At 43.0% G+C, this 58,065-nt stretch overlaps 1 protein-coding gene and 1 pseudogene across 1 annotated transcript; both read right to left on the bottom strand.

The window, feature by feature from the left end:
- Positions 1 to 19,630: 19,630 nt before the first annotated feature.
- LOC131190669 (trypsin-like) lies at positions 19,631 to 24,018 on the bottom strand (annotated as a pseudogene).
- A 17,666-nt stretch (positions 24,019 to 41,684) lies between these two features.
- Positions 41,685 to 52,126, bottom strand: LOC131190773 (cationic trypsin-3-like). Its single transcript, XM_058168133.1, has 5 exons — positions 52,087 to 52,126; positions 49,217 to 49,382; positions 45,838 to 46,091; positions 42,330 to 42,466; positions 41,685 to 41,834 (listed from the first exon to the last, which is right to left on the bottom strand). Exons 1-5 carry the CDS (start codon positions 52,124 to 52,126, stop codon positions 41,685 to 41,687), a joined length of 747 nt encoding a protein of 248 aa, XP_058024116.1.
- Positions 52,127 to 58,065: the final 5,939 nt, after the last annotated feature.

Genomic DNA, 58,065 nt, shown 5'->3' with positions numbered 1-58,065 from the left:
GCTCCCAGGGTAGTTCCCTACTGATGATGTCCTGATTTCAGGGAAAACATGGAGGAATTGGGGAGCTGAAGAAAGGTTCTGGGCATTTTCCGGACAGCCGGATTAAAAGTCAAGGTAAACAAATGCCAGATAGGGGTCGAATCCGAATTCTTGGGCTACCGGATAGACAAGAAAGGAATTCACCCCACTGAGAGCAAGGACAAGGCAATTAGAAAGGCTCCAGCGCCCAAAAACAAAGCAGAGCTACAGGCATTCCTGGGGCTAGTGAATTTTACGCGGTCTTTTAAAAACAAAGCGACCGTTGCTGAACCGCTGCATAGGCTTTTAGGAAAAATACTGTTTGGTCTTGGGGAAAGTCGGAAAATAGGGCTTTGAAGCAGTAAAGAACCTGCTCTCAAGTGATAGCCTGCTCATCCAATATCATAACTCATTGCCCCTAGTGCTGGTTTATATGCCTCCTTACGGGTGGGGCTGTACTCAGCCATAGACTTCCAAACGGCACAGAAGCCCCTATAGCTTTTACTCTAGAACGATGTCCTCCCAGAGAGGAACTACAGCCAATTAGATAAAAGAAGCACTAGCCATTGTGTCAGGGTGAAAAAATTCCATGAATATGTTTTGGGCGGATTTTGAAATCGTGACTGACCACAGACCGCTACTAGGGATACTGGCTGGCGATCGCCAACGCCTGTGGCACTTTCGCCACGCTTGACCCGATGGACTATTTTCTTAGCCGCTTATTCTACAAGCTGCAGCATCGACCAGGAAAAGAAGTGGGGCATGCAGGACGCTTAAGCAGATGCCCACTACCAGGCGATCAAGACCCCACTCGGGACGCCCATCCTGCTTATTGACTCTTTGGACTCTGGCCCAGTCACATCTAAGGAAGTGGCTCGGGCATCATACCGGGACATTATGTTAAGGACTGTACTCGGTTGGGTACAAGAGGGTGGCCCCGCTGCACCGCGAAAGTTTAAGGAATTTGTTAAAAACGGATGAGCTCTCGGCTCAAGGGGTGCCTGTTATGGGGTGATCGTGTGGTAATCCCGGATAAATTAAGGGAAAGGTACTGGACCTCCTCCACGAGGTCACCCAGGGATCGTAAGGATGAAGGGGCTAGCGAGAAGCTATGTGGTGGCCACTCATGGACTCAGAGATTGCTGAGAGGGTAGGGAAATGCCAGGCTTGCCAAGAGTCAGACCCCTACCCCAACAGCCCCAGTCAGGAATGGGAAAACCCCAAGGGCCCTGGTCAAGAATCCACATTGATTTTGCTGGCCCTTTCCATGGCCAAACTTTCCTAGTGGTTGTGGCGCATTCTCTAAATGGTTGGAGATCATACTCATGAAATCCACCACGGCCGAGGCAGTAATCGCAGCCCTCGCCACCTATTCGCAACCCACGGGTTGCCTGACACTCTGGTGTCCGACAATGAGCCGCAATTCACGGCAGCCCAGTTGAAGAATACTTGGCAGAGGAGGCATCCGACATGCCCTCTCTGCGCCTTTCCACCCTGCGTCGAATGGCCTTGCAGGCGTTCCGTCCGGGCGCTAAGGAGGCATTGTCAGGCTCAAGCCAGGTGACTGGCAAACAAAGATAGACTTCTTTCTGGCCGTTCAGCACAGAACCCCAAGCACTGCTACAGGCAGAAGCCCAGCCGAATTATTGATGGGCGGAAACTCCGGTGCCCACTTGACCGTTTGAATCCCCATTACACACCAGAGGGTTACAAGAAATAGACAAAACAAGGGAATTGGGCATAGGCGACGAGTGTGGGCCCGCAACTACGGGACGGCCCAAGTTGGCTCGCAGGGCAAATAATAAAGCAACCGCCCAAAGTCATACTTGGTCGATTACAAGACAACCGAGTATGGAGGCGCCACATAGATCAGATAAGGAGACGAATAACTGAACAACCTAAGCCACAGGAAATAAATTATGACCTCCTTATTTGAACCCACAGCTGACCATGACCCGGGGGAAGCGCAAGACTTAGCTGAGGTCCCAGAGGTCCAGCGACGCCATCAGGTTCCCGAGGGAAACGACAGGAAAATTACAAAGTAATCCAGGGCCGGATGGCCAAGAAAAGAATCTGCAATAATCCAGGGCCCATGGCTTAGAGAAAGAGCTGAGGAGAAAACAGACCCTCCGAACAGCTCAAAACACCGCCAGGACTGAACGCAGGTCTGAAAGAACTAGAGACGCCCAGGTTATTTGCGTGACTACGTCGAAAAATAACATGTAAATAAAATGCAAATAGAGGCAAAGTGTTTTCTGGGAGGGGAGGAGTGTTATGTATTCTTGTTTGTACCTTTAAATATTTGGGCGGGAAATCAGCACGTTGCTGATTGGACGAAGCCGCCAGTAGAACTGTATAAAAGGAGAGGTTTTTCCCCAGCCTGTTGCTGGGTTCACCATATATTAAAGAGCTGTTGTCACTACCCTGGTCTCCAGCCTCGTTACTTCCAGAACTTAACAGGAAGCATCCTAAGGGAACCTGTGTGGTTTGTGCAAATGATATACACTTATATATCAGCATAGGTGAATCTCCTTATAGCAGGAGTACGAAACTTGTATCATCAGGGTGGAGACATCACTTGAACCATATTTAGCTAATTTAAATCCAATTAAGTCAAATGTTTGTCCTATCCCCTGCCCAATTTTGTGTGTGTATGTCCCCAGCATGTTTTTCAATGTTTTGCAGAGACTCTCCCTTAACTCACACATAGCGCCAGATGCAACTTTGAGACCGAAAAATCTGTCCAGTATTGTGGTGGGGTAAAAATAAGCCTTCCAAATGTTTTGTACCTTCAAACTACAAATTATCCCTCTCCCATCCTCAGTTCTGTACACAGAGCCAAGCCCCTAATGAAATGGCACTCTTGATTTTAGTCTTACTGAGAAATAGATGTTGCCATCAGGAAGAATACCACCAATCACAAAGTCCACTCCAGGAATCTCCTTATCAATGGTGAAGCCAAAAGCCACCCATCAATTGACTGGGCTTGAAACTGAAAACTCATAATGGCAAGTTTGTCAACACAGCCCCATTGGAGGTAAGTCTGATGTTTGGGATCCAGGAACGCAGAGCAACGCAGTCGGGAAACTGCAGAATGGCTGGAGAAAATGCACAAGCTGGACATAAGGAACAGCAGGCTTTTCATAGACAAATGGTTCATATTTGTGAGAGAATGCGCTTTTTTGTTCTGTCTCATATCTTCTGACAGAGCTTTCCTTCAATAACCACCTTGTGGGGTGGAGAAGACCCAATTTATATGAAAAACTGGGATCAGCTGGGATCCCTGCCGAAGAGGAAGGACAGCACTTTGGATTCTGAAAGATCAGTTTTCAGCCCTGGCATTTGTTTTTCATTTTATTTAATAAAACAGTGTGCTTCCCAAAAGGCATTGCTTGATGCCCTTTTTTTTTTTTCAGGAGAGAAGGTTCTTCTTATGTCCAGGTATTGCAAAATGCTGATCGGCCAGAAGCATTGGGGATGACATAACCTCTCCTGAATGTGAAAGTGAAGCAGAACATTTCTGAAATGTGTGAACGTTTTTAACCACCACTAATTTTGTTAATGTTTTAATCTGAGGAAAAAGGAAAATTCATGTTCTGTCCCCTCCAGCCACTTACCGATTTCAGTTTAATGATCTGGCAGGAAATACTTTCAAAATGCACAGTCTCATTGTCACCTGCTCATCTGCATGTCAGTATGCATGATCCAGGCAGTTTTTCATGATTCCCACTAAGTTCTAACTATTAAATATGTCTTATGTTCTTGTGTTTGTTTTGGATATAAACAATGAATTAAAAAGTTCTAGCAAACAAGACAGTATATTCCAATATTGTAATTATTGGTTCATTTAAGTAAAATAGGCCTCTATAGGCAGGTATTCTTACTCAATTCTAGGCTTGTACACTTGTTTTGACAATGTTTCGTTTTTCTCTTATTCCATTAGATCATACATTATAAGTGATGCCCAATCTTCCCACATTATTAATGTGGAATATTTTTTTAAATTAAAACAAAATCATCACAACCTAAGGCCAATCTGTTAAAAAAAGAGAAAACTGTGAGGATAACACTTAATCTGTGTAACATATATAATAATAATCTGAGAGCAACTGAGGCAAATCAATTGAAAATATTCAGGAGGAATTGCCTTCAGAATGAGACAGTAAGGGAGGAAAGATTGGTTATGTTAAAGTTTCTCTGATCTTTTCCTAGAGTAAAAATATCAAGAATTTTTTTAGTAAAGGTAAATGTGTTGTTGATTAATATGGATACAGCTTTACTAAAGTGACTATATTACTGTATATGTATGAGGCAGGATTGCCTCAGCCATTTTGGGAAGTCATGAATTTCTAAAAAGTGAGAAATGTTTACAGGCAATATATACCGGTAAGTAATGAAGTGGAATCAACTATTTTATGATGGAATTCAGCAAATCAGAGGCATTTAACTTTGAGCATTTAGTAAAAATGTATATGTATGTTGAAGATTTTTCAAATTCAATGTATTGGATTTGGGAAATTAAATAGATGGGGAGGACAGAGATAGGTAAATGAGAGAATTAAGTGCATTCTATCAGATTACGACTAAATATAGAGAGGATATAGCAGGCTTCTTCAGAAATTACCCAAATAATCTAGAAGCAGCCAAAACCTATTGAAAAATAATTTTGTCCTGTCCCTTTCGATCAATGTTCTAAATAGCTCTTTCTTAGTTCAGGGCTGGAAAATTATTTTTTGAATCAGAAAGACTGAATTGGATATGGGAGGTGCTTCTGATATAATGTTAGACAGGGAAAAGATGGCGTAAGAAAAGATAAAAAGAACTTGGTTTCTAAGGAAGATTGTCTGACTCCATTTTGAGGGCATCTGAGATGTCTTCAGGAAGAAGGAACATGACTTTGTGATAACAAGGAGCGATTAAAGTACACTAAAGAAGATAAAAATCATAAAAGGGCACTTGTGGAAACACTTAAGATCTGGCACCAACTAGAGTATGAAGGAAAAGAATGAAACCTAACTCCTCATGAGTAACAATGGATGCATTGAGAAGTCATTCCCCTGAGTGGAGATGGACATGTGGCTGATGCAAACAGGGAAGAACTAATGATTATGAATGACAACTACATTAGTAACTTCATTATATATATGAGCAAGGTGATAAGAATTGATATTAAGTGAGGTGGGCAGTTGGGGGAAAATATAGAATGGAACCAAGAGAAAAAAAACCATTCAGTCTAGGCCAAGATTCTCAAACTGGTATCTTTAAAATGTGTTGAAATTCCAGTGCTTTGAATTTTTTTATTTATTTATTTATTTGTCATAACAGCATACATAAGCATAAGCATGAAGCAACTATATAACATATAAGCATATATATGAGTATAAGCATGTAATAACTATATAAATTGGATATAATGAAAGGAAACAGTAGGACAGGAACGGTAGGCATGTTTGTGCTCTTATGCACGCCCCTCATAGACCTCTTAGGAATGGGGTGAGGTCAATAGTAGACAGTTTTTGGTTGAAGTTTTGGGGATTTTGGGAAGAGACCACAGAGTCAGGTAGTGTATTCCAAGTATTAACAACTCTGTTACTGAAGTCATATTTTCTGCAATCAAGATTGAAGCGGTTAACATTAAGTTTAAATCTATTGTTTGCTCTTGTATTGTTGTGGTTGAAGCTGAAGTAGTCTTCAACAGGAAGGACATTGCAATAGAGGATTCTATGAGTTAAACACAGGTCCTGTCAGAGGCGGCAGAATTCTAAGTTTTCTAAACCCAGGATTTCAAGTCTGGTGGCATAAGGTATTTTGTTGTACTCAGAGGAGTGGAGAACTCTTCTTGTAAAATATTTCTGGACACGTTCAATTGTATTGATGTCTGAAATGTGGTATGGGTTCCAGACAGGCGAGCTGTATTCAAGAATTGGTCTAGCAAATGTTTTGTAAGCTCTGGTTAGTAGTGTAGTGTTTCTGGAGAAGAAGCTCCGTAAGATTAGGTTTACAACTCTTAATGCCTTTTTTGCGATGTAGTTGCAGTGGGCATTGGATATGAAGACTCCAAGGTCTTTGACAGGGTGGGGGTCATCTGTAAGATAATGTCCGTCGAGTTTGTATTTAGTGTTTAGATTCTTTTTTCCAATGTGTAAGACAGAGCATTTGCTGGTTGAGATTTGGAGTTGCCAGGTTTTAGACCATTCTGACACAAAGTCAAGGTCTTTTTGAAGGGTAGCTGTATTGTTGGTAGTGTTAAATAGTTTGACATCGTCAGCAAAGAGAACACAATTACTTTTAATATGGTCGCAGAGATCATTAATGTATAATATGAAGAGTGTTGGTCCAAGAACACTGCCTTGGGGAACGCCGCTATTGACAGGAACAGGATTTGATAGGGCACTGCCTAAACAATATGGTTGCAGGCTGGCTAGTAAATCAGAAGAAAGCAATTTACAAACCTGTAGTGGCCATATGACTATGGAGGCGTCTTGGACAATGCTGACACTTCAACTGTAAATTAGAGATGAACACCATCCCTAGTCAGACATGACTGGCAAGGGAAATCCCCCCCCCCTTTTTTTTACAGCTGCAGCTGAGCTGCAAATTCACAGAATTCTTCAATCAGACATTTGGGTCTTTCTATCTGACATTCTTTTAACTTCTCTTACTCAAATGGTTCCAGTCTGATTTCATTGATCACATGATTTCCTGTTCTCACATCTGCATTTTGTTGCTCTTATATTAATGTAGGTATAGCTGGCCCAGCCAGATAAGATTCTGCTGAGATGCCCTATTGCCATAAATGAGCTTCCTTTTGTTGTTTGCTCTGTTGTCCTTGATGGGTAAGGATTTATTGCTATCACTTAAATCTCTGTTCTTTCATTTTATAGAATCTGAGAATCTTTTCTTTGCCAGATTTTAACATCAGCATGAAATTAAATGACAAGCATATTCCAAGTGATGTTAAAAAGAAGCACAATAAAGAAATAATAACTAGGGTATTCATGACTTGGTCTGATTTTCAGTTTCTGAAAAGATCTGAAAGTAATAAAGCCCTTCAAAAGAAAAATGTGATAATGTCACTGATGTAATTTCAGTGCTGGTGCGACTCGTGTGCATCACAAAGACCAATAACTTAAGCAATATCCTTACCTCTTTTTACTAAGCTTTTGCTTGGAAGTCTGGAAAATGAATCATAGTAATTGAACGTATTTTTGTTGGTTTGAGTTAGAGATATTTTGCTGCCCATCCAAGCAGATTCTTCAGTCTGTGCAAGCTGGTTAGGAATAGAGTTGTTGGAATGTACCAACTCCTTCCACAGCAAACTCAGAGGTTTTCCCCCGAAGTGCGTGCAATATGTCGATAAAGATTTGCAATCATCTAAACAGATTCAATTACCAGACAATTCTATTTGGAGGACTGAAAATCTTCATCAATATATTGTTTATTTGATGTTTAACTAACTTTTAAGCTTAGCTATGAATTTAGAAGTGAATTTCTCATTTAAAAAATTGAAGGGATAAAGGCACTGAACTGAAATTATTTTCCTTTTTCTGTGTTTGTAATAAACATAAATCAATTTACCAGTGCCACAAAAAAATAAGTAGGCAAGTTAATATTCCTTTGTTCACAACTTTTAGAAATACATCTCATTTTCAAAGCTCTATTATTATAATGAATGTGATTACATATTCACAATGAATCAATAAAATATTAATCAATTATGGATTTTTATAGCTGCTGCTATTGTTCAGCTGCCAGATGTGATCATTATGGAAGGGGATGCAACCACACTGACTTGTTCTCAGGTTCAAACCAGTCATACGTATATGTCCTGGTACAAGCAAGAGAAGAGGAAGGAAGCCCATTCCCAGTTTCAGCTGGTAGCTTTTACATCTGAAGGTTCTTCAGGAGACTCTGCCATTGAGGAAGCCTTTAAAAAATGCTTCAAGACCACTGGGATGAAATCACTTGCCTTTCCTCTGTCTCTGGAGAATGCCCAGCTGGAAGACACAGGCACCTACTACTGTGCTTCACAAGAGCACACAGCCAAGCAAATGCTGAGGAAGCCAAGCCAAAACCTCTTCACAGGAACCACCCCCTGTGGCAGATCCTTTCCAATAACTGCCACAGGGGGGCAGCCATCAGCATTTATTATATTATACAAATAAATGGCACTTTTGGCTTAGCTATCTAGGAGTAGCATCTGCTCAGTGGTGACCCTCAATAGTGACAAGGCTGAAGACATAATTCTGTATAAAGCATTTTTAGAGTCATAATTGCTTGAAGACAGACTGCCACCATAACTTGTATTTGTAGTCTTTCATGCTTCATTTTACTTCAGATAAACACTCAGAAGGGGGAGTATATATATTTAATAAATATTCACAGACAAAAGTTCCGTGCAGCACCTTAACCCCAACCTCAAGTGGTCACTCAAAGATCGCTCCATTTTAGAACAAACTGGGAGGTTCATATAAATGTTTGTATATGACACAGATGTCTATGTGCCAGAATCCACGCTCCAAATAAAAGAAGGCTAAAACAATTTTTAAAAAGGAATGAACTACAGATAGTCCTCGACGTATGACTGTAATGGAGCCTGCCCATCATGGTCACATGTTGCAATGGCCATTAAGGGAAGCATCTTACTTAATAACCCCGTCCTTCCTCTCCCCAATGCAATTGTAAAATGAATGTGTGGGTGATTAAGTGAGGCATGGGGTGTCTCTGGTTGGGGAGGCCCTAGAAGGCATAGTGCAGGCTCAGGCCCACCTGTCCTGGGCCTCCCAAAGATTTCCTCCCTGTCCCTTGGAGTTCCCCAGGTCTTGGCCTGCTCCCAAGCCAGCACTACAGCCAAGCAAGGGAGCGGAAAGCTGGTGAGCAGAAGCAACCAGAGCAGCTGTAGCCGGTAGGCCAAATCTTGCTCCCCATCCAGCCACCTAAGAGACTTGCAGGATTTGGCCTACTCGTCACCCAGCTCCAAGGCCCAGCAACACCATCCTTACCTTTTGTCTTTTGCAGAGGAGCCTGGTGGATGTGATGCAATATGAAGCCCAGATTTCTTGCAGAGGCTGCTGGCCTCCTGGCGACCTCCTGCTATTCTGCAAGTATTTCTCAGGAGACAGTAGGGAGTTCTGTGTTTTAAGGAGGCTCCATGAACCCCACAAACGATCGGACCCTCTTTTTGTACAGGCAGTCCTGGACATAAGACAGTAATGGAGCCTGCTCGTTACGGTCGCATGTTGTGAGTCTTGTATGATTTTACGATCATTTTTGTGATGGTCATTAAGCGGATGTGGTGGTTGTTAAAGGAACCCATTTTCGTCATGGTACAGTCTTGCTGGAAACCAGAAGTAACCTTTGGTTTTGGGCAGAAATGTTGTAAAACTTGGCCACGTGACTGCAAAGGATTGTAAATGCGACTGTGTTGCTGAGCCCTCAAAGTGTGGTCACATGACTATTGGAACTGGATCAGAACTCCATTTTTTCCAGGTAGGTCATAACTTTGAACAGTCACTAACAGTCCTAAGTGGAGTACTGCTTGTAATGCTAATTCAAATGTTTCTGTAAGAACATTTACAGTCTAAGCAGTGTCCTGCTGGATCGGATTCCCAAGCCTGCAATTCAGCAATCTGTTTGTCAAGGTAGCCAACCAGCTGCACAAGGAAGCCAACTAGTTTCCCAGCAAATGGTGTTCAAAGGCAGTTTGACTGTCATCAAAGCTTATAGTCCAGTGGTGGGTTTCAAATGTTTTTACTACCGGTTCTGTGGGTGTGGCTTGATGGGCGTGGCAGGGGAAGGATACTGTAAAATCTCCATTCTCTCCCCACTCCAGGGGAAGGTTACTGCAAAATCCCCATTTCCTCCTGATCAGCTGGGGCTCAGGAGGCAGAGAATAGATAGTGGCGGGGCCAGTCAGAATTTTTACTACCGGTTCTCTGAACTACTCAAAATTTCTGCTACTGGCTCTCCAGAACTCGCTGAAACCCACCTCTATTGTAGTCATTGATTCTCATGGATTGGGGTGAATTCACTGGAAACTAACTATGTAGCTATCGGGGGAACTCCTTCCAGGCAGCCTAAAGAGTGCCTCTGGTCCAACTCAAAAAATCATCTCAGAGAATACTTCTGCAAAATATTCTGACGCTAAAATAATTTAGGTACCTCACAGCTCCAGATTCGCCTTGCTCGAATGTTTCCATTCAGATATCTGCGCTCACGTGATTTCCTGTTTTCACATCTGCCTTTTGTTGCAGTTACACTTTATATTAATCTAGACACAGTTGGCCCAGTCAGAGAAGACTCTATTGCCACAAATGAGCTTCCTTTTGGTTTTTGCTCTCTTGTCCTTATCAGGTAAGAGATTTACTGCCATTACTTAAATCACTGTTCTTTCAATTCGTAGATTCCAGGAGTCTTTTCCTTGCCACATTTTAACATTAAAATAAATGACAGCCATGTCCCAAGTGATGTTAAAAAGGAGCACAATAGAAAAATATTAGCAAAGATATTCAAGACTTATCTTCAGTTTCTGAAAAATAGTTGAAGATCTGAAAGCAGTAAAGGCCTTCAAAAGAAAGCTGGGATAACATCTCTAGTGTAATCGCAGTGATGGTGCTACTCATGTGCATCATGAAGATCAACAACTTAAGCAACGTCCTTACCTCTTTTTACTAAGTTGTTTATTTAATTCTTTAACTAACTTTTTAAGCTTAGTTGTGAATTTACAAATGTCTGAGTTACTCCTAAAAAAAATTGAAGGGATAAAAGCACTGTAAAATTCTGATACACACACACACACACACACACACACACAAACACACACACATTTACCACAATGTCAAAAAAAAATAATTAGCTGTTAGTATTGCTTAATTCGCAACTTTAACAAATAGATCTCATTTTCAAAGCTGTCACTTTCCTTTATTTAAAACAAATTTTGTTATATCTCCACAATGAGTCCATTAACAATGAATTAATTATGGATTTTTGTAGCTGCTGCTATTGTTCAGCTGCCAGATGTGATCATTATGGAAGGGGCTGCAACCACACTGACTTGTTCTCAGGTTCAAACCAGTCATACATTTATGTCCTGGTACAAGCAAGAGAAGAGGAGGGAAGCCCATTCCCAGTTCCAGCTGGTGGCTTTTGCATCTAAAGATTCTTCAGGAGACTCTGCCATTGAGGAAGCCTTTAAAAAACGCTTCAGGACCACTGGGATGAAATCACATGCCTTTCCTCTATCTCTGGAGAATGCCCAGCTGGAAGACACAGGCACCTACTACTGTGCTTCACAAGAGCACACAGCCAAGCAAATGCTGAGGAAGCCAAGCCAAAACCTCTTCACAGGACACCCCCCACCCCACTCTGGCAGATCCTTTCCAATAACTGACACAGGGGGGAAGCCATGAGCTGTTCATTATATTATAGAAACAGTACTCACTAAGATGAGCTAGAACAGAGATACTTTAGCAGGTGCATGGGCATACAAGGATGTTTGAGAGATTTTTTTTAAAAAAAATATTGCAGTGAACAAATGTTGGGATGACATTTATTATATCTTTCTGATGCCACTTTCCTTCCCAAGAGATACTGTTTTGAACCACTTCTGTTGAGTGTTTTCTTTTGGTTTTTCTTTTCCTTGCACTCACACCTTCCTGTTCTCATATCTACATCTGGTGGCACTATGTCAGCCCAACAAGATAGACCAGACTAAGAAACAACAGCATATAAATCCGGATTACTTTCATTGGGACAGCTATAGTAACAGGATCAAGTTATTTTCTTGGACTGGGCTCAAGCTCCATTTATCTTATATGCCAGTGATGGCTAGCCTTTTCTCTTCGCGTGCCAAAAGTGCACGTGCCGGCACCCATAATGCAATGCATGCACGCATGACCCCCCGCCCCCTGCATGGTTGTGCAACCCACCTGCTCCCCCACACATGCGCGTGTGACCCCCACCCCCAGTTTTGGGCCTAGTAGGCCTCCCTGCAGCGTCCTAGGCCCAAAAATAGGCCGTGGGAGGGGCATGCCATGCACCCTGTGCTCCCTCTGCCCCTCACAGTACCCCCACCCCGCACATGCATGCGTGACCCCCACACGTGTGCATGTGCCCCGCCCATCCTGAAAATCAGCTGGCTGGCGGGAGGCGAGTGCGCCCATGCATGGTGGAACTGAGCTGGGTGACGGCTTGCATGCCCGCAGAGAGGGCTCTGTGTGACAGCTATGGTTATATGTGTTGCTAGCAGCTCTTCCTCCTGTTCTTCAAGGTCATTCCCTATGCCCTCTGCACACTGGGCCCTTGATGAGTGTCCAGGATGTTCACTAATCTGTACTCTGTAAATATCTGCTTAGCTTTCTCCTTGAGATGATTGTTTCCTGTCTGTCATGTCTCAACTGGTGAGCATAACTAAAGAGCTCAATATATCCTTTGACCTTACATAGACATTTTTATCAGATTCTTTAACATTTTTCCAGTAGAGAGCACTGTAGTAAAAATAGAGATTGTATGGATCTACAACAGTTAAAGGTCATGGGAAATCACACATCTCCAATGCTGTTTCCTGACCTCATTTTTTTAAACATTAAAGCAGCAGACATATTGCTGTATGTGGACAGGTTTTCTCACTCTATTCCGTAGTTAAGAGGGCAAGGTGATTCAAATGAGAACACAGAATGAAGGAGTAAGATTAGTTAGATAGCTTTGATTTAAAGCAATTCCTGCTCCAACATGGCTGCCTTTGTGAATGGTATGGTCTGGTGTTTATGGATTAGATAACTGAGTAATCAAACTGGTATTCTCTGGTCTGACTGGGTGTTTCTCTCCATCATCTCCAGCAAAGATTTCAAAGAACTTCTGCCACATGGGCTGAACAACAATAACAACTAGAAGCACTTCACCTTGTAGTCCAGTTATCTTATTAGGCTTCAGAACAGTTTTCAGAATCTTTTCTATGTCATGGATCCCTTTTAAACTTCTAAGCTGGTTGTTGTCGTGATGTGTCCTCTTCTTTCGCTTTCTCTAAAAGGCACCTCATTAGAATGAGAGGCCAACCCGCTATATAAAAATTCATTTGATCAAGAGTCCCATAACATTGTAATATGTACAATATTAAGACTTGCTTTGGCCCTTTTGCTCCTAGGGAGCAAATCTGGTTTACCAAAGAGAATCTTTCTTGCCACAGGCTCCTCGAAAGAGAGTTTTTTATTCAACCCTATGTGGTCTTTTATATTACTGGTATTACCAAACACAGATGCCAATGATTTGCCCTTCAGAAAACATTTCAGCAAAACTTTAAGAATATAGATATGAACAATTATGAAATGCCTCTTGGTAACCAGACAGTGATTGAAACAGCAATGTTTTCCATTAGGTTCTGTGAATTGTAACACTGAAAATTCCTGGTAAAATTTGACTAGTAGAAAATGAATCTACTTTGCTATCAATGTAGAAATCCATTCTTCTAGCAATTTAAATTAAACTTGAGTCCTTACTGGGATACTTGTGTCATCACCTGAACCCTTTTCCTCCTAAATATCATAAATCAGTCCTCTGAGGGACTAGTGCTTAGGACCGTCTCTAGTCTAGGTTTATTTATTTATTTTATTTATTTATTTATTTATTTGTCATAACAATATATACAAGCGTTACATAAAAGGTTATAAATATATGAACGTATATATGAGGAGAAATGAGGTACTAAAAACGTGTATATACATAGGGAAAGAAACAGTAGGACAGGAACGGTAGGCACGTTTGTGCTCTTATGCACGCCCCTTTAGAGTCCTCTTAGGAAAGTGGTGAGGTCAACCGTGGACAGTTTTTGAGTGAAACCTTTGGGGTTATGAGAAGAAACCACAGAGTCAGGTAATGCATTCCAAGTATATACAATTCTGTTACAGAAATCGTGTTTTCTGCAATCTAAACTGGAACGGTTGACATTGAGTTTGAATCTGTTTGTAGCTCTTGTGATATTGTTATTGAAACTAAAAAGTCATTGACAGGAAGGACATTACAACGGATGATTTTATATGCTAAACCCAGATCCAGTCGAAGGCACGAAGTTCCAAGTTATCTAGACCCAAGATATCAAGTCTGGTGGAATAAGGTATTTTATTAGTTTCAGAGGAATGGAGAATTCTTCTCGTAAAATACCTTTGGACACGCTCAACTGTGTTGATGTCAGATATATGGTAAGGGTTCCAGACAGGAGAGCAGTAATCAAGAATTGGCCTAACAAATGTTTTATATGCTCTGGTCAGTAGCATGGTGTTTTTTGAAAAGAAGCTACGTAAAATGAAGTTGACAACTCTAGAGCCTTCTTAGCTATGTAGTTGCAGTGGGCTTTGGAACTTAAATCGTTAGATGTAAAACCCAAGGTCTTTGACAGGGTGGGGTCATCTGAGGCAATGTCCATCAAGCATGTACTTTGTGATTGGGTTCTTTCTTCCAATGTGCAAGACTGAGCATTTACTGGTTGAAATTTGTAGTTGCCAAATTTTAGACCAGGCAGATAGATGATCAAGGTCCTTTTGAATTGTGGATGCATTGTCAGTGGTGTTGAAAAGTTTGACATCATCAGCAAAGAGAACACAGTTACTTGAAATATCAATACAAAGATCATTTATATATATTATAAAGAGAGTAGGTCCAAGAACGCTGCCTTGAGGAACACCACTCTTGACAGGAACAGGATTTGAAAGAGCATTACCAATTTTAACTATTTGTTGTCTGTTTGACAAAAAAGCAGATATCCAGTGGTGTAAGGGTCCTGAAATGCCATAGGATTTTAATTTTAGGAGAAGTTTATCATGTACTACTGAGTCAAAAGCTTTGCAGAAGTCTATGTATATTGCATCTATTGATTTACCTAGATCAAGATTAGTAGTCCATAGGTTTTTACAGTAGAGAAGTTGTAGATTGCATGATAATTTTTCCTGAAGCCAAATTGTTTATTTGAGAGAAGGTTGTGCATTTCTAAGTGTAAGGTAATGGATTGGTTGATGATGGATTCCATAACCTTGCAGGCGACGCAACATAGGAGATAGGTCTATAATTATCAACTAAGCTGGGGTCGCCTTTTTGAAAACTGGAATGACTGTGGCTAGCGACCAGAGACTGGGAAGGAACTGGTTCTAAAGGCTATATTAAAGATTATACTTAGGGTTCTGCTAGATTACTAGAGAGTTTTTAAAAGTAAGCACAAAGACCATCAGGTCCAATGGATAGAGATGGCTTCAATTTACTTAGAGCTTTACCAACATTTTCTTCTGTAAAATCAACAATTGTTAAGTTGTCATGCTCATTGATTGTACAAATTTGGAATGTTGGATGGGTGCCATCACTGTTGACAAAAACTGATGCAAAGAATTTATTAAAGAGGTTTGCTCTAGATTCTTCAGCATTGTATTCATTGCCATCAGGATCTTTTAGAGGTGGCATGCCTAGAGTTTTAAGCTTGTTGTTGACAAAATTATAGAAGGCACGATTGAATTTGTGCGTAGAAGATCCTCTTCTTGCTTGGTGTGGTAATTTGTGCATTCAGTTTTATTTGGTTGCATATAGTTCTGTAGCTTTTTAAAATTAGCTACATAGCCCTTTTGTTTCTTTTCCAGAGGATCTTTTTAGATTGAAGCTTTTTTATTGATATGGGTAGTTTGCTTTTCCTAATCTTGATGGTAGTTAGTGGTACATATAGTTCGATGACTCTGTTGATTTCGAGTAGAAAAACTCTATAGTGGTCTTCAGCAGTTATACAGGTTGAGAACAGATTTTGCCAGTCTAGAAATGAAAGATCATTGTTTATAGAGTCATAATTGGCTTTTTGAAGTTGTAAATGGAATGCTATTGATATGATGGTTAAAGTCACAACGATATTAAGATGGAAGTCAATCATGCAATGATCACTGTTGGAAAAGGGTTCTCTTATTTGTAGTCCATAAATGGTATTGTTATTGTTGCAGAAGATGAGGTCAAGGCAGTTGTTTAGTCTTGTATTATTGGTTACAAGTTGTTCAAGACCTAGGTTAGTAACAGCGTTGTATATTGTTGTGTGGATTGGATCAGTTGTACTTTCGTTAGTTATCCAGTTGATGAGAGGTAAATTTAGGTCACCCAGGAAGATGAGTGGATATGGGCAAGAGGCAGCCCAAGTTAGTAATGAGGTTAAAATATTAGCATGAGTAATATCGTAGTCGGGGCTCTGTAGCATAGAATGAATCAAGTGCGGTATTAGATGATAGATCACATACAATAGTTTCAGGAAGAGAAAGTTTGTGGGCAACTTGTATGTTTTTAGATTAAGTGACTTTTATAGAAAATAGCCACTCCACCACCTCTTCGGTTTTCACGATCTGAACGGTGAACTTGATATTCTTTGTTTAAAATGATGGAATCAGGGATGGAAGAGATTAGCCATGTTTCGCAAATAAATATAATGTCAAATGTACCACTGTTTAGCAGGAGGATAAATTCAGGTAATTTGTTAAGAATACTTCTTGCATTCATCAATTTACATTTAAAATCTGTAGAAAGAGGTGTTAAAGAGGTAAGAGGCGTGCATACCTAGTTTTGAATGTTAGTTGGTTGAGGGATATGTATAACTGGTGGTTGTATTGGAGGTTGAGGGGGGGATGGAGGTTTTGGGTAGTGAGTGCTTGGATGTTGGGTACTAGACTGTTTGTTGATAAGGTTTGTTGGATGGATGGTTGAAAGGCTGGTTGGAAGGTTGGTTGGATGGATGAACGGATGGCTGGTTGAATAGTTTGTTGGATAGCTGTACGGATGGCTGGTTGAATGGTTTGTTCGATGGCTGATTGGATGACAGTTTCGATGGATGGTTGGCTGATGGGTACTTGATTGGTTGTTGGGATGGCTGGTTGGATGTTATGGGTGATGGGGGGTTTGGTGGTGAATTTTTGATTGAAGGATTTAATTTTAATGCAATTGGCACGGTAATCAATATATAGGTTTGATTCACCATTATCTTGTCTTCGCTTAAGCTCAGTGCGGAGTTCACGAGAACGATCCGCTGCAGGAAAGATAGATCAGGCGTGATCTAAGTTTACTGTAGGCAGGATTAGATTTAGCAATAGAGTTGATGGTATATATGAACTTACGTTTGCTGTTCTCGCTTATGCAGATGACTCTGCAGAATCTTGGTGCTATTGATCCGTCACTGTTTTTATATTCAGGACCATCTCTGGAGACTGAAATAATTTCATTTGGGGAGATGGATGATGAATTATAATTTCCAATTAAGTTTTGAATTTTGGTGATATCGGATTCATTTGTGTTATCTAGACCAAATAATATTGCATTATTTATTTTTTGGCCTCTCTAAGGCATCTCTAATTAGTTGGTCAGTAGTAAATTGTTGTTTAGGTAGGGTTGAAGGATCAGTATTATGTAAAGGTAGATGAGTTGGGAAGAGATTTAGATCAGTCGAGAAATCATTTTTTTGTGTTGTAATTTGTTTTATCAGATTGGTGAAGCTTTGTTCTATAACTGATAGGATTTTTTTTTCTAAGTTTTGTTCAATGGCTAGTATTCTTTTTTCTAGGTTTTGTTCAATAGCAAGTATTCTTTTTTCCAAGTTTAGTTCAATTGTAGCTATTATTCTTGCTTCTAAGTTTTTATCAGAGTTGGATTTTTTGGCTGGCATAGTGATAGATAGATAGATATATTTAATATTATTATTTTAAATAAATTATGTGATAAGTAATGAAGAAGTATCTTTCTTATTATTTCTATTTTAATTATTGAATAATTTTATAATTATTTTAATTATTGAATAATTTTATAATTATTCGATAATTGAGGAAGTATCTTTTCTAAAACAATCTTTCTCAATTACTATTTCACCTCTTTCACTTACACTGGAATAAATTTGGAGTAGGGATACTGGAGGTGCAGAGAAGGAAGTGATGTGAAAATGGAGTAAGCAGGATAGCAATTGTGGATGCTGTGATCCACTATGTTTATGGTGGAGATTGGTGAGATTTAAAAGACCTTTGGGTATGGAGGAGGAAGTAGAGTGGGCGGTGGCGGCTGTTAGAATCGCTGTTGAATAGCTGTTTGCCGGTCGTGTGTACACCGGCAGCTGAGGGGCGGCGGCAGCAGCAGCCTCACTAATCCGGATCTCCTGAGTCCACTGGGCCACCAGAGAAGAATCAGTGGGGCCAGGGGTGGTCTGACGGCTGTCAGAATGCGGATGCGGCGTGGGTCAGCGGCGGGCGGCAGCGGCTGTTTGAATCAGCTGTTTGGCGGTCGGTGCCCACCGGCAGCGGAGGGGCGGCTGCAGCAGCAGCCCTCAAATCCAGATCTTCTGAGTTCACCGGGCCACCAGAGAAGAATCAGCGGGCCAGGCGGTGGTCCGACGGCTGTCAGAATGCGGATGCGGCGTGGGTCAGCGGTGGCGGCGGCGGTTGTTTGAATCAGCTGTTTGGCGGTCGAGTGCCCACCGGCAGCGGAGGCGGCTGCAGCAGCAGCCCTCAACCGGATCTTCTGAGTTCACCGGCCACCAGAGGTGAATAGCGGGCCGGCGGTTGACCAACGGTCGTCCGTATCCCGCAGCAGTGAGGATGGGGCGGCAGACGCCAAATCAGGATCTACTGAATCCACTAAGGTCGCCTGAGTCCTGGTAGCGGTGAGGGGCGGCGGCAGTGGCAGCCGCACAGATCAGGTCTCCTGAATCCACTCGGTCAATTATTTAAGCGGTTATTTGATCACTCAGATTTAGGTTAGATTTCTGAGAGCAGCCGTTACAAGATGGAAGTGGTAACCTAGGTTGCTAGGTTGTCTGCCTATGTGAAATAAAGGGTAGGTGGGTAACAAAACAGACCCTCTGTATGGCTGCCTGCAAATGGTGGAAGGTGGCTACCACCAGCAATTTGCTTGACTCCTTCACTTCCTGGTCTTCAGGAGCATACTCAAGACTGTTTCGAAGTTGTCTTTGATGTGATATACATAATTGATTCAGACTGGGTGATTATTGTTTTATATTTATGTTGTGATTAACACACACCTTCTAAACTCAGTTGAGTGGGGCAATATCATCATCATCATCATCATCATCATCATCATCGAATTCCTTCATAAATACAAAGTTTTGGAAAGTGTTTTCCTTTGCATTCAAGGCCAGTGTTTCTTCCTTCAGTTTAAAATCTTGGTTGGCAACACACTGCAGTTCCTGATGGTTGGGTTTGGGAAAGAAGATTACACTAGTTGACATCTCCTCAACCTAAAATCTCCTGGGTATCAAGCTGCACCCTGGTGATTTCCCAAACCATCCCAGGTTCTTTATTTAACCACAATACAGGTATGGTTGCCATTGCCTTCTTTTCACTATTGCATGATTGTTTACAGCCCTTGTAGCAGTTTCCAACTAACTTTTCATAGCATCTCTAATCATTTAGTTAACTTTGAGTGTGATAATTGAAAAGAATTGAAACTCAGCTTGTTTAAAAGCCAACACTTTTTTCTGCCACCAAAAAACACTAGGCAATCACTAGGCTTGCCACTGCACAGCTTAATTTTTATTTTTGCAGCTGTAACTTCTGTGACATCTGTGAGCTACAGATGTGAAATGAGATTTCCAGACAGGAAGTGCAGATCAGTTGGAATTGATGGTTTGCTGAATCCAGGAAATATAGTTGCAAACTTTAGTGTACACCCCAGGTTTGTTTTTCTGAGCACATCCATAGCCCCAAGAGACAATTCCTTGGAGTTTTCCATTGCAGACAACTGGACCACCAGAGTCTCCCTGGGATAAAATGATGAACATGCATTCCACAGGCAGGATAGTGAATGAGGAAAGATAATTTGCATCATCTTAGATTCTGGTAGGTGAAGGCAAGCCACAGCTTACAGAAGGTAAAAGAGTCTTCCAAGTGAAATCGGTTTAGTACTCCTCTATATTAAGTGACATAATTGCTACTAGGATGGGATGAAAATCCCAGATGTCCTACAACTGTATGGTAAGATCTTTCTAAAAGAGATAGCAGCTCACAAAGACTGCCATTCCATGGACTGTTGGAAAAAATCTGAAAATCTGATGCATTTGAAGCAATATAAAATTACACTAAGCAATTAGAATTATCCTTTTGTGCCATGAAATAATGTGCCAGTATTAGCACATTAGCAGTGTTATTCAAACTTGGCAACTTTAAGATGTGTGGACTTCAATTCTATGCTTGTTGGGGAATTCTGGGAATTCAGGTCCACACATTTTAAAGTTGCCAAATTGAGAAACATGGCTTTAAAGGAATCTGGTGGAACATGAAGCTGCTGTATGCTACAAGGCAATGTAGTATCTCCTATACCAGTGGTTCCCAACCAGTGTGCCGCGGCACTAAGGGGTGCCGTGAGATCTTTTGAGGGTGCCGGGAACTTTTGAGCTACGGAGATTTTAAATATCTATTTCCTTATAAGGGTGCCGGGAACTTTTGAAAGGCTTTCCAAGGGTGCCTCAAACAAGAAAAGGTTGTGCCTCAAACAAGAAAAGGTTGGGAACCACTGTCCTATACCATTTGATTTCAGTTCTCCTATGACATCTCTCTTCCTCCCTCCCTCCCTCGCTCACACACACACAAACACAAACACACACACACCTATTTTAATGTCAAGTGGAGAGAAAGATGGAATTCAGTTTAAATTCAGACATGCATCTTCACACAGGGCAGAAAATACTGAATCTTCAATCTGTCTCTTGAGCTGCAGAAGTAGTACATTCCCGTGGAAAAATAATGCAGATCCAAAGTAGAGTTAGCAAAGTAATAAGAATATAATAAGAGCTGGAGGTCATGGGATCAATGTTGTTTGCTTATTCATATAAAGATCTCTCCCAACTGTCCCCTTCTCTATTATATTGCCAGGGCCAACACAAGCTAGCTATGAATTTAATTTATACATTGGGATATGTTTTGAACTATATGATGCAAAATAGGGAAAAGGGAAATTATTTACCTGACAAGAATCTTTTCCACCTTCCAGGTATCCTGCACAAAACATATTGTTGGTGATTTTCCCTGGATAAGCCCCAATGCACTCATTCTGAGAAAGTACAGGGGCATTCAGGCACTGTAGGAGGTCTGGATAATGTACTGTGGGAAAGATCAAAGAAATTATCTTCACTTTAAAAAATAGACATTAGACATGCCTTAGAAAGTTTCTAAAAGAAAAGAAGCTCATCCATAAATCTCTTTAAAATTAATGCTCTAAGGATGCCAATCATCCTTTGCTACATTGGAAAAATCTTCCAGTTGACCAAATCCTGGACTTAAGGTAAGTATTGAATACCTTATTGGAATACATCGTTTTACATGAGATGATCCAATTTATAATGGAATTTGTTAGGAAATGAAAGCCAAGAATCAATATCTATTACCCTCTCTGCTTGATTTTGCTCAATAAACTCAACTGAAAATGATCACAGATGATCCTGTCTTGGTTCAAGAACTTGAAAAAAACTCATCAAATTGCCAAGCATCCAAATTTTGAACACATAAAAACAAGGATGTTGCTATGGTTGAAAGTGTGAAGAAGTGACAAGTCACTTTTTTCAATGTTGTAATTTTGAAGGATCACTAAACAGATGGTTGTAAGGTGAAGACTACCTGTATATTGTTTTACTTGACATAGTGATATTTATAATGGACTTTGGAGGGAAATGAATGCCAAAAATAAATTTCCATTAGCAATTTACCCTCTGGAACCAATAAAGCAAACTGCATATAATCACATCTTGACCCTATCTTGATCAAAGAGCATGAAGAAGACTCACCGCCACTGCTGAGGGTGTTGCCCCAGCCAGAGACTAACATATTTCTCCGTTGGATGGACAGCTGCTTGGCAGACGGATTGCTGAAACACGGGAATTGAGACTGGCTGGTTTGGATAGTTTGATGAGCATGATGTCATTGTCCAAAGTTTGGGGGTTGTATTTGGGATGACGAATGATTTTGACTGCATCAAAGTGCTGCTCGGAACTTTTGTGACCCGTCCTCCCTCCTCTCCTCAGCCGGACCCCTCCCGTCTCCAACCAGGCCTTTTATTAGACTCCGAGTCTGATAATGAAGATGAACGGCCTGTCATGACTCCAGCCCCCGGCCCTGGCCCCATGCCCAGAGAGGATTCAAGGAGTGAAAGGAGAAGCCCAATAAACCTCACTCATACAGCGTGTGTTCCTTTGGCTCAGCCTTCAGAGCAGGAAGCCAGCCAGGTGGTGGAATTACCCGAGCCTACTCCCTCTGACCCCTCCCTTTCCCAGACGCTGACAGCAGATCCAGCTGAAGACAATTCAGAGTGGGAGGATCCTCGCTTCCGGAGATCTGAGAGGCAACGCCAGCAGAAACAGGGGTGGGGCAGGCCTGGAAAATGCTGAGTCATGGAGCCACACCCCACAGCCTATATAAAGGACCTGCTTTTGGCATTCCAACCTTGAGTCAAGCAAAGTCTTATCCAGTTTGCTGATTCTGGACCCTATCGCTGAAGTCACAACTTGGACTCCTGCCTGCCCTGATAAACCTCGAAGGCACTTGGCAAGCTGCAGAGGCTTTGTTGCCAAGTTTGTTACGGACTTCCTTGACTTGTTCGTCAGAGTGGGGGTGGGACACAACAGGAACCATCATCTTTGGTCAAACTGTGTTCCCCAAGTCTCACTTGGATTCGGCTGAATCAAAAGAAGAAACAGAGATTTTGATCATACATGTCTGATAATGTGCTCTCAGCCAAAAGCTAGGCTCAATAATATTGCAGCTCATAAGAACATCTATTGCCCAGAGTGACTGTATCCTGAAAAAACGGGCACAGTTGCATGTTGGTTTCCAGTACTCAGTAGGAAGTGAAAACTTACATATTGAAGCATGTGTGCGTATTCTTTATTAAATTTATTAATATATGAAAATATTTCAGCACAATGGTGATGTCCCAAGTAATATAACAATAGATGATTACTTATAATTTATAGCAGTGAGCAGCTGAAACAATCCATTGGTTGTTTATGATGGAGCCACCACAGAAATGTTTTCCAGAATACAGAGAGACCTGATAGGGGACAGAATGCTTTTGGCAGGTGTAACCGCCCACAATCTTATCATCGTCTTCATCATCGATGGGGAAGGCAACTGGACAATGAAAGTATTTAGAGAAGATTTCATACTGGGTGAAACGAACCAAATATTGACCACTTTTTAGCAGTAGGGATTCCTGAAATCTTTGGGGAACTTTGAGGGGTGTCCATTATGAGATCTTCATCTTATTCATATAAGCCACAAGATGGCTAGTCAGCCAGTTTTGTATGAGTGATTGATATGTATTATATGCATGCATAACCCAGAAGGCTATTCCTTGTCTGGGTAAGCAACATTGTGAAACATGAAGAAAAACAGTAGGAAGTTCTATGAGGAGGAAGGGAGAGAGGACAGAAGAGAGGAAGGAGAGAAGAATGCAGGAAATAATAGAAAAGAAAATCTATCCAAATGTAGATACATTTACATTCACTATAAACATCCTAATGTCCACCACATTTCTGCACCAGTTTGCCAATGTGTTTTTTTTTTGTCTTCAAACTTCCCATTTTTGAGATTTTATAAACTTTGTCCAACCATAAGTCTCTCCTTTCTTTTCTGCTCAACCTTCTCACTCCTTCATATATTTGCTTTACTGATTGATCCTCATTTATTCTTTCTCTATGTCCTAACTTCTATGTCCCATTCAATTATTATGTGTCTTCTGATATACAGTATCAATAGTTCACATACTTACACATTTTCACTTTTTTTAAGAAACATGAACTTCTTGCAAACAGGCCATATATTCATAAAATCCAATAAAGAATAAGAAGTAATGAACCAGACTTTTCTCCATTAAGCTGGCTAATGACAACAAAATCAAGGTGAAAGAAGAGCGAGAAATGCCACCTGTCTTCATGTCAACTGAGACATTGCCCTTATTTCGTGTCCCATTGACAAAAGCCTGCTTTGGAATATGGGAAATATGCATATGGCATATTTCCGTTTCCTTAGAGATATTGAATTTTCCCCCAGGATTGTACAATTGGGTGATCTGCAATCCTAGGAAAAGGTGGGTCTGATTTCATGAGTCACAGAGTGCCCCTTCTACATTCTGTAACATCTTTTTGCCTTCACGTTGAAAGTACTGCACAGCCCTCAGTCAAAGATCCTTCAAATAGCTTCTTTCTTTTTTTTTTTTTGTTCAAAAAGTTTTTATTGGTCAAAAAAGGTTTATACAAATACATATCAGGTATGGTAAATTTTCATTTTTCTTATGCAAGATAAGAATTTTGCTCAAATTTTAAACACATACAACAGCCATATGGCAAGCAGGTGACACGAAGTAGCTAAGTTTACAAATCTTACATACGCAATAAAGAAGGGTCAAGAATAAACAGAATATCATACAAAAGAGAATAAGGAAAACCAACACAATACCAAATATCTTTGTCACTTCCTAGTTTTGGATCTCAGAACTCTGGGTTCAGCCTGACCCAACTCCAGGGCCGCAACAGCGGCAGCCGCCTCCGCCCCATGGTCTATAACCTCCCTTCTTCAATTCCTGGGTCATCTAATTCCAGGAGGGCTTTGTGTTCCTCCACGTAGGCGTAGCCTCCGCAATTGTACTAATTTTTTCGTAATGCCCTCCCGGAAAATCATCAATCCCTCTGGCATCAGCCATCTGAAGCCTACTCCCTTCTGGTACAATTTGCTTGACAAAAAGTAATATTTCTTTCTCATTTCACGTACCTGTCTGGGAATCTGCCTCAGAATGGCTATCTCCCTGCCCCTATAAGTCAGTGCCCCACTCCTATGTTTTCTAAGAATTTCATCTCTCGTCTCTCTTCTCACAAATTTGACATGAACCTCTCTGGGAACTGCATGCGTGCGTGCATATTGTGAATTAACTCTATAAACTCGATCCACATCCCAATTCATGAAATCAACACCTCTCCCAAGAAATTCTCCCAACAATTTAGTCACAACATCTCTCAAATCTTCTTGGTCCACTTCTTCCAAATTTTGAAACCTAAGGAAATAAGACATTTTATCCATCTGTAGTCCAAGCACAGCATTGCCTGTCGTCTCCTCTCTTTTCTGCACTACCCGCATCTCACCCTCCAGACCTTCCACTTTCTGCTTGTTTTCTGCTGAGACTTGTTGAGTATCCTTTAAATCCTTTTGGATAGTCCCAATTTCTGCTCTTATTTCCGTTTGGCCTCTTTGCAAATCATCCAGTTTCTTATCCATATTGGATAACTTTTCCAGAATTCTCTCCATCTCTCCAGCAGTTGGTCTCTGACCTTTTGCCATTTAAAAAAAAAAATTTCAAAATCCTCAGGCAAGCACAGTACCCTTGTACTTTCCCCGGGATCCACCAGGGGGCACTCACAGGAGCAAGGAGTCCAGAGTACAGTTAGTCAACCAGGAAGCGGAAGGGAAGTGATGTCATCAAGATTCTCATAGTGAAGGCGGAAGCTGGACGCCACCACTGTTCCCCAGAGGAGGGGGCCTCAAACCCTCCCTCCTAAATTTCTCCATCACCTCTTCTCCAGAGCTCCATAAACCGGTAATCTTCTTATTTTAAGTTCTCCTCTCTCCAGAATGACTCGTGCTCCTTCCAGCGCAGGGATAAAACCCCCGCACTCGGAGCACTCCACTGCCATACCGATATCCCTTCCCTTCTCATTCCTCAATTCTTCTCCGCTCCTGTTCACCACCAGGCTGCTGCAGTTATAAATCCAAAGCCCCGGTGTCACCGGGCACAGCGGCCCAGGCGACGACCAAAGTAATGGCCGTGGCCTGTGGCCTCCAAATCCCGCCGAGCCTAGGACGCGCCAGCATCGGTCCCCCCAGTCCTGTATGTCGGCTGGGAGACCCCTGGCGAGCCGTCCGTGCGGCAGGCGTCCTTTTCGGAACACCTGGCCCCTGGGGGCCTCGGCGGCGGCCGGATTCGGGCACTGGAGGCAGGAGAAGCCTCCAGACGACCGTTGCCACTGGACACCGGAAGTCGTCTCCAAATAGCTTCTTTCTTTTATGGAACCATTTGTATCCTGCAAGAACATGGAACTGATAAAGATTTGAGTTTCAAGTTATGGATAATTTTTAAGAATATTTGAGAGATTGAGCCGAGGGTTTGTCTCTTGTCATTGCTTCAAAGAGGAGTTTGCTTGTTCTCAGCTGTTCCTGTGTACAACAGTTTTTTTTCCACTTGGAGTTATTACTGGGAATACGTTACATTAGCCCCCAAACTGTGGAGAATAGCTTAGCAGCTTCATTTGAAACACCAACTTTCCTTGGCTATTTCATCCATAAAGACACCTGGTTCAAAATTAATGATATTTGTCTAATACAGTAGTTCAGTGTTTCTAAACTTTGACAGCTTTTCAATATATGAACCTTAGCCTCTAGAATTCACTGGGAAAAAAATCTATAGATTAATTTTGATGGCTTTCAAGTCCTACCTTTAAAAATTCAGCCCTGAATTCAGAGGTGAAATGCTCCCGCTTCGGACCAGATCGGCCCATCTGGTAGCGATGGCGGCGGGTGGTTCAGAGAACCAGTAGCAAAAATCCCTGACCATGTCCACCCAATGCCCAGTTGCCCACTTCCCCTCCTGCTGCTTCTTTTTAAAAATGCTTTTAAAGGTTTAAAAAAAAGCTCTGACGATCCCAGCTGAGCTACCTGATCGTAAGAGCCTTTTTTTTCTTTTAAAAGCATTTTTTACAACCTATTCAGCCGAATAGATTGTAAAAAATGCTTTTAAACGAAAAAAAAAGCCTCTGACGATCACAGCTGAGCCGCGTGATCGTCAGAGCCTTTTTTTTTACTTTTAAAAGCTATTTAGCTGAATAGGTTGTAAAAATGCTTTTAAAAGTAAAAAAAAAAAAGATCACGCGCCACAGCTAATCACCCCCCACCCCTGCATGCTGTACTACTTACCCCATGCCTCCTTTTGCTGTGCACTGCGTGCACGCACCTTGCATTTGGTGTGCACGGCGCAACCACGCACAGCACGCATGTGCAGCCAGTGAACCGGCAGTAAACCGGTTCAGATTTCACCACTGCCTGAATTGTTATAAAAAGTTCTCCTGTTCACTAGTTTGCTGTTCAAATTCTACTTTTGAAGATACCTCTGCAGACCTGGATGAACTCACAGATACTGTAACATCATATGTCAGCTTCTGTGAAGACCTATGTGTACCTACAAGGAACTTGCGAATATACAGTAACAACAAACCTTGGTTCACACCTAAACTTAAGCAGCTACGACATTCCAAAGAGGAAGCCTACAGAAAAGGTGATAACATGCTGTACAATCAGGCCAGAAATGCACTAACAAGGGAGATCAGAGCAGCAAAAAGAAGCTACTCTGAAAAGCTAAAGAATCAGTTTTTAGCAAATGAACCAGCAAACATGTGGAAAACTCTTAAAAATATCACCGGCTATGGCAAACCTCCTTCCCAGGCTGAAGGAAATCAACAACTGATCATCAACAACTGATTCTCTCGCCTCTCCTGTTCAACATCTATATGAAGCCATTGGGTGAGGTCATCAGTGGTTTCGGGGTGAGTTACCATCTGTACGCTGATGATACGCAGCTGTACTTTTCCACCCCAGACCACCCCAACGAAGCTGTCGAAGTGCTGTCTGGAAGCCGTACAGGTCTGGATGGGGAGAAACAGACTCAAGCTCAATCCCTCCAAGACAGAGTGGCTGTGGATGCGGGCACCCCGGTACAGCCAGCTGCAGCCGCAGCTGGCTGTATGGGGCGAGTTATTGGCCCCAATGGAAAGGGTGCGCAACTTGGGCGTCCTCCTGGATGGGCGGCTGTCATTTGACGATCATTTGGCGGCCGTCTCCAGGAGGGCTTTTTACCAAGTACGCTTGGTTCGCCATTGCGCCCCTTCCTTGACCGGTATGCCTTATGCACGGTCACTCACGCTCTTGTCACTTCCCATTTGGATTATTGCAATGCTCTCTACATGGGGCTGCCCTTGAAGTGCACCCGGAGGCTGCAGCTAGTCCAGAATGCAGCTGCGCGGGTAATAGTGGGAGCAACTCGTTGCTCCCATATAACACCGATCCTGTGGTCTTTCGGGTGCGCTTTAAGATTTTGGTTACCACCTTCAAAGCGCTCCATGGCTTAGGGCCCAGGTACTTACGGGACCGCCTGCTGCTACCTAATGCTACAGCCACCTATCTCCACAACCCCCATCTCAGACACACCAACAACAGCCAAGCCTCCTACAACTGATCCCATTTCATTGGGTTCACAACCCCTAGTGATCACAGAAAAGGAAGTGCAGGACCTATTTCACAGACAAAAGCCAGGAAAAGCTCCAGGCCCAGACAAGATAACTCCTTCTTGCTTAAAAGTCTGCGCTGACCAATTGGCCCCCATCTTCACCCATATTTTCAATAAATCACTAGAGATGTGCTATGTTCCTTCTTGCTTCAAATGCTCTACCATCATCCCAGTGCCGAAGAAGCCCACCATCAAGGAACTGAATGACTACAGACCAGTCACTTTAACATCTGTAGTCATGAAAACCTTTGAAAGGCTAGTGCTTTCCTACTTGAAAACCATCACGGATCCGCTGTTAGACCCCTTGCAATTTGCATACCGAGCAAATAGATCAACAGATGATGCTGTTGATCAACAGATGATGCCGAAAACAGGGTGGCTGGGCGCTGTGTGACTCCGAGGGGCGTTGGGAGAAGCCCCGGAGTCACGGCGGAGTCACGGCGCCTCAGAGGTAATCCTGGCGGCCTGGCGGCCACAGCCGCCCGCCAGCCTTTCGGTGGTCTGGCGGCGGGCGGAGTGGGGGTGTTGGCAGCGCCCTGGACTCCTGCCTGGAAGACTTGGCCAGTTTCAAGATGGGTTTGAGAGTATGTTATGGCGAGAGCTCGGAGGCTGAAGAAGATCTGAGGCTGCCCGGGCTCCATCGGCCTCTTTGAACTTGCGGTGGCGAGGGCGGCCTGGCCCTTCCCTCTCCGTCAGGCGTTGGCGCGGTGAGCCCTGGGTCTGCTGGCGGGTTTGGCGACTGGTGTCCCCTCTCATCTGGGGAACTCCAGTGGCCTGCTCGCGGTGGCGGCGGGCGTTCGGTGGCGATGGCCTGGCGGAGGCGGTGGCGGCGGCCTGCCCCGGTGCTTTGAAGTGGCGGATGGCCCGATAGGCCCAGGGTGGCTGTGACCTTGCCCTAGTGGCGCGGATATGTGCAGCGCGGAGGAAGACCCGCGGGGTCCAGCGGACACCCTCCACTATTTACCATCTTTATAACATCTCTACCATCGCCTCTCCCTTCTTCCTTAGCCCACCCCAGGTCGTTTGTATGGGGTGGTGAACTGACTGAGTCAGCGGTTTTGTCATCTACCGCACATGGATTATCTCGAACTATTTCCCATCAGGACAGACTGGTCATGGTCATTTTATCATCTGTTATGACTTTTGCTGCCAACTTGACCAGCCCAGGATGGGCCTTGCCCGGACCGTCTCAGTGATGCGAACATTTACGCGGCTGACCTACTTGCCCTGCGTAGATGCCCTCTCTGGGTCTGGCCTCCAGATTATCGAGGCCCACCTTGAGGACGGGCTTTGGAGTCCCGAGAGGTGGCATAAAAATAGGAGGCTTAGGGTTTTTAATTGGCTGTTTTAATAGATTTTTAAGGGAGTTTAAAGGGATTTTAAGGGGAGGAAACCGACGGGCTTGGGTTGGGGGTGGGAGGAAGGGTGGGTGTTGGGGTAACCCGTCGGGGGGAGTCCAGTTCCTGCATGCTCGTGGCGGGGTTGGTGGGTCCGAGGTCATGGGGAGTCGGTGTTCCATTGGTGAGGGTGGTGCTATTTCCACGGTAAGGGGAGGGGCAGATATGGCGGAAGTGGGGGCTCATATCGTGTTAGGGGTGCGCCGATGCTTACAGGCGATCGCGCGCCCGAGCCCTCAAACTTCTCCTTCCCTCGGATGGTCAGGATCCTCAGGGCCCTGGCCTCGCTGATGTTATGCAATGCACGGTCCGTGGCCAAGGCCCCCTAATTCACGATCTTATTCAGGGGTGCCGCGGACCTTATGGGCGCATGGAGACCTGGTTGGGCCCAGAAGGGGCGTGCCCTTGTTCAGATGTGCCCACCGGGTTTCCGAGCATTTCATCAGCCGAGGGCCAGGGTAGGGGTGGTGGGGTGGCGGTTGTGATTAGAGAGTCTAGAGCCGAGGGAGACCACTGTACCTCAGATTGCGGGTGCGAATCCCTCTTTGTGAGATGGGGTCATAGATGTCAGATGGGCTTGCTGGTCGCGTACCTGGCTCCTTGCTACGTGACAGCTGCCCTGCCCGAGCTCCTGGAGGTGCTTGCTGGGGTGGCAGTTGAGACCCCCAGACTTTTAGTCGTGGGGGACTTTAACTTGCCACCGTCCGGCCCGCCATCGACGGTAGCTCGGGAGTTCATGGCTTCCATGACGGCCTTGGACCTGACCCAAGTAGTTGATGGCCCTACTCACATTGGGGGTGGCACTCTGGACCTGATTTTTGTCTCTGGTCAGTGTTTGAGAGATCTGGACTTAAAGGAAATAGTCATTGAACCTTTGTCATGGTCAGATCACTCTTCTTCGCCTGGACTTTCTGACCGCCATTCACCACCGCAGGGAGACGGAGCCGACACGCTTGGTTCCGGCCCCAGGCGCCTGATGGACCCGGAGGGGTTCCGGACGGAGCTTGGGCCATTTCCTGAGGGTCTGGCTCACGGCTCGGCTGAGGAACTTGTTGCTGCCTGGGAACGGGCCGCGCGGGGCCTTAGACCGGTCGTGCCTTTGCGCCTCTGACCCAGCAAGAGGTCCCAACCAGCCCTTGGTTCTCCGAGGAGCTGAGAGGATGAAGCCGGAGAAGACGCCTAGAGAGTTCCTGGAGGTCTAGCCGCTCAGAAGCTGATCGGACACTAGTGAAGTCCTATACTAGGGCTTACCTAGTGGCAATGAGGGAAGCGAGGCGTACGCCTCCTCCTCATTGCGCCGGCAGATAACCGCCCAGCCGCCCTGTGGGTGACCCGCCTCCTACATCAGGGGAGCGGGATGACCCGCTGCAGGGACGTGCTGAGGAGTTTAACGGTTATCTATACGATAAAATCGCTCAGCTTCGGGATGGTTTGGACCAAGATTGCGGTGATACGGGTGAGACGGCTGAGGGTGGTCTTGGTGACATTGTATGGGATGAGTTTGACCCTGTCGCCCCGAGGACATGGACAGGTTGTTGGGGAGGCTGAATGCCACCACATGTTTACTGGACCCGTGCCTCCTGGTTGGTGCTGGCCACTCAGGAGGTGACACGAGGCTGGCTCAGGCGATTACGGCGCTTCTTTGGTGGAGGTGTCTTCCGGCCGCCTTGAAAGAGGCGGTGGTGAGGCCTCCTCAAGAAGCCTTCCCTGGACCCGGCTGTTTTAGGTAATTATCGTCCGGTCTCCAACCTTCGCCCGCGGCGAAGGTTGTAGAAATATGGTGGCATATCAGTTTCCCTTGCACCTGGATGAAACTGTCTATCTAGACCCGTTCAGTCCGGTTTCCGGACCGGTTACAGCACGGAGGCGGCTTTGGTCGCGTTGGTGGATGATCTCTGGAGGGCCAGGGATGAGGTTGTTCCTCTGCCCTGGTCCTATTAGACCTCTCAGCGGCTTTCGATACCATCGACCATGGTATCCTGCTGCGCGGTTGGAGGATTGGGAGTGGGAGGCACCGTTATCGGTGGTTCTCCTCCTATCTCTCCGACGATGCAGTCGGTGTTGACAGGGGCAGAGGTCGGCCCAGGCGCCTCACTTGTGGGGTGCCGCGGTCGATCTCTCGCCCTTCTGTTCAACATCTACATGAAGCCGCTGGGTGAGATCATCAGTGGTTTCGGTGTGAAGTACCAGCTGTATGCGGATGACACCCAGCTGTACTTTTCTACACGGACCACCCCAGCGAAGCTATCAGTGCTGTCCCGGTGTCTGGAGGCCGTGGGTCTGGATGGGGAGAAACAGGCTCAAGCTCAATCCTCCAAGACAGAGTGGCTGTGGATGCGGCATCCCGGTACAGTCAGCTAAATCCGCGGCTGACCATCGGTGGCGAGTCACTGGCCCCGATGGAAGGGTCGCAACTTAGCGTCCTCCTGGATGAGCGGCTGTCTCTAGAAGATCATTTGACGGCCGTCTCCAGGAAGCGTTCTCAGGTTCGCCTGGTGCGCCAGTTGCGCCTTTCTGGACGGGAGGCCCTATGCACGGTCACTCACGCCCTCGTGACGTCTCGCCTGGATTACTGCAACGCTCTCTACATGGGGCTCCCTTGAAGGGCATCCGGAGGCTACAGTTAGTCAGAATGCGGCTGCGGGTGATAGATGGAGCCCTCGTGGCTCCCGCATAACACCCATCCTGCGCAGGCTGCACTGGCTACCTGTGGCCTTCGGGTGCGCTTCAAGGTTTTGGTGACCACCTTTAAAGCGCTCCATGGCATAGGGCGGGTTATCTGGGACCGCCTACTGCGACCAGATACCTCTCACCCGTGCGCTCTCACAGAGAGGGACTCCTCAGGGTGCCGTCAGCTAGGCAGTGTCGTCTGGCGGCGCCCAGGGAAGGGCCTTCTCTGTGGGGGCTCCGCCCTCTGGAGCAGCTCCCCAGGACTCCGTCAACTTCCGGACCTTGAACCTTCCGTCATGAGCTCAAGACACATTTATTCATCTGTGCAGGACTGGCTTAGATTTTAAATTTACAGGGGTTTTAAATTGATTTTAATATTTATATTTTTATTTTTAATAATAGGGCATTGGAATAAGTTTTTTAAAGATTATTTTAATTTTGTGTATTGATGTTTTATATGCCTGTGAACCGCCCTGAGTCCTTTGGGAGATAGGGCGGTATATAAATTTAAATAATAAATAAATAAATAAATAAATAGAGCCGAGGGAGACCACTGTACCTCAGATTGCCGGGTGCGAATCCCTCTTTGTGAGATGGGGTCATAGATGTCAGATGGGCTTGCTGGTCGCGTACCTGGCTCCTTGCTACGTGACAGCTGCCCTGCCCGAGCTCCTGGAGGTGCTTGCTGGGGTGGCAGTTGAGACCCCCAGACTTTTAGTCATGGGGGACTTTAACTTGCCATCTTCCGGCTCGTCATCGACAGTTGCTCGGGAGTTCATGGCTTCCATGACGGCCTTGGACCTGACTCAAGTAGTTGATGGCCCTACTCACATTGGGGGTGGCACTCTGGATCTGATTTTTATCTCTGGTCAGTGGTTGAGAGATCTGGATTTGAAGGAATTAGCTATTGAACCTTTGTCATGGTCAGATCACTCTCTTCTTCGCCTGGACTTTCTGACCGCCATTCAACACCGCAGGGAGACGGAGCCATTACGTTGGTTCCGTCCCAGGCGCCTGATGGACCCGGAGAGGTTCCGGACGGAGCTTGGGCCATTTCCTGAAGGTCTGGCCCACGACACGGCTGAGGAACTGGTTGCGGCCTGGGAACGGGCCGCGGCGGGGGTCTTAGATCGTGTCGCGCTTTGCGGCCTCTGACCCGGCGCAGGTCCCAAACGGCTCCTTGGTTCTCCGAGGAGCTGAGGGGATGAAGCGCCAGAGAAGACGCCTGGAGAGTTCTTGGAGGTCTAGCTGCCCGAGGCTGATCGGACACTAGTGAAGTCCTATACTAGGACTTACCTAGTGGCATTGAGGATGCGAGGCGTTGCTGCCTCCTCCTCATTGCGCCGGCAGATAACCGCCCAGCCGCCCTGTTTCGGGTGACCTGCCCTCCTTCACCAGGGGAGCGGATGACCCGCTGCAGGGACGTGCTGAGGAGTTTAACGGTTATCTATACGATAAAATCGTTCAGCTTCGGGACGGTCTGGACCAAAATTGCAGTGACTCAGGGGAGGCGTCCGAGGGTGGTCTTGGTGATATTTTATGGGATGAGTTTGACCCTGTGGCTCCCGAGGACATGGACAGGTTGTTGCAGGTTGAATGCCACCACATGTTTACTGGACCCGTGCCCTCCTGGTTGGTGCTGGCCACCCAGGAGGTGACACGAGGCTGGCTCCAGGCAATTACGAGTGCTTCCTTGGTGGAGGAGTCTTCCGCCGCCTTGAAAGAGGCGGTGTTGACACCCCTCCCCAAGAAGCCTGCCTTGGACCCAGCTGTTTTAGGCAATTATCATCCGGTCTCCAACCTTCGCTTTACGGCGAAGGTTGTAGAGAGTATGGTGGCATATCAGTTTCCCTTACACCTGGATGAAACTGTCTATCTAGACCTGCTCCAGTCCGGTTTCCGCCCGGTTACAGCACTGAGACGGCTTTGGTCGCGTTGGTGGATGATCTCTGAGGGCCAGGGATAGGGGTTGTTCCTCTGCCCTGGTCCTATTAGACCTCTCAGCGGCTTTTGATACCATCGACCATGGTATCCTGCTGCGCCGGTTGGAGGGATTGGGAGTGGAGGCACCGCTTATCGGTGGTTCTCCTCCTATCTCTCCGATCGATGAGACGGTGTTGACGGGGGCAGAGGTCGGCCCGAGGCGCCTCACTTGTGGGGTGCCGCAGGGTCGATTCTCTCGCCTCTTGTTCAACATCTATATGAAGCCGCTGGGTGAGATCATCAGTGGCTTCGTGTGAGGTACCAGCTGTACGCTGATGACACCCAGCTGTACTTTTCACACGGGCCACCCCAATGAAGCTATCAAGTGCTGTCCCGGTGTCTGGAAGCCGACGGGTCTGGATGGGGAGAAACAGGCTCAAGCTCAATCCTCCAAGACAGAGTGGCTGTGGATGCGGCATCCCGGTACAGTCAGCTGCAGCCGCTGCTGACTGTTGGGGCGAGTCATTGGCCCCAATGGAGAGGGTGCGCAACTTGGGCGCCTCCTGGATGAGCGGCTGTCCTTTGAAGATCATTTGGCGGCCGCTCCAGGAGAGCTTTTACCAGGTTCGCCTGGTGCGCCAGTTGCGCCTTTCTAGACCGGGATGCCCTATGCACGGTCACTCACGCCTCGTGACGTCTCGCCTAGACTACTGCAATGCTCTCTACATGGGCTCCCTTGAAGGGCATCCGAGACTGCAGTTAGTCCAGAATGCGGCTGCGGGTGATAGAAGGAGCCCTCGTGGCTCCCGGGTGACACCTATCCTGCGAGACTGCACTGGCTACCTGTGGCCTTCGGGTGCGCTTCAAGGTGTTGGTGATCACCTTTAAAGCGCTCCATGGCATAGGGCCGGGCTATTTACGGGACCGCCTTCTGCTACTGAATACCTCTCACCGACCCGCGCCTCACAGAGAGGGACTCCTCAGGGTGCCGTCAGTTAGGCAGTGTCGTCTGGCGACACCCAGGTGAAGGGCCTTCTCTGCGGGGGCTCCCGCCCTCTGGCACGAGCTCTCCCCAGGACTTCGCCAACTCTCGGACCTTAGAACCTTCCGTCATGAACTTAAAACACACGTATTCAGGTGCAGGACTGGATTAGATTTTTAGTTTTTAAATTTTAAATTTTAAATTTTAAATTTTAAATTTTAAATTTTAAATTTTAAATTTTAAATTTTAAATTTTAAATTTTAAATTTTAAAATTATTTTAAATTTATTGTCTATCTATGTATTTTAATAAGGCTGTACACCGCCCTGAGTCCTTCGGGAGAAGGGCGGTCTAGAAATTTAATTAATAAATAAATTAAATAAAATAACTTTGTTGCTGGTAATCCTTTTGATTTATATTGATATATTGACCATCATTTGTGTTGTAAATGTTGTACCTTGATGAAGGTATCTTTTCTTTTATGTACACTGAGAGCATATGCACCAAGACAAATTCTTTGTATGTCCAATCACACTTGGCCAATAAAAAAAAAATTCTATTCTATTCTACTTAAAAATCTAAAGAGATCTTTTTCCAATCTCAAGATGAGACTTCCCAGCACTTCATCTGAGGAAATGATTGACTTAAGAGCTGCTCCCAAGAATGCTACCAGCCAAATGAACTTCATATTGCTTTCGTTGGTCAAAGAGGAAGACCAGAGGAGTTGCTGCACATATTTATAATGTGGGACCAATATTATCTTTGCTCCAAGGACTCAATCGAAAGCAAAAGTACGCAATGGAAAATACAAACTTTGTTACTAGGAATTCAACCAATAACAGGTGGAGAGGAAAGATGGAATTCACATGAATTTCCCCCACACCTAATCCATCCAACCATTTAATAATGTCATTCTTAGAGCAATACTGCGGATACTAAATTTATCATACTAAAGGTTGAATATTCTAACCTTGCAGGTAAGTAAATATTATTTCTACAAAGTGGAATAATTTTGTGGCAATGTTATCATTATCATTTCAAAGGTTCCTAGGTCTTATTGGATGAGACTGCTTAATCAATGGGAACCAGAATGTGGGTGAAAAAGTATATTGAACATGGTCATAAAATTTCATAAAACAGAAACTGGGAATATTTCTCTCAGCAGTGTGCACAAAACTAATATTAGCCTAACTGCTGTTTTTGGTCATATCTCTGCTTAAATGAGTTTTCATTTTACTAATTTTCATTTCAGAAATGAAAACTCAATTATGCTTGAACATTTGTGTTTAATTCAATTTAACATTGTTAATGAGTCAGCTTTGTAACTGGAAGAGAGATGAGTTCCTCTGGCGTTGCAGATCCCCACCTTCACTTCCTGCTTGGTTAGAAAGGCGAAGAAGCCCTTCCTGCCACCAAAGAGGTGCTCCAGAGAGCTTCTTCTGGGCCAAGATTCAAGGGCAGATGTCAAGCTGTGACTTTTCCTGCAATAGGAGAAATGCAGTGGGAAGTACTTGGTGTGCAGATATGGGCAGGTAGGGAGTCTTTTTCTCAAGTGGATAGATAAATTTTGCCTTTCCCAAAATTAAAAACAAAACAAAACACAGAACAATAGTGTTAGGAAAAAAGAGAAAGGAGAGAAACTTTGAAGCAGGAAAAAGCTGAGAGAAACAAACTGATCAAGAAGCGAGAATTAGGAGGTTTGTTTGAAAGAGTTGAGAAGTCTTGCTCTGAGTAGAAGTGATCCAGCTTTTGATGTCTGATTATGGTCCTCTGTCTTAAATATGTTTAATATAGAATTATAAATTATACTTGATATATTATATTGTAAATAATTTATTATTACAATGATTTCACTACTGTTCTCTTTTAGCATATTGTTTTTGAGTTTATTTTGGTCTTTTATGCTATTTTCAGCTGAGTTGAGCATTCTCTTTAGATGGAAAGGTGAAAATAAAAAGTGGAAATTTTTACCTTACCCAAGTAGTGAGAGTGCCACCCTTCTGAACCTCCTGTAACAGATCTGTAGGATTAGCCCATGGAACAGTGAGTGGCCTTAATTCACCTGATGTGGCCAAGAGAGAATCAAACTTGTGTCTCTTGTACTCCAGTCCCTCATATGATTACATGTATGTTAAAAATAATACGACCAGGAGAAAAAAGTTGGGAAAGCCACAGAAAGCTTGGTCCATCCTCTTGTTGCTATTGTGGGGTCCATTTAATTTGGCAAAGTGAAAACAAAGTGCTATTGAAAAGACATAAAATTCATAACTTAGTGTGGTAGCTTTCCCACACTCTCCTTTCTGAGTGTGAAATTTCAAAGCCTTTTTTGGTTGAAATATAAGTAGGATTTGATAACAAACATTAAGTGACACAAGGAAAGTAAAAAGGAATGTTTAAGGAAAACAGCACTTTTAGGTTTCCAGTGGGACAGCGTGTATTAACCATCTCCCCTTGCCCTCCCGTCCAGTCTTCATAGGTCTTTGCCACGGGGTCACTGTGACCCAGAAGGAATTCTTCAAAACCATCCAAGCAGGGACCCAGACAAGCATCACTTGTGAACATGACGACAGCAGCTATTACGTCATCCATTGGTATCGGCAGGAGCTTAATAGTGGACAGACAGAACTACAACTCATCGGCTTATCCATACAAGGAAACAGTCCACAGATGGAAAACAAAAAGTACAGCATATACAGACAAGATGTGACCCATGCTTCCCTCAGTATTCCTCCAGATGAGGCTGCAAAGCCAGCAAAATATTTCTGTGCTGTTTCTCAGGCACAGTGAGAGCTCCAGGTTTCACAGCTGCACATGAACTTAGCAGCGCTCTAGTCAGTCTCTATCCATGCCACAAAGACATTCAAGCCAAACTACTGCAATTATACAGGATCTGAATCACAGGAACATGGACTACTAAAAACCTTTCTCGATTACCGTAATATTTAAGGGGGAAAAAAGAGAAAATCTGGCAAAACCAGATTATGATTCACTCGTATAACTCTCTATGCAACCAGGTAAAATTTTAACTGTTACGAATGAGAAGTTATAAACAGATGGTAGAATGTTATTTGGAACATGAATACAATAGCAAGGAGTTTAAAGCATTTTTCTCCACTCTGTTACCCTCCAGATGTGTTTCACTACAAATTTCACTGCTTCCAGTCAAAAAACTGATCGACCAGAACTAAGGCTTTGCACAGTGTATCCGAAGGATAATTTGAGCCTGGCTAATTATGCCTCTAGTGAGAATTTTGGATTGATTTGTTTAATGATCTATCAGTTTGTTTTCTTATTGTAGAGTGAAGCCAGCATGAATACAGGACAGGAATGGCTTAAACATTAAATGCAGATATGCCCCAAGATATGGTACTAAAGCAACCTAGAATGGTAATCTAATTTAATACTGAAATACAAACCAAGAATGGTAATTAAGACCGGAATCTCTCTCAGTGAACAATGAGGTTACCTTAATTAAACAAGGACCACATAGATTATTGAGTGACCCTAACTTTTGACTTCCTGTTGGCTTCCTCTTTGGGGAGACCATAAAGAGATCTTCTCTAGATTATTTGAGACGATGGATAGGATCATTTTAGATAAGTCAGCCTCTAATATTACCTCTCATTGCATAGTTATGGATTACAGTCTTTTGAAACAGAATGGCAATCATTATTAGGATTAAATGCTATATATTGGACTTTTATAAGCCTGCCTGCCAAAAAATTATACAGCTTTGTAAAGGAGACAATTAATAAATTAATCTGTGAATCATCAAGTCTCTTGTATTTAATGAAGTAATCTCATACGGTGTTTATAGGCAAAAAATTCATAGTGTTCACCTCAAAACCCATTCTTCCGGCAATTGAAGTTAAGTCTTTGCTGGAATTCTTGTGTGATAATCTGTTCCTTTTTCTCTTAAATATTATTTATTTATTTATAAAATTTATTGGCTACCCATCTTATCATAGGGTAATTCTGGGTGGTTTACAGTCATAAATATATCGATACCTGTACCTATACGTGTACAGTTAAAATATAAATAATTAAAATCAACATTAAAACCTGAAGATACATGGGGGCCAGAGTGGGGTGGTGGTGGGACCAGTTGTTACTTGTCCTGTGCTCTTCCCCCACTAGGGCCCCAAGTCAGCTGGCAGAGCCATGCAAAAGGATAGGAGGACTGGGGCCAAACCCACAAGCGGGGTGCAAGATGTTCCAGATGGCAGGAGCCATCCTCCTGGAGAAAGCCCTCCTCCTGGACCCCATCAGCCAGAATACTCAGGCTGACAGGACCTACAGCATGCCTCCTCTGCTGGCATAGTTGCCATGGGCCAATACTAGTGGAGTGAAACAATCCCTTAAGTAACTTGGATCCATGCCATGACGTCTTGAATTGCACCCGGAAGCAGACTGGTACCCAATGCAGCTCGCAGAGCAGTGGTGTTACTGGGGCCATTCTAGCCCCCTCCCCCAAACTGTGGCGCACTCTGCACCAGCTATAGTTTCCAAGTGATCTCTACATGGGTAGCCCCATGTAGAGCACATAATCCAAGTATGAGATGACCAGGGAATGAATGACTGAGTGCAGGCAATTCTGATCCAGGAAAGGCCGCAACTGGCGCATAACATGAAGTTGTGCAAAGGCTCTCCTAGTCATGACTGCCACTTGCTCCTTGAGCAGGAGTTATGAGTTCAGGAGAACCCCCAAGTTATGGACCAGATCTTTCTGTGGCAGTGCCACCCCATCCAGCATCACAGATGACAAGTCCCTGATCCCAGAGCCCTGTATACCCAAAGCCATTCGGTCTTGCCAATGTTCAGTTGAAAACTGTTGTCCCCCATTCAGGCCCCTACAGGCTCCAGGCACTGCGAAGAGGATGGCCACAGCATCGCCTTAATCCCCAAGAGTGGAAATATAGAGTTGGGTGTCATCAGCATACTGTATATACCGCAACACACGGTGATAGATGATCTCGCCCAGTGGTTTCATACAGATGTTGAAAACGACTGGAGAGAGTACTGAGCCCTGTGGCACACCAAAGAATAGTGACCGAGGGCTGGACTTCTCATTCCCTATCAGTACCAATTGGGACTGGTCCTGGAGAACCGGTGCAGAACTGTGCCACCCAGCCCCAACCCTCACAGCCGAACCAAATGGCTACCATGGTTGATAGTATTGAAAGCCACTGAGAGATCAAGGCGAGCGAGGTTGGTTGTGCTGTCTGCATCTCGCCAGAAATCATCAAGTGTGACCAATGCATTTCCATCCCATAACCGGGCCTGAATCCTGACTTAACAGGGTCTAGATAATTTGTTTCACCCAGGACCCTCTGCAGCTTCCAGGCCACCACCTTTCCCACAATTTTCCTTAAGAAAGGGAGGTTGGAAACTGGATGAAAATTATCCAGTCAGGTGGGATCCTGTGATGGTTTTTTAAGGAGGGAGTGAATCAGGGCTTCATTAAAAACATCTGGAAATATCTACCAGTGATATATTAACCACTGCCTGGACCCACTCACTAGTCACCATCCAGGAGGCTTTCACCATCTAGGAGGAACAAGTGTCTAACTGACAAGTGGTGGCACTGACAGCATCAAGAGCTCTGTCCACGTCATCAGGGTCAACAGGATCACGCTCTACCCAGATAATAGAGCAAGACCTCTCCCTGGGCATCTCACATGGGTGATCTATATGCATGGGAACAAATCCAAGTGACTTTGTTCATCAGGTGCTGAACAAACTCCTCTACCCACACCTGTAAAATGTAATCATACCTCTGAGGGACTAGTTCTTAGGATTGTCTCCAATCTAAGTTCCTACAAAAGAAATCTACTGGTATGAATAACAAAGCAGGCCTCCCACATGACTGCTGCTCTCAAACTATGGAATGTGGCTGACCCCAGCCATTTGCTTAACTCCTTCACTTCCTGGTATTCAGGAGCATACTCAAGACTGTTTTAAAGATGCCTTTGATGCCTTGATACTTAAATGTTGCAGATTGGGTGATTATGTTTTATCTTTCTATTGAGGTTAACACGCACCTTCTGGACTAAATTAATTGGAGGAACATTATCATCATCATCATCATCCATCATCGAACCTTTTGTAAGTCGTAGCAGTTCCATCTAAGGAGTGATTCTTACTAATTTTTCATAGCTTGTCTCATCATTTTGCTATCTTTGAATGTGATCATTGAAAGGGATTAAAATTCATCTTGTTTAAAAACCAAGGTCTTTCCCCTCCACAAAAGAAAGATACCAATCCCTATTGCACAACTTGGTTTTTTATTTTTGCATATACAATCTCTCTCTTCTCAATCTGTAAAATGTCACCTACAGATGTGAAAAATGGAGATTTCTATACAGGAAGTGCAGATCAGTTGGAACTGATGGTTTCTTGAATCCAGGAAATGTAGTTGCAAACTTTAGTGTAGACACCAGGGGAGTTTTTCAGAGCACATCCTCTGCCCCAAGAGACAATTCCTTGGAGTTCCCCATTGCAGACAATCGGACCTCCAGAGTCACACTGAAATGGAAATGATGAACATGTTTTCAGGAAGCAGGATAGCAAGTGAGCAAAGATAACTTGCATTATCTATAATTTGCACGCTCTAGTGGGTGGAGGAATGGAATTGCAGAAAATAAAAGACCTTTTAGGTGAAATTACTTTAATACCATTCTATATTAGGTGACATAATTGCTACCAGGATGGGATGAAAATCTTAGAAATGCTACTTCTTTCTGATAAGAGCTTCCTAAAGAGAAGGCAGATTCTATGTACGGTTCATAACATAATAAAAACTGGAGGTCAAGCCATTGGTGTTGTTTTTTTGTTCATTAGAACCAGGCAAAAACCACAGAGGTTGCAGAAACAACTCCTGAATGTAAGGATCGGTCCCCAGCTACCACCTTGCTATTGTATTCCCAGGCCTAACATCAGCTAGCTGTGAATTTAATTTATACAACAGGAGATTTTTGAGCACCAACTGAAATATGCACTAATAGTGGAGGAAAGATTTACCTGACAAGAGTCTTTTCCACCTTCCAGGTATCCAGCACAAAACATATTGTTGGTGATTTTCCCTCGATAAGCCCCAATGCACTCAGTCTGAGAAAGTACAGGGACATTCAGGCACTGTAGGAGGTCTGGATAGTGTACTGTGGGAAAGATCAAAGAGGCTGTGTTCATTTTCAGAAGTAAATATTAGACGTGCACTAGAAATTTTCTACAGATCAATAATAGAAAAGAAGAATCTTTATAAAACTCTATAATATACTTGCCCTAAGGATGCCAATCATTCTTTCTCTCAAGGGAAAAAAATGTTCCAGTTGCCCAAATTTTGGACTTAAGGCAAGTTCTGAGTTTCTAATTGGAATACAGGTAGATCTCCTCTTACGGCCACAACTGGGATGAAAATTTCTGTTGCTAAGCACGACAGATGTTAAGTAAATTTTGCCTGTTTACAACTTTTCTCACCACAGTGAATTGTTGCAATTGTTAAGTTAGCAACACTAAGTAACTAGCCCCTCCGCTGTTTAATCTATCTATAAATCCACTTGCGGCCCAGTTAAACCAATTAAAACACCATCCCCTAAACTAGCTAAAAGACATATTGCGTCTCATATTGCAGATGATATAGCACTTTAATCACAAACACAAATTGGACGTAAATGAGCCTTGAATGCTCTGGTTAGTTACCGCACTGAATAGGCCTTTAAAATCAATTATAGCAAAACTAAGATTATGATCTTCGCAAAAAGACTTAAATTGCATGCCTGGAAGATAAATGGCCCAAACTTCAAGCAAGTCATATCCTTTAAATATCTGGTTTCCTATAACTCTGCTAAATGCAGTGGACATCTAAACCATGTCATCCAGAATACCCTCTCCCCAAAAAAAACCCCAGTCGTAGCAATTCAATCTTTTTACTTTTCCAGGGGACCACAGTATTTTCCAGCAGCACTGAAGTTATATTCAGCTAAAGCTCACACACAATTACATTTGGTGCTTAGCTGGGACATTACTCCTCTTTTACTTCTCTGGAAAGGGTGCAATCCAAATTCCTAAGAGCCGTATTTCAGTTTGTACACTGAGTCCCAAATGTAGTACTATGGAGGGAGGGAGGGAGGACTAACCAAAATTGAAACAGGTGTATGGACTTACATTTTTACACATTGGTTAAAACCATTCTTTTTCCCTACAGGTTTGCGTTCTCTTCTTTCATATTTCATGTCAGTATAGTTCAGGACCACCTCAAAAAAATCCAATATCTTGGTTTTTCCAGAGAATTGCTTCTAATGATGGGGTATGAGTGTGCACTTAATGGACTTAAACAATGTACAATGGTACCTTGGTACTCAACTGCTTTGAAACTCATCGAATTTAATACTCAATGCATGTTCAGGTGAAAATTGTATCTCAGTACTCATCGTTTCTTTGGTACTCAGTAAAGAAGCTAGAACTTGTCAATATTGGCTGCCTTCTGACTCACTATATTATTTGTTATGGGAAACATTTGCTTGGTACTCATTATTGTTGGTACTCATTGGTACCATCTTATTTCTTTGGAATCCATTGGATGTTAGTACGTTAGTGAGAGTGTGTAGTTCGGTTTTTAGATGTTGTTCGTCAGCTAAGCATTTTGTTCTGGAGATGAGTGTCTTGGCTACGGAGTTGATCTGTGCTGGGTGGTGGTGTGAGAGTGCGTGCAGATAGCGGTTTGTGTGTGTTTTCTTCTGGTAGATGGTGTGTCCTAGGGAGCCATTGGGTTTCCTGTAGACTAAGACATCAAGGACATCAAGGACATCAAGGACAAATGAGTCCCTAACACGAGGAATGACACCAGACCCACACTCATGAGTTCCACACAGGATGTCACCACCACACATCCACCCAGAAAGCAGACCCAAACCCACACTGATCATGAAGCACGACCAAGGACCAGAAGCCAGACCGCAGCTGCAACATTAGCCATTTCAAACCCCTCCAATCCATTCATGCAGCAGACTGACACCCACTATGAAGATGTAGCACGACCACAAAGCCAAACAACAGCTATGCAGCTCACCAGCTCAAATCCCCCTGCAGCACAGACTAGACTGAGCACAACCAAGCCCCCACCAACACAGGACACACCCCCAGCCAATCAGAGCACAGAAAAAACCCCATCCAATCAGAGCACAGCCAAGCTCCCACCCAATCAGTTCAAACCCCCACTAGCAGTTAAAAGGAAGAAACAGCTGCGATCACACATTGCTCCCAGAAGCACGAAGCTGAAGCCTGAAGATGACGAATGAGACTTCGTCGAAACGTTGCCAAGACACTTCCAATCTTACACGGGAAAAAACCCGAACAACCAAAGACCTATATACAAACACCCATGAAAACCTCAGAAAACAAATATATATATATATGTATATATATATGTATATATATGTGTGTGTGTGTGTGTGTGTGTGTGTGTGTGTTTTCTGAGGTTTTCCTGGGTGTTCTCCTGTGTAAAATTGGAAGTGTCTTGGCGGCGTTTCGACGAAGTCTCATTCGTCATCTTCAGGCTTCAGCTTCGTGCTTCTGGGAGCACGGGAGAAAACCCGAATAACCAAAGACCTACACACACACACACACACACACACACACACACACACACACACACACACACATATATATCAATTAACCATCCCAAGAATCTGAAGAGTATTAACTTTAGCATGCTGGCAACACATTTTGCACAGCGGTTATGGAGGGTCTATACAAAAAAATACATTATGAGCTGAAAAATACCAGTGGACAAGGGGCTACTGAAACTATAGCTTATGTCCTGCTATACTACATCTCCTATAAGAATGCACGGACTCAATTTATAACAACTTACTAATAAAATATCTGGGAAATACTAGTGTTATACATACAACTACTTTTATAAGATTGATATGAAGTAGTTTTTTTGAATGTGGCCAAATTCTGCTATGCTGTATGTAAAATTAAGCAAACTTAACTGTCCATGGTTAATCCACCACCAATTGTAATATATTATTCTGCTATTTTTATTTTTTACTATTATTGTTGTTTTAATACTTTTATTTGCTGGTCTGTGACTGTAATAAAGATTGATTCATTGATTGGTAACACAGTTTTTAAGTGCATCTGGTTTCCCCATTAGCTTGTCGGAAGATTGCAAAAGATGATCGCATGACCCCAGGACACCACAACCACCATAAAAACATGCAAATTGCCAAGCATCCAAATTTTGAACACATAAAAATAAGGATGCTGCTATGGTTGAAAGTGTGAAAAAGTCACAAGTCACTTTTTTCAGTGTTGTAATTTTGAAGGATCACAGATGGTTGTAAGGCGAAGACTACCTGTATATTGTTTTAATTGACATAGTGGTATTTATAATGGACTTTGGAGGGAAATGAATGCCAAAAATAAATTTCTATTAGCAATTTACCCTCTGTAACCAATAAAGCAAACTGCATATAATCACATCTTGACCCTATCTTGATCAAAGAGCATGAAGAAGACTCACCGCCACTGCTGAGGGTGTTGCCCCAGCCAGAGACTAAACATATTTCTCCGTTGGATGGACAGCTGCTTGGTAGACGGATTGCTGAAACACGGGAATTGAGACTGGCGGGTTTGGATAGTTTGATGAGCATGATGTCATTGTCCAAAGTTTGGGGGTTGTATTTGGGATGAAGAATGATTTTAACTGCATTGAAGTGCTGCTCGGAACCATCATTTTTGGTCAAACTGTGTTCCCCGAGTCTCACTTGGAATCGGCTGAGTCAAAACAAGAAACAGAGATTTTGGTCATATCTATTTTCATCTAATTACCTTTAACTCACAGTAAGTCAAAAGCCAGACCCACTAATATTGCGGCTCACAAGGGCATCCTGTTGCCAAGAATGCCCGAATCCTGAAAAAGATGGACACTATTGTATGTCGACTTCCAGTATTGGGCAGGCAACGAACACTTCTACCAATATGTGTGCACAGTTATCTACAAATAAAAGCATGTATGTCAGGGGTGGATTCTACTTACCTTTACAACCAGTTCGCAGTGGGAGCAAGCTTCTGCACATGCGCAGATAGTCCATGATGATATCTGGGTGGGAGGGTGGAGCCTCCCACCACTTTTACGGTTCGCAAGAACTGGACTGAACCGGGAGCAACCCACCACTGATGAATGTGTATCTGTTGTGTCTGCGCCACCCGAGCCGGGCCCCCTGGCAGAAAGTGACTTGGAAAGTGAGGGGGAAGGGCCATCAGGACTTACCTTGGGAGCACCGGCTTCCCTGGCTCAGCTCCAGGAGCCAGAGGCAGGTCAGGTGGAGAAGATAACGAGGCCTCCGTCCCCTGACTCTTCCCCCCCCAGGCCACGCCTCTAGATCCAGCTGATGGCAATCAGGCCTGGCTGGACCCTAGGTTTCGTAGACAGGAGGGGTGGGAACAACAGAAGCAGGGGTGGGGCAGGAAAACCCGAACAACCAAAGACCTATATACAAACACCCATGAAAACCTCAGAAAACAAATATATATATATATATATATATATATATATATATGTGTGTGTGTGTGTGTGTGTGTGTGTGTGTTTTCTGAGGTTTTCCTGGGTGTTCTCCTGTGTAAAATTGGAAGTGTCTTGGCGACATTTCATGAAGTCTCATTCATCTTCAGGCTTCAGCTTTGTGCTTCTGGGAGCACGGGAGAAAACACGAATAACCAAAGACCTATAAACACACACACACACACACACACACACACACACACACACACATATATATCAATTAACCATCCCAAGAATCTGAAGAGTATTAACCTTAGCATGCTAAGACCGGTTATGGAGGGCCTATACAAAAAAATACATTATGAGCTGAAAAATACCAGTGGACAAGGGGCTACTGAAACTATAGCTTATGTCCTGATATACTACATCTCCTATAAGAATGCACAGACTCAATTTATAACAACTTACTAATAAAATATCTGGGAAATACTAGTGTTATACATACAACTACTTTTATAAGATTGATATGAAGTAGTTTTTTTGAATATGGCCAAATTCTGCTATGCTGTATGTAAAATTAAGCAAATTTAACTGTCCATGGTTAATCCACCACCAATTGTAATATATTATTCTGTTATTTTTATTTTTTACTATTATTGTTGTTTTAATACTTTTATTTGCTGGTCTGTGACTGTAATAAAGATTGATTCATTGATTGGTAACACAGTTTTTAAGTGCATCTGCTTATCAGAAGATTGCAAAAGATGATCGCATGACCCCAGGACAACGCAACCACCATAAAAACATGCAAATTGCCAAGCATCCAAATTTTGAACACATAAAAATAAGGATGCTGCTATGGTTGAAAGTGTGAAAAAGTCACAAGTCACTTTTTTCAGTGTTGTAATTTTGAAAGATCACAAATGGTTGTAAGGTGAAGATTACCTGTATATTGTTTTAATTGACATAGTGGTATTTATAATGGACTTTGGAGGGAAATGAATGCCAAAAATAAATTTCTATTAGCAATTTACCCTCTGAAACCAATAAAGCAAACTGCATATAATCACATCTTGACCCTATCTTGATCAAAGAGCATGAAGAAGACTCACCGCCACTGCTGAGGGTGTTGCCCCAGCCAGAGACTAAACATATTTCTCCGTTGGATGGACAGCTGCTTGGTAGACGGATTGCAGAAACACGGGAATTGAGACTGGCTGGTTTGGATAGTTTGATGAGCATGATGTCATTGTCCAAAGTTTGGGGGTTGTATTTTGGATGGAGAATGATTTTGACTGCATTGAAGTGCTGCTCGGAACCATCATTTTTGGTCAAACTGTGTTCCCCAAGTCTCACTTGGAATTGGCTGAATCAAAACAAGAAACAGATATTTTGGTCATATCTATTTTCATCTAACTACCTTTAACTCTCAGTAAGTCAAAAGCCAGACCCACTAATATTGCTGCTCACAAGGGCATCCTGTTGCCAAGAATGCCTGAATCCTGAAAAAGATGGACACTATTGTATGTCGACTTCCAGTATTGGGCAGGCAATGAACACTTCTACCAATATGTGTGCACAGTTATCTACAAATAAAAGCATGTATGTCATGGGTGGGTTCTACTTACCTTTACAACCAGTTCGCAGTGGGAGCAAGCTTCTGCACATGTGCAGATCATCCATGATGACATCTGGGTGGGTGGGTGGAGCCTCCCTCCACTTTTACTACCGGTTCGCAAGAACTGGACTGAACCAGGAGCAACCCACCACTGATGAATGTGTATCTGTTGTGTCTGAACCCCCCGAGCTGGGCCCCCTGCCAGAAAGTGACTTGGAAAGTGAGGGGGAAGTGCCATCAGGACTTACCTTGGGAGCACCGGCTTCCCTGGCTCAGCTCCAGGAGCCAGAGGCAGGTCAGGTGGAGAAGATAACGAGGCCTCTGTCCCCTGACTCTTTCCCCCCCAGGCCATGCCTCCAGATCCAGCTGATGGCAATCAGGCCTGGCTGGACCCTAGGTTTTGTAGGCAGGAGGGGTGGGAACAACAGAAGCAGGTGTGGGGCAGGCCTAGGAAGTGCTGAGTCATGGAGCCACATCCCACAGGATATAAAACCAGCAAGGGCTGCTATGCCTCTTCATAGCAGGCAAATTAACTGCTTAACTAGAGCTGAAGTACTGTTTGTTCCTGGGTGACTCATCGGCATCAAGGGAGATAACAGAGTCACTTGGCATACGCTCGCTAGTTTGCTGCCAGAGCTGATAGTGCTGGCTAATTAAGCCATCGATCGGACGGAGGCGAGTGGGAACAGAACAGTATCCTTTATTTAATTTACTAATACAAGTAAATATATCAGTGCAATGGTGATGTTCCAAATAAAATAAGAACACATTATTACTTACGACCTATTGCAGTGAGCAGCTGAAACTATCCATTGGTTGTTTATGATGGAGCCACCGCAGAGATGTTGCCCAACAGTCAATGAGACCTGATAGGGGACGGAATGTTTTTGGCAAGTGTAGCCACCCACAATCTTATCATCGTCTTCATCATCGATGTGGAAGGCAACTGGATAATGAAAATATTTAGAGAAGATTTCATACTGGGTGAAATAGGAACCAAATATTCACCACTTTTTAGCAGTAGGGATTCCTGAAATCTTTGGGGAACTTTGTCGGGTGTCCATTATGAGTTCTTCATCTTATACATATAAGCTACAAGATGGCCAGTCAGCCAGTTTTATATGAGAGGCTGATATATATTGTATGCAAGCATAACCCAGAATCATAAGTGATATTCAGCCAGTTCGGACCAGTTCACCCAAACCAATAGCAGAAATCACGAGTGGGCGCGCCCACTCACTCCAGCTCTATGCCATCCTATTTAGGCAAGTTTTTGAGGCTGGGCACATGTGTGGAAGGCACATGTGTCAGCAAAGCACATACGCGGAAGGCCAGGCGCATGTGTGGATGGGGCGCATGAGAGCAAAGCTAGTGTGCGTGTGCACTCACATTTGCAAACCAGTAGGGAAAGTGAGTGAATACCACCCCTGCCCAGAATGCTATTCCTTGTCTGGGTAAGCAACATTGTGAAACATGAAGAAAAACAGTAGGAAATTATATGAGGAGGAAGGAAGAGAGGGTAGAAGAGAGGAAGGAAAAAGAATGCAGAAAATAATAGAAAAGAAAATCTATCCAAATGTAGATACATTTACATTCACGATCCCTCTCTTAACTACTAAAACATTCCAATATCCACCACATTTCTGCGCCAGTTTGTCGATGTGTTTTTTGTCTTCAAACTTCCCATTTTTGAGATTTTATAAACTTTGTCCAACCATAAGTCTCTCTTCTTTCTTTTCTGCTCAACCTCCTCATTCCTCCTTCAAATATTTGCTTTGCAGATTGATCCTCATTTATGAAGGGATTCATAAATTCTTTGGTTTGAAGGGTGCATATGGTGGGATCTTCATCCCATTCAGGCAAGAGATGGAGCCCAGTCAGCTAGCAGGAAGTCACACGAGCAAGGAGGGATGGTGAAAGGGAAGGACAGAGGAATGTAGGAAGTAATGGAAAAGGAAATCTATCTAAACGTACCTTGGGGGAAAGAGGGTAGATAAATTTACATTCACTATACCTTTCTTAACTACTAAACTATCCTAATATCCACCACATTTCTGCACCAGTTTGCAATTGTGTTTGGTCTGGCCAGTCTCTTTTTATTTTATTTTATTTTTATTTTGTTCAAGATACCCTTGAAGTTTCCCATTCTTCATTCATCTCTTAGATACCTCCAAATATTCAGTTTCAATGCCTCACACACTTTCACATTTTCATTTCTTTTAAGAAACATGAACTTCTTGCAAACAGGCCATATATTCATAAAATCCAAAAAAGAATAAGAAGTAATGAACCAGACTTTTCTCCATTAAGCTGGCTATTGTCATGAAGAGGACAACAAAATCAAGGTGAAAGAAGAGCGAGAAATGCCACCTGTCTTCATGTCAACTGAGACATTGCCCTTATTTTGTGTCCCATTGACAAAAGCCTGCTTTGGAATATGGGAAATATGCATTTGGCATATTTCCGTTTCCTTAGAGATATTGAATTTTTCCCCAGGATTGTACAATCCTAGGAAAAGGTGGGTCTGATTTCATGAATCACAGAGTGCCCCTTCTACATTCTATAACATCTTTTTGCCTTCACGTTCACGTTCAAAGTATTGCACAGCCCTCAATCAAAGATCCTTTAAATAGCTTCTTTCTTTTATGGAATCATTTCCATAAACATGAACATGGAACTGATAAAGATTTGAGTTTCAAGTTATGGATAATTTTTAAGAATATTTGAGAGATTGAGCCGAGGGTTTGTCTTTTGTCATTGCTTCAAAGAGGAGTTTGCTTGTTCTCAGCTGTTCCTGTCTAGAACAGTTTTTTTCACTTGAAGTTTTTACTGGGAATACATTACATTAGCCCCCACACTGTGGAGAATAGCTTAGCAGCTTCATTTGAAACACCAACTTTCCTTGGCTATTTCATCCATAAAGACACCTGGTTCAAAATTAATGATATTTGTCTAATACAGTAGTTCAGTGTTTCTAAACTTTGACAGCTTTTCAATATATGAACCTTAAACTCTAGCATTCCCTGAGAAAAAAAATCTATAGATTAATTTTGATGGCTTTTGAGTCCCACCTTTATAAATTCAACCCTGAATTCAGGGGCGAAATGCTCCTGCTTTGAACAGGATCGGCCGACCCGATAGTGATGGCAGCGGGTGGTTTGGAGAACTGGTAGCAAAATCCCTGCCCCCCCCCAATGCCCACCCATTGTCCGGCTGCCCGCTTCCCCGCTTGCTGAGCCGTGTGATCGTCAGAGCCTTTTTTTACTTTTAAAAGCATTTTTTAACAACCTATTCGGCTGAATAAATTGAAAAAAAAATGCTTTTAAAAGTAAAAAAAAAAGATCACGCGCCACAGCTGATCACCCCCCCACCCCTGCATGCTGTACTACTTACCCCATGCCTCCTTTTGCTGTGCACTGCGTGCACACACCTTGCATTTGGTGTGCACTGCGCAACCACGCACAGCACGCATGCGCAGCCAGCGAACCGGTAGTAAACCAGTTCAGATTTCACCACTGTCTGAATTGTTATAAAAACTTCTCAGGTTCACTAGTTTGCTGTTCAAATTCTACTTAAAAATCTACAGAGATCTCTTTCCAATCTCAAGACGAGATTTCCCAGGAATTCGTCTGAGGAAATGATTGACTTACCAGCTGCTCCCAAGAATGCTACCAGCCAAATGAACTTCATATTGCTTTCGCTGGTCAAAGAGGAAGACCAGAGGAGATGCTGCACATATTTATAATGTGGGACCAATATTATCTTTGCTCCAAGGACTCAATCGAAAGCAAAAATACGCAATGGAAAATACAAACTTTGTTACTAGGAATTCAACCAATAACAGGTGGAGAGGAAAGATGGAATTCACATGAGTTTTCCCCATACCTAATCCATCCAACCATTTAATACTGTCATTCTTACAGCAATATTGCGGATACTGAATTTATCATACTAAAGGTTAAATATTCTAACCTTGCAGGTAAGTAAATATTATTTGTACAAAGTGGAATAATTTTGTGGCAATGTTATCATTGTCATTTCAAAGGTTCCTGGGTCTTATTGGACTGCTTAATCGATGGGGACCAGAATGTGAGTGAAAAAGTATATTGAACAAGATCATAAATTTTCAGTTAAAAACAGAAACTGGGAATATTTCTCTCAGCAGTGTGCACAAAACTGATATTAGCCTAACTGCTGTTTTTGGTCATTTTTTATTTTATTTATTTTATTTATTTGTCACAACAGTATATATAAGCATAAGCATGAAATAACTATACAATATATAAGCATATATATAAGCATAAGTATGTAATAACTATACAAAATTGGGATAAAATCAAAGGGAACTTTAGGACAGGAGCAGTAGGCACGTTGATGCTCTTATGCATGCCTCTTATAGACCTCTTAGGAATGGGGTGAGGTCAATAGTAGAAAGTTTTTGGTTAACGCTTTGGGGATTTGAGTCTGGTAGTGCATTCCAGGCATTAACAACTCTGTTACTGAAGTCATATTTTCTGCAATCAAAATTGGAGCGGTTCATATTAAGCTTAAATCTATTGTGTGCTCGTGTATTGTTGTGATTGAAGCTGAAGTAGTCTTCAACAGGAAGGACATTGTAACAGATGATTCTATGAGTTAAACTCAGGTCATGTGGAAGGTGGCGGAGTTCTCAATTTTCTAAACCGAGAATTTCAAGTCTGGTGGCATAAGGTATTTTGTTGTAATCAGAGGAGTAGAGAACTCTTCTTGCAGGGGTGAAATGCTCCCGGTTCGCACCGGCTCTCCCGATTAGGTAGCAATGGGAGCTGCTGGTTCAGAGGACCGGTAGCAAAAATCCCTGCCCCTGCCCCCCCTGCTTCTGCTGAGCCGCACCATCAGCAGAGTTTTTTTTTCTTTTAAAAGTTTTTCTTCAGCCGAAACATGCCTTTAAAAGTAAAAAAAAAACCTCCGATGATTGTGGGGCTGAGCAGAGATCATTAGAACACTTTAAAAGTTTTTTTTTAAAAAAACTCTTCAGCCGAAGGGGAAAAAAAGGAAAGGGGGGGCTTTAAAAGGCTCCTCTGGCCATCCCAGCTGAGCTCCTCATCACCAGAACCTTAAAAAACATGTTTTCTACATGTTAAAACAATTATTTTAAGAGGTTCTGGGCTGCTATGAGGGAACTTCAGCTGAGATTGTCATAGGAGCTGACTTTAAAACTTTTTTTCCTCTGGCGATCCCAGAGGAGTTTCCTGATCCTAGCAGGCTTTTAAACTCACTTTTTAACAGCCCCCACTTACAAGAGCCCCCACCCATGCCCAGCCAATTCCCCCTCCTCACTTACCTATAATTAGTGCATACTGCTCCTTTCGGGCTGGCAACGCAATGCTTACTTCAGCTACTGATTACAGCCTGCTTTGAGTTCCTGCTTTGCTGAATGAGGAACTCTGGGATTTGAAGTCCACAAACCTAAAGCTCCTAAAGTTGGAGACCCCCTGATCTAAAAAAATAAATAAAAATAATAAAATAAAATATTTGCGCAGCTTTCTGAAATTTGGTGTGTTTCTGTAGTGTTTCATTCTAACTACACAAACACACAAAATCTCACAAAGCTGTATATGGCATTTTGTGTGTGTGTGAGTCAGTTATGTTGTGTGTGTGTAAAGTGTGAAAGTGTGAGGTTCCTGCTTGTTGCAGGGGCCATTTTGGGTGAAGTGCAGCTGCTTTTACATTGTGTGTGTGTGTGTGTGTGTGTGTGTGTGTGTGTGTGTAAAGTGTGAAAGTTGGTTTTTGGTACCTCTTATAGTTTTGTATACTTTGTTTATTATTTTTATTGGCCACGCCCACTCAGTCATCTGACCACCAAGCCACGCCCACCAATTAAGCCATGCCCACAGAACCGGTAGGGAAAATTTTTAGATTTCACCCCGTCTTCTTGTAAAATATTTCTGGACACGCTCAATTGTATTAATGTCGAAAATGAGGTATGAGTTCCAGACAGGCAAGCTGTATTCAAGAATTGGTCTGGCAAATGTTTTATATGCTCTGGTTAGTAGTGTAGTGTTTCTGGAGGAGAAGCTACGCAAGATTAAGTTTACAACAAAGCCTTTTTTGCTTTTTTTTTGTTTTGTTTTGATTCTTGTGATATTTCTGCTTAAATGAGTTTTCATTTTACTAATTTTCATTTCAGAAATGAAAACTCAATTATGCTTGAACATTTGTGTTTAATTCAATTTAACATTGTTAGTGAGTCAGTTTTGTAACTGGAAGAGAGATGAGTTCCTCTGGCGTTGCAGGTCCCCACCTTCACTTCCTGCTTGGTTAGAGAGGCGAAGAAGCCCTTCCTGCCACCAAAGAGGTGCTCCAGAGAGCTTCTTCTGGGCCAAGATTCAAGAGCAGATGTCAAGCTGTGACTTTTCCTGCAATAGGAGAAATGCAGTGGGAAGTACTTGGTGTGCATATGTGGGCAGGTAGGGAGTCTTGAGAAAATTTTGCCTTTCCCAAAATTAAAAACAAAACAAAACACAGAACAATGGTGTTAGAAAAAAAGAGAAAGAAGAGAAACTTTGCAGCAGGAAAAAAGCTGAGGAAACAAACTGATCAAAAAGTGAGAATTAGGAGGTTTGTTTGAAAGAGATGAGAAGTCTCTGCTCTCAGTGGAAGTGATCCAGCTTTTGAGGTCTGATTATGGTCCTCTGTCTTAAATATGTTTAATATAGAATTATAACTTATACTCGATATATTATATTGTAAATAATTTATTATTATAATGATTTTACTACTGTTGTCTTTAAGCATGTTGTTTTTGAGTTTATTTTGGTCTTTTATGGGTTTTTTTTGAAAATTTTTATTAATTTTTAAACATAAAATAAAAAAACCTCATCAAATCAATTCCATTACAATGTGCTGTAAGGGTGTTAACATATCTTCCTGTACATTCACGAAATAATCATCTCTTCCATACATATATCTTATACTCATTTTTCCTAACATATTTTTCCATTTAACCAATTATAAAATAAATCCCATATTTTATAATATTGTTTATCTTCTTGTTCTCTAATTTCAAATGTTAATTTACTCATCTCTGCACATTCCAACATTTTTCTAATTATTTCAATTTGCAAAGGTAGCTTTTCATTTTTCCAATTTTTTGCAAATACAATTGTAGCTGCTGTAGTAATTTCACAATCAAATATTTTATATCTCTAGTATATATCTCCGGTATAATTCCCAACAGAAAGATTTCTGGCTTAAACTCAATATGCTTTTTAATCATTTTTTCCAGCCATGTGTGTATTTTAGTCCAGTATCTTTTAGCTTCAATGCATGTCTACCACATGTGGTAATATGATCCAGGTATCTGATGACATTTCCAACATTTTTCAGATTTGTCCTTAGACATTCTAGCAATTCTTGTCGGGGGTAGATGCCACCTGTAAAACATCTTATACAAATTCTCTTTAAATGCTGTTGACATTGTCATTTTATGATTATACATCCACAATTTCAGCCAGTCATCTATATCTATCCCATGACCAAAATCCCTCCCCCAAGCAATCATTGTCTCTTTAACCTGTTCTTCCTCTAACTTGACCTCTAGTTAGTATCCATGCAATTTCTTTATCAGGTTGTCGTCTGAACCTGTTAAAATCTCATCAAAACTCATTAGGTTATTATAAAAGCCTTCTGTTTTAACATCATTATCATATCTGGATTGTATTTGCAAGTATGCAAACCAATTCACTGTTATACCCTCTGCCTCTAATTCTAATTTGGATTTTAACTCACCCTTTTCATTCAACAATTCATTATAATTAACAATATGTTCCTTTTTAAATGTTATTGAGTAAGAGAATGCCTCAATGGGTGAAACCCACATTGGAATTTTTAAGAAGTAACTTTTCTTGATCTTTTTCCAATTTAATAACAACATTTCTCTGACTATATGTCTTCTAAAATAGTCCAATGATTTAGCTTGTCCATACCATGAAAAGGCATGCCATCCCAACAACAAATCATGGCCTTCCAGAGTTAATATTCTATTATTTTTTAGGGTTATCCATTCTTTAATCCACATCATATTCGCTGCTTGATAATATAGTTCCCAATTGGGTAGCCCAAAACCGCCTCTAACTCTCTTATCTTGTAATAATTTTATTTTTATCCTTGCTTTTTTCCCTTGCCAAATATACTTCAGCATCGCTTTATTCAGCGCCTCAAAGTACCCTCTGGTCAATTTAATAGGTATAGTCTAAAACAAATACAGAATTCTAGGTAATATATGCATCTTAATTGTTGATATTCTTCCCAACAAAGACAATTGTAGATGTTCCCACTTAGTCAAATCCACCACAATCTGCTGTTTGAGTTTACCATAGTTATTTTCTTTTAAAGTGCTACACCTTGGAGTAAGATATATCCCCAAATATTTATTTGCAATCTGCATCCCAGAATATTCTACCAACTCATTTTTTTGCTTCATTTATAGTATATGGTCTTTTATGTTATTTTCAGCTGAGTCGAGCATTCTCTTTAGATGGAAAGGTGAAAATAAAAAGTGGAAATTTTTACTTCACCCAAGTAGTGAGAGAACAGAATAGAGTAGAATAGAGTAGAGTAGAGTAGAGTAGAGTAGAGTAGAATAGAATAGAACAGAACAGAATTCTTTATCAGCCAAGTATTCCTTGGAAACACAAGGAGTTTGTCTTGGTGCATATGCTTTCAGTGTACATAAAAGAAAAGATACATTCATCAAGAATCATAAGGTACAATACTTAATGACAGTCACAGAGAACAAATAAGCAATTAAATCATATTAGGAAACAGTCAATATAAATCTTAAGGATACCAGCAACAAGGTTACAGTCATAGAGTCATAAGTGGGAGGAAATGGGTGATAGGAACGATGAGAAGATTAATAGTAATGCAGACTTAATAACTAGTTTGACAGTGTTGTGGGAATTATTTGTTTAGCAGAGTGATAGTGTTTGGGAAAAAACTGTTCCTATGTCTAGCTGTTCTGGTGTGCAGTGCTCTATAGCATCGTTTTGACGGTAGGAGTTGAAACAGTTTATGTCCAGGATGCGAGGGGTCTGTAAATATTTTCACAGCCCTCTTTTTGACTCGTGCAGTATACAGGTCCTCAATGGAAGGCAGGTTGGTAGCCATTGCTTTTTCTGCAGTTCTAATTATCCTCTGAAGTCTGTGTCTGTCTTGTTGGATTGCAGCATCAAACCAGACAGTTAAAGAGGTGCAGATGACAGACTCAATAATTCCTCTGTAGAATTGTATCAGCAGCTTCTTGGGCAGTTTGAGCTTTCTGAGTTGGCACAGAAAGAACAGTCTTTGTTGTGCTTTTTTGATGACGTTTTTGATGTTAGGTGTCCATTTTAGGTGTCCACCGTCTATCTAGACCCGTTCCAGTCCGGTTTTCGGCCCGGCTACAGCACGGAGACGGCTTTGGTCGCGTTGGTGGATGATCTCTGGAGGGCCAGGGATAGGGGTTGTTCCTCTGCCCTGGTCCTATTAGACCTCTCAGCGGCTTTCGATACCATCGACCATGGTATCCTGCTGCGCCGGCTGGAGGGATTGGGAGTGGGAGCACCGTCTATCGGTGGTTCTCCTCCTCTCTCTCCGCCCCGTCGCAG

This window comes from Ahaetulla prasina, chromosome 2 (genome assembly GCF_028640845.1).
Source record: "Ahaetulla prasina isolate Xishuangbanna chromosome 2, ASM2864084v1, whole genome shotgun sequence".
In the NCBI taxonomy this organism is placed as follows: Eukaryota; Metazoa; Chordata; class Lepidosauria; order Squamata; family Colubridae; genus Ahaetulla; species Ahaetulla prasina.
This window is presented reverse-complemented; position numbering and strand designations above follow the sequence as displayed.

Excerpts from the sequence above, each read along its gene's own strand:
- LOC131190773 (XM_058168133.1), bottom strand. The coding sequence starts at position 52,126 with ATGAAGTTCATTTGGCTGGTAGCATTCTTGGGAGCAGCTG. Across the intron at positions 46,092-49,216 it reads GCTGCTCACTGCAATAGGTC|CCGATTCCAAGTGAGACTCG; the intron begins GTAAGTAATAAT and ends GTTTTGACTCAG. Across the intron at positions 41,835-42,329 it reads GTGGAAAAGACTCTTGTCAG|TGTGACTCTGGAGGTCCGAT; the intron begins GTAAATCTTTCC and ends TTTCCATTTCAG.